Here is a 71,309-nt window from a genome sequence, read left to right on the forward strand (position 1 = left end):
GTTTCTGCCTTGTCTACCTCACTTCCCTCCAGTATGTTTCCATTGATTTTAATTTTCCTAGGCTTATACTGGAAATGTGTTACTGTATATGTTGCTTTATTTCCAGTTTTTGCTTTGGAGTGTCGCACACTTGAAATGTAATTCTTTAATTCAATTGAGGGTAGAAATGCTCTCTAGTATACTAGCACTATGGGCAGAAAAATCAATATTCTCTTGGTATTTCTCGTAAAGTTATGTTTTTGACAAGAGGAAGCCTAAAAGCAGTTTTTCTCAATGACTCTAAAAATAAACAGCAGCTGTGCAAAAGCAGAAGAAGGGGTCTGTGACACAGTGACAGACGAAACTGAAATGACAGTTGAACAGTGGAGCTCACCTCAGGTTTCCATTTTTGTTTTTTCAAAGAATGCTATGATGAGTTTAATGGGTTTTTTCCCCACTCAAACACTATTATTGCTGGCATTTTTTAACAACACAGTGGCCAGAACATGAGAAGTAAAGCAAATTAAAAAAACCTTGCAGACTGTTACACACAGGTGTGGATTTCATTTTTCCAAAGAACACTGTGAAATACAAATAATACAAAACTGCTTTTGTATATTTTTCTGTTTTAAATAACTCATGATAATCTGAGGATTTAAATAATACTTCCAACTAGTAGCGGTATAAATCCAGTACCTATATCTCTGGAAACAATCCTCAATGTTTACCGCTGACAAATGAAATATGGACAAAAGTATGCAACATAGGGAACCCCAGTAGCCATGATTCACAGCACCCAGAATTTCTGTTGACAGCCTGATTTTCTGATGGAGACGTTATAACAGCCATGACAGCATGTGGTAGTTGTTCAATCTGATCTGAAGACTTAATGAACGCTTTGCCCTGGGGATTTATTCATCTATCGAGAAACTAAAGCTCCGTGTCAGGAGTCCCGACTCCAGCAGACAGGTTGACTTGCAAGGCAGCCCTCAGGTTGGCCCAGAAGAGTTTGTGTTTGTTCCTGTCCTGGGGCCACTCCATGTAGGTCCTCTTCGCCATCATGGCCTTGAGCTTGTAGAACTTGGAAGGGATGAGGTACTGGGGGACGGGCTCCAGAAGGACCAGGATAATGTTGTCTGAGTCCTGGGACAGGAGCTGGTGCTGGGCAAAGTACAGCTCGTAGTGGCACCACTCGCTCTGGATAAAATGGGCGGACAGGACGAAAATGGACCTGTAGCTCTGCTCGATGCACCTGATGATGTTCCCCACTATGCTCTTCCCTGGGATGAAGTGCCTCTCGTGCTGACAGATTCGCAAAACCGGATCTTCTTCTAAGTTGGGGAGGAGGTAGTTCTTCACCCATGCTGCGTCCTGCTGACTGTAGGACACAAAAGCATGGAACAGCACATCTCCTGGAGTGTCCAGCTTCTGCTTGGCTTTCACACGATGCTTGGCCTGGGTCCACCGCCAGATCATCCTCACATACCAGGGAACATCTAAAAGTCTGCAGAGAATCGCAGTGGCAACAATGAGGAATATAGGAGGGCAAAGAATGACGGTAAGCAAAAGGAATATATTGCATGATACTTCAGCAATGTTAAAGTCCTTCAGTAATGTGCCATTCATGGTTTGAGGGTAGCTACAGCTGTAGCCAAGGGGCCAGTGGAGAAGTTTGGCACTGTGTCGGTTTGTAAAATTAATGAATTCCTTCAAGGCACACGTGCATATGAATGGATTGTTGCTCACGTCTAACACTCCCAGGCCTTGGCAACTGCTGGAAAATCCCACTGATGGAGTGTGAAGGGCGTTCTCTTTCAGCAACAGAGTCTGCAGCCTTCTGAAGCTGTCACAGTGAGGTATGTCAAGAAGCCTGTTCGATCCAAGGTTGAGCTCTGTCAGGGCCATCAGATCTAGTGCATCGGCGGAGACTACGGTCACCTGGTTGTTTTGCAGGTCCAGAATTTGTATGTTTTTGGGTAAGCATTTGAAAACTGAATCGTCTAGGTTGTTCGATGACAATACTAAAGTGACTATGCTCTCAGACCAGTGACAGTGTTCGGATGTGTACTTGTATGTGAGTGAGTTGAAACTGACGTCCAAGTGTTTCAATGACAGCATGTATTGTGTTGTGCTGCACAGCTTCTGGAGTTGCTGGAGCTTGTTTCCTCTTAAAACCAGGGTATGTAGTTCTTTTAAAGTTTTGCAGCTGGTTTCATTGGTGATGGTTACAGAAAACACACTGTCAGACAACGTATTGTTCGATAAGTCTAGCATTTTGAAAGGCCTTTGGTTTGGGGGACAAATCATGTGTACAATAGGCGTATTTGCAATAGTGAGGTTCTGCAACATCCTGTTAATAATAAAGTTGTACAGATCACCTTGAAAAAAGAAATAATCTTGAACTGACGCATTTTTAATAGTCAAGGACTCCAAAGAATTGCTTTGTGTGACTTCTTTCTTCTTAATTGTCTCTGTGATGAATAAATTATCTATGTATAGGTGTTTAACTGATGACTGGCAAATAGTGTTGATTATAACTGTGAAATCGTTCCAAGACATCTCAATATTGATTAATGACAGATGTGCGGCCTTCATTTCTTTCCCCTTCTTCACATGTACCAAAGCTTGTTTTAAGTATTCACTTCTCTTCATTGCAGACAATAGCACCTCTTCTGAAATGGAGAGTGCGTCAGACATGACGTCTACATCTGTAAGTCTGTTTGTCACAACAATTTTGATTCTTTCAGTATTTAAGCGTCTTAGACTCTCTGTTTCGTAGGAAGTGAGACTTTCCAAATTAAGAAACGCACTCCTCAGTCGAATGTGAGAGATGCTCTGGAAGTCCGTTCTCTGAAGAGTCTTACCACTCACGCCCATATACTCCAAATGCCTCAGGTTGCGGAAGGCATGGCTGAGGGCCATTGAAACAAACTCATTGAACGAAACGTCCAGATATTTCAGATTGGGAGTAAAATTTAAGAAGTAACAGGATAGGTTGCGAAGTTTATTCCACGAGAGGTCAAGGTATTTCAGTTCCTGGTTTGATTTGAAGGTGTCATTGCTGATGTCATCAATCACGTTGGAGGATAGGTTGAGGAATTTCAAATGTGGCACTCCTGAAAAATCCTCACTGTTGAGGGTCTTTATTTCATTATGGGACATATCCAGGGCCTCTGTGGTTAAGGGTAAGCTTCTGGGAATGGAAGTCAGGGATTGAGAGGAGCAATTGAAGGTGTTTTTTAGCCATTCATTTCCTGCAGAAATTGCTCGTGTAGTAGCACCAAACAGAATACAGACAGTCAGCACAACAGAATTCATCCTGGCAGTGAAATTCCCTTCACCTGTGAACCTGTAATCCACACAGTGGAGAGTGGAGAAAGACCAAAAAAACACAATAGCAAAATTAAAAATAGATTATTGTGTCGCTGTTCTTCTTTTAACAGTAACTCCACTAATTATTTTATGTTGTTGTAGTTTTTCTTTGTTTTACATAACCCTCCTGAATAAGGGGAGTTCTGAAACTCAGAAATTGATATAAGGTTAAAACTAATTAAAATTCCCATTCAATCTTTAAAGGGCTGAAAGCAAATTTCCAAATATGCCTCCCAATAGAAACTTGAAGGCAAGTTTAGACCTTAGCTACAACAAACCCCTTCAGAAATTTTAGTCTTCTTAATGCAGTTATAAGTTGCATTGCAAAACAGTGTAATACTAAAAATAATTATCTTAAATTATGCAGGTTTAGTCAATGGTTGTTAATGAAAGTGCAACATATGTAGCCTTTTGCCCTCTGTTTTCTGTGGTATTTCTAGGTTTGTTCTTTGTCATAAATGGTGTAAAACGAACATCCATTATTGGTACTGTGTTAAAACTCTGCTTTCAAAATAAAAAAGACAACAAGTACAGTTTAGGTCATGGCCATACCAGATTAAATGAACACAGGGAACTATGTAACAGAGTCCATAGTCTGTGAGCCACTACAATACACTCATAGACCACATAACATTAACCTCACACAAACTAATGCAGTGTACACTTCAACAGAACATAAACTTGCATGCCTCTGTGCACACACAGACATATCCTAATCACACTGATTTTGCATCAGATCAAACTGTTCAACAATGACAACCGTTTCAAAATCAGTGCAGGATCTGGAACCCTCTGAACACACCATGCTTAGTATTTGAATTACAGGCTGTACATTGTGCAGTCCTGAGATAGAGACATGCCAGATGGGGCAGACAGGAGACCAACAATGTCTGTAATCTTGGTCTGTACCCTCAGATGCTCTAGAGGTCCCATATACTGTACAAATCTGTTGAATGAGGAGATGCAGGATGTGTGCTGTTCATCCGTTCTGTAAAAGCTACTCTCCTTCAGCATAAAGGGTTGTTTTTCATCAGCAGGTTTTGGAATGTGTCAGTCAATATTATGTGAAATGAGCCATGAGGAAGACATATGAAAACAAGTATTGCTTCTTTTTCAGCCCCTGTTCAGACCAGTTTCAATATGATTCTTCTTTGGCATTTGGTAGAAATCAGATGCTGACGTACACTTTCAGGAAATATCTTGCGATTGACTTCTCTAAATTGGACCCAACTAAACATTTCTATGTTCTGAATTACATAAATATATGAGCAATATACAGTATAAATATGTGGTTGTATATATATATGTGACCAAAGGGTTTTCGTCCTTTTCAGTAAGTGTATTTTATTAAAGAGCCATCATTATACTGAACCACTAAATAATATCCCTAATGAAGACAGATAATAATAATAATAAAGAATCCAGTTCTTCAAAGTATTTTAAACCACATCTTATTCTACCTCAACATTTTCAGAAAGCTGAAGCATACTGACCTTAATGTGATCTCAGGATTGAAGTGGTTTAATCAAACACTTAGGAAAGCAATTTCCTCTCCTTAGGCTGAAGCTTGCCTCATCGCTGCGATTTCTAACTGGTATTATCTACTGTTCTTCCTCTCTTGACTGGCAACAGGAAGCTCTGCAAAGGAAGTCTGCAATCACATTATGCGACGGTCCTCAGCTTTTTCAAAGCTGTGTAAAGAGTACTTCAAAGGAATAATACAAATACTTCCTATATAACAAGGCCGATTTAGCTAGAATGCTATGGAAAACTCATGCAAATTATCTGAAATGTCCGAGGAGTGGACTAAATTCGGACTTTCCCTTACAAAATTGGAGCTCATAATAGCATAAACAAAAGTACATCCCTATGTTCACTGTAGAACCTACATTACAATTCATATACTATAGACTGCTATGTATACTTATTTATTTTTTTATGTAGTAATTATGTACTGGTTAGGTACAAAGCCTTTTGAAAATAATTTGAAATGGATCCTGTTCTAAAATGCTATTACTTCTACCACCCTATAACTGATGGAGGTACCGTTCTCAAAACAGTAGGGATTTATTTGTCTGGAATCTCGGAGAATACCACCGATGGCGGAAGATGGGCTCTTGTGATGTACTGTACTGTTTTGGAGAAATGTCCAACTCCCAAAAAAAGCTGATGAAAATTATGTGAAACATGGTTAACAAGTCTTTGGAGGCCTCACAGAAGTTAGTGCTCTGGACTGATTGGAGTCAACACTTGGCACCAACCTGCTTTACATTGCCTAGCTGTTAATGAACTCTGCAGAGCAATCAGGAATTGGAAGAGCAATGCCTGGCCAGACTGCAGCTCACAGATGGAGAGTCTCACTGACGGTGTCCAACCAGTGTCCACTCGAACCCACTCAGACTGGAGCAATTCCAGTAACAGGTCGGTAATGACATCGCTCTGATCTGAGCCACAGTTCTGGACTGTACACTCCTCAGCCTGCACTTCAAAGAGTCTTCTGCCTGTCCTGAAGTAATCCTAGGTTTTTTGTATTCAGTAAAGGGTAGGTACTCTGCAATGTGTACCTCCACACACTACATTCAAGAACATTTCATCAGGCTTCACTGTAGCCAAAGTTACTGTAGTTTGGTTATAGGACTATGTTTAATTATTGCGAAGTGCATGAGAAACACTACACTGCCGCAAAGATGATATCCACAGGAGTTTATTATATGATATACATTAAAACAATATGTGAGACTATTATAGAATACAACTGTACAGTATACATTTGTGTTCACAGTTTGACATGACAAAATGTCATTACAAAAATCCCATTGGACTACCAACCTATATGTCTTGGAGAAAGATACAGTTCAGTATAAACTCACATTTTTTCTATAATAGTTAACTAAAATGCATAGTATTCTTTGTGCTGAATTTAACTAAAATCATGCTTAAACCTTAATTGCCCATTCAGTCTTATTATTTAATAAAATATATTACAATTTATAGTATAAAAATCTGCACAGTTTTATACATGTTTAGAAAACGTTAATAAAGGTGAAAGCTGAGATACTAAGTAAGATGTACACTTTTGGCCACATTGCTAAAATTAATCAGTTATATTGAAAGATGTTGCCAGAAAACCACCACGCACTTGTTCAGTCTGAAATGCTGTCTAAAAACAGATCTGTTTGTAGTTTGTATAGTCCCAAACTACTATCTGGATTTCACTCAAATCCATGGAATTTTGTGAAATTCATTTGCAACTACCTTTACAAAATAGAATTGAATTAGCATGATCTTAGTACCAGTCCTAGAGAAAAAATGTTCAGAAGACAGAATTATTACATATTTTGTAGTGCTATATCCCCCAGAGAAGTCAAATATGATTGAAGCAAAATTTAATACAAGAGGTGCTTTTCACAATTCACCTTTGAATCGGATAAAGTGCAAAGCAAAATAACTTTCAATTTTAAGACATGCTTCTCTCTTTAAATAAATTCTTATTTCATCTTCTAAAGGTTTATAGAAATCTAAGAAATTTACATAGCTGTCTACTGGCTTAGCATCTCAGTTTCACCACATGATAAAGCAAGCAAACATAAAATATACATTTTACAGCTTCCCAAAACCAGATTGAATTCTTTTAAACAAAATAATGCCCAGAAAACAGTTCACATTCTGATAGACACAAAACATGGTTGTGTAGTTAATGACTTGTCCATGATCCCTATTTACAACACTTAGGTATTCATCTGGAAATATGATTGATTAGGAAATCCCTTTTCCCCACTCTCTAAAGAAAAGAAACATCTCTCAAAACCACAGAGCCCCCAAAAAACCTTTCAAAATACTTAACAGTACAGGGCAGCATGCGATTCTCTGGTTTGTGTAGTTTATTTTGTATTTATAAAGACTACATTTTATATTTCGTTTATATTTTTTCTATATTTGCCAATAATGGGGGAAAATTGAGGGATCTCGATTGCTTAAGCCGTGTCTAGATAAAAAAAAAATCCATTATAGAAAAATAATTTATAATCGGGAATATTGATGTGCTGTTTTTAAATTGAGAGTCACAAAATATTTACTGCCACAAGACAATTAAAGCTCTTTTGCTTTAAACTAGTAAGACACTGACATGGCAGAGAGGTAAATTGGTACATAATCGCTATGGCACAAACTCTACTAAGGATCATAGTTCTTTTTTTTTTTAAAAAGGGTTTGACACTTAGCGCAGACAACATGTGAAGAAAGCTGAGCTGCGATTCTTGCAATCTGAATTGAACTGTTCCCTTATGTGGCTTTGTTACGGTAAAAGTCGACACACCGCAGGTTTGGAGCTTCCCCAGAGCTCTTCTCATGACTGAGCCAAAACCCCCCACACGTAGCGCTCTGGTTTACCATAGCTCCAGGTACACCTCTGTCCTACCCACCGACTGTGTTTCGGTCTTGGCACACCACCGTAAAACTTAATGAGGCGACACTGGTGAAGGACGTGAGGCTTGTATACAGTCCCGCAGTGCTTGCAATACAAAGTGACACTCAGAAGCATGGCAAGTGATCTTTAAGACTGCTTGAGAGAGAAAGCACAGCAGATGGATGCAAGTGGACTATAAAAGACAGCATCTGTGGCACTCAAAAGTGATGGGGCTCCACACCCCCCCTATTATTTTCAATAATTTTGTTCTACATGCCCTATTTTGTTTAATCTTCACATTGTCTTTTATTGGCAGCGCACGGGACCCGGAACCTGTTATACAGGAACTCCTTTTTTTTGTGTGGCATTTCTACGGAGGTGCTGTTAACCATGTCCGTCCATATCGAACCCAGAGAACGTATGGGCGTTGGAATAAAGATACAGAGCAAACAAGCACGAAGCTGGCGTACGAATGATATAGTAGCCCGTTCAGGGTATGTGTCCTAGCATGATAGTTGATAAGGAAAGATCCAGAGCAATATCAACCAGGCCTACAATGAGCACTCGAACTGTGAAACAACGAGCAGTGATGTGAGGGAAAGGAAAGGCGCTGCCCCATGGCATGCTCACTGTTACGTGGGGTGGAAGATGGCGTGCGAGGAATATTGTCCTTCCTGGGTATTTTTATTAAAAGGGGAACGACCTCTTTTTGTGGACAGCATCGCAAATTTACCACCAAACCCCAGTGTTTCCCCTCGCTTCCCTCAACATCTATAGCGTCAGACAGGAAAGCCTTCAAAACAAACAAAATAAAGGTGAGAAATGTAAGGAACAAGCTTCACTGGTGATCTGAACTCAGAGAACATGACGTAAAAGGCTGGGCGTTTACTTTGACATGTATAAGTACATATGTATTTGTATGATTTCCACAGAAACCTCCAACTGGTCTGAATGCACTTGGCACTTGGAAAATTCACCCACATTTGAATTCATTTCTGCCATGCTGGACTCCAGCTGTATTTTCTGTAACTTATCAAAGTCATAAATCACCTTTATTCCACATGTTGGGAGACCAAAAGGCACTTTTTCGAGTCCTCAGAGGTTTCAGGCACAACGACTACAAATATTAACCCTGAATATATTGCTGCACAATAATGAAAATAATTCAGCCCCACAATATATATATATAAAATTATTATAAAAAGAAAATTCACATTATGTAGGTCTGACCCGAGGTTTTATAAATACTAAGCCATTTTCTGTGTGGCCTGCAGACTGTGAGTGTTAGCTGGACTGACCAGCTCTGAACAGGCCTTGTAAGCACAATGAGGATGGTTCAAGCCAGCTGAACCATTTGGAGGGAGGCGGGGGGGGTGTGTGTGTGGTCTGTACGAGTCTCAGACGAGTAAGTGGCGCTTCTTGTGGAGTGCCAGGTGGTCAGAGCGCGAGAAGCTGCGCTCGCAGTCTGGGCACTGGAAAGGTTTGACGCCAGTGTGCTTCCGAAAGTGCCTGGTCAGCTCGTCCGAACGGGCAAACTTCCACGTGCAGCCCTCCCACATGCACTTGTATGGTTTCTCCCCTGCAGAAAGAAAACACAGAGTCCGTGAGTTAATCAGCAGAGCCGTAAGGCATTAGATAGATTGCAACGTGGATGAGCATTTGCTGAATAATTTGAGAAAAACCTAGCCTTTTGTGATAACACCTTTCCAGCACAATTTTTCAGGAGGCAAAAATAAGCCCAGACCTGTTCCCAAAGTCTGCTTTCAGTCTCTGTATCATTTTCAGAGGAATTATAGTAAATGTGCCACTACAACCTTCCAGAATATTAAGAGTAAATGGACCTCAATTAAGATATTCCGTTACATAAGTTTGGATTAAGGAACTGGTTTTCATCTTCCCCGTTAATATATCCTTTTAGAATTGAAAGAATGATCTATGCAACAATGATCTCATCTCACTTAAGACTTCATACATGTTAAGTAAAGCGCATGGCTTTATTCTCCCAGACGTTTTCTGAACAGAAAGTGGTTTGTGGCGAGGGCTTTTGACACTCTGGAGATTCTGGGCCTTATTTCGCTTCATTTTGGTCACTGAATTGTCTCAAAAGCTCCTACAAGCTTGAACTTGTTGTTTCTGTTGCCTAGCAACAGCTGCAGCAGTCATACGCGTCCCTGCTGCCCTGGAACACGGCACGTTTCACTCACAGTTCTCGGCTGCGGCCTTGCCGAAATTCCCTCACAGCGGAGCAGCTGGGTGAAAAACTGTTCTAGTGGCAGCTGAACGTTATTTAAAAGCGGCGCCCGGCTGGTCGGTGGCGGACGCAAAAGATGAGCTACAGGTCTGGTTGCGGGACCCAGTGAGTCGCAGTGTTACGAAGATCTTGGGAGTCTGTACGGGACAGCTCCAGCTTTCCCAGAAGCCCTTAGAAGCTGACAGTTTTACTGTGAGAAGAAACTGTTTTGGTCCACACGTGCGTTTCTCCTTCCCACCTCCCCCCCCGGAAGGCCATTTCTGTGCGCGTTCCCGAAGTCCGCCCCTCTGCCGCTGGCTCTTACCAGTGTGCGTGCGCCGGTGGGCCTTCAGGTGAGAGCTCTTGGTGTACACCTTGTTACAGCCGTCGTAGTCACACCTGTGGATGCGCCGTTTCTTCAGAGTGTCCGGAGACTCCACTGGCAGGGGGTGTTTCCCGGAGTGCATGATCACCGAGGGGTTGTTGCTCCTGAAACACAACAACAAGCACAGGGATAGAAGCCTCCCAAACGAGACGACAAAGCTTTCGAAAACCGGCATCCCTAATCCCCACGGAGCAAAGGCCATTTCATTTTTTATACAAATTTTTTAATCCAGTTTCACCGCCTATAGTTGAGTCACAGAAATGTATCCCATGCTGGGAGTGTGGACTCCCATCTTTTGACTTTTTTTAGCTTTTAGTGTAGCAAAACCCAAAATAAAATATTTGAGTTAAAACATTCAAACCATTTCCCATTCCAAATGTATGCTTTTGCAATCTCTTAAAAGTCATAATTTACATAGTAAGCACTACTGTCCTCCATCTTAAATTTGGCTCAAACTTAATTTCCAGTTTGTTAAATGTAACGACTTGTTTTATTCATCTAGAAGATTTTTTTTTATCTATAAAGATGGTTTTGAAAGCTGGCTCCGAGACACCAGCAGTTCAATTGGAGCTCTTGTTTGCAAGCTGGGGAATGATTTGGAGTTTTCTAATACAAATAAAGTAAAAAATATATATATTAAAACAAAGAGCTGTATCAGAGACAAACACGGTTACAGCAAGAGAGTAAGGCTTATTCTGATGGAAATTTTAAAAAGCATCAGATTGACTCCTCGTACACCAGTCAAAATGTGAACATCATTGTTGTGTTGTAACATGGGGATGCATGAAAAACACTTCTTGAAAAGGCAATCTTGAAGTTTCATATACAGTAGTGTGTAACCATCGGAAAAATAGAAATGAGAGACTTCATGGTTTATTTATCATGTTACATTCAACTTCAAAATCCTGACTAACAGTAAACACAGGCCAACTCTTCATAACCTTTTTGCAATATGCACTGTCATTGTCAGCTGAAGGCATATGTGTGTATATAAAACCTGCCAGAATGAGAAACACTGGATGCGGTTCTATGTATTAACCAGCAGAGGGCACTCAAAGACTTCCATTTAATACACTGAGTTATTCCTTGAAGAACTTGGACAAAAAGTACTGTATAGAGTGGTCTACAACCAGAACATTTATTAACTTAAGATCCCAAAAAGACACTATTCAAGACTGCACAGTTGGCAAATGAAATTCAATGTAGGTAAGCAGGAAGTTATACTCGTAGTTTTTTAAAAAAATCGCTCTAACTATTTTAGGTTGGGAACCCCAAAATAGAGAAGCATTTTGTGAAAGGGACTTAAAAGTTTATGTGGACTCCCCACTGACCCCTTTTAGACAAGGAGAAAGCAGTACAAAAATGAAAATATAATGAAAAGTGTAGAATTTTAAATAAAGTACTGTTACGGCAATACAATGCACTAGTTAGATCCGGTTGCAACAACACAAAAATGGCACTGTTGTCCTAGAAGGAGTTTATGGAAGAACAACCCGACTCATTCCAGGTTTAACAGGAGTGCCATACACTGGCAAGTCTTCAACATAAGAGATTACAAGGAGATTTGTACAATAATTCAAAATTCTGAAAGGTATTGGACAAAGCCAACCCGAATAGTCACTTGACACACGATAGCAGAACATAAGGGAGAAATGGCAAATGAGAATTGTTACTAAGACTGAGAACTAGAGGTGGTTTCTTTACACACAGGGTGGTAGGTGTCTGGAACAAGCTGCCCGACCATGTTGTTGAAGGCGATTTCGCTGGAAAAAAGCAGCCAAACAAGCCCACTGGCTGACCGTGAACCAAGGTGTCTGTTCTCCTCATTTTTTTCCAGATTTGAGAAGAATAATTGAAAGGAAAAACGAGTAACCTTACTGTTAGAAGGGAAATGTGAAAGTGCTGGCTTCACTCTCTTTGAAACTAAATTAGTTTCTATGAGTTCCATGATCACATGGAATACAAACAAACCAGTTTCTATAACTACTGAACAAGTAAGTGTTGAGTAGGTCTTTGTTTCTGTAATACTCTTTATAGGGGAGCAGTCTTATGATACATTTATGACTGCAGTTCCATATCCGAGTGTTTTTTGTCCAAACTGTAGCTGTAGCGATGATTTACTACCCCAATAAACGCAGAACTGTACAGGAGTCTTTTACTATACCATCATTACTGCTGCATATTACAGCTGGCTATTAAGCTGTTTAATGCTAGAACTTCATTTTAAAAAAGTCAGTCAGAGGAACAAACCATGAGTGCACCTCGATCCTCGCGAGACCTCAACGGTATGCGTACTCTGATAGCCCTTTCAAATTCTGCCACCACAAGCAGCTAATTTGTTCTGCTCTTTAAAGTGGATTTTCTGTCAATGCCACTGTCATCTCCTCATCTCGGTAAACAACATGTCAGAGATGTATTGCTCCAGCCACGCCTGGCAGCAGTGTAATTAGAGGCTTCCTGCAGCAGCAGGGTGCGGCCTCACTCTTGTGACATCAGAAACTAAAAGTAGATCTCTGCCACACCCGCAGGATATGGAAGGCTGCTGCAGCACCTTTACAAACAAGGCTTGCAGCCCTGTCTTGATTCTGCAATGCAAGGCAAGGAGCTCAGGCCTCTGTGAACCCCTGGGCTTGTGACTTGACCGCCACGGTCCACCCAGCAGAATTCTTCGGAATCAACAGGGCAGCACCACTCAGAGGTCACAGGCAAGAGATACAGATGCCTACGTGCCTCTGATACTGAGAGCAGGTCCCTCTTTGCCTGATATTTCTAGGGCAATAATAAGGGGTTGTGGGAGAATGGAACAAGCCACACATGTTTGTTAAAGCAGATACCCCCCACTTCCTTTTTAAGAATCAAATGGATGAGATCTTTAGATCAATTATCTACTAACTACCAAATGGCCTGAATGAGCCTGATGTCCCCCTCTTTTGTGTAACGTTCCCTATGGTCTCATGACTAAATCAAGTTTCCTTATGACTCCGGCTCACCGTCAGGCCAACTAAAGGGCATTATTAAAAGTGACTTTTATGACGCTGATGTAAAACTATGAAACCAAAGATGCATTTATTATTAAAGCTTTTGACTTTTTCCAAGCTCATACCTTTTATTTTTTTTGCAATGCTTGATTATGTTTCCCTCTGTTTTACACATTCAGTTTACAGGTACAAGTTCCTTACATGTCCACAACTCATTCATTAATGAGAATATATATGACTAGTCTTTCTTGGGGGCAGACATCTGAAATCTATTTCCCAATTTCCTGAGATCTTTAACCACACTGATGAAATCTGACCGTTCTGTGAAGTTAGCGTAGAGGGAGACAGTCTTATATTAAGCTTTCCAAACCTGAAGAAGTTCTTCTCGACAGAGCCTAGAAACACATTTTTAATCATCCAGCTACTTAGCCAATCAACATATCGTTCCTGCTTTGTGATGACGTTAACGTTGACATTTATCTTCTCTGTTGAAATATAAAGAGCTACTGGATGTAGACCCTCAGGTTTAGTGTCCCCAGTCGGAATGAACTACTGGTCAGGTTTAGTGTCCCCAGTCGGAATGAACTACTGGTCAGGTTTAGTGTCCCCAGTCGGAATGAACTACTGGTCAGGTTTACTGTCCCCAATGAAGGCAAAGGGTAAATACTGTGACAGAACTGCCCCTGCCACCAGCATCTTACTTGATTTAGGCCATGAAAACCAAACTGAAACCTGAACTGGTGATCCAGTTGTCAGAAAGAATGGCTAAAAGGTAAAAGTCAGCTGTTTCATGTGTATATAAGGTGTGGTTTTTCAATGCTGGCAATTAAAATACGATAAGCAATGTATAACAGGCAAGGCACCCTGTATGATCCTTCCCAATACAGAAATGTAAAAAAATCAGCAATAGAGTTTTTCAGTCTCATGCTCTTGGCAATCTGTAGTTTAATGTTTAAATTCAAAGTCTTCTACGTACACAACGCACTGTTTACAATTTAGTCATCTGATATCATGGTCACCTGAGTCTTGGCATTTTTATTATTCCTTAGCAAGGAACCTTAAACAAATTACATCCTGGGAATAATAAAGACAATCTCTCTCCAAGAAGGAAATGTTTTTCCACAGAACTCAGAGGTGTGCTATGTAATACCCTCTCCCTCATCTTAAGCAGACTAAGACACCAAGGCGCTGCTGGAGACGGACGCACCCAAAAAAGGCATCGCTTTTCACTTGCTACGAAAAGGCAAAGGCAAAGGAAAACGAGCACCCTTTGTTCTCTGGTATTACAATGTGACACCCTTCATTTTGCGTCAAAACCTCTAAATTGAAAAGTAGCTGGTATAGAAGCCCGGGTGAGGACCAAGTGCTTCTTACACTGGAGAAAGCAGGTTTGCCTTGACGAGTTCAATTCAAGCACTCCCACATTCCCAGTAGCGTCCACACTATTTCTACATTTATTTTGTTGTTTTTTCTGACACCGCTGCACAGATCCGCGAGTAGAAAAGGGCAGGGTAATCACTCGCTTTCTAAAAACGCTTAACCTCCCGACACGCGCTTCACACCCCCATCGATTCTACCGCTTCCTTTGAAAAAACAACACTCACTCTTTTGACATCACGCTCATGACCGAAGACGAGACGTCTTCACTGTAGGGCTCTTGAATGTATTCCGTCCTTGGTTCCACTTTGATGGGTTTCATCAGGTCATGGAGTTCGTGACACATTTCCCCCACGTTCAGGGAAGAGGCTAAACAAACAAAATGGGTTCGGTCAACAGACTGTACCACGAGCCTAACAGACAGGTGTTTGGACAATGTGAATTCAAATACATTTTGCTCAACGCCTGTGGGGAGAGGCGGGGGGGGGGGGATGATGACAAACTTCATTTCTCTCACCTTGTTTAACAGCCAGGCTCTGCATTTTCTCGTCCATCATGGGCGACACCATGATGGACTGCGAGAGGTGAGGCGAGTAGAGAACGGACAGGGGCTGGACCATGACGGGCGAGAGCACCGGGATCACCCCCTGGCCGGCCAGGCCGGAGCCCGACAGGATGGGCGTGATGACGGTGGGGAAGGGCATGGGCAGGGGGGAGGACGAGACGACGGGCGAGGGCCGCCGGCGGGGCGAGCCGGAGGGGGAGGCGCTGGCCCTGTGGCTCGAGCCGCTGCCGCCGGACAGCACGGTCAGGCTGTACGGCGAGGAGGGGGAGCTCCTGGAGGACAGCGGAGAGCCGCGCTTGCTGACGGACAGGTCCACCGGCTCCGACTGGGCTCCGCAGGGCTGCCCATCCAGGGGCTGGTACAGTCTGCTGGGAGGGGGAAATATCACACTGTAGCCCTCGGCTGGAGACTTCACCAAGGCCGGGTAGTTCGAAAACAATGCCTGCGGACGGGGAGAGGAAACGGAAACTTCAGGTTTGGCGAAAACAAAACTTCCCAGATGCCCACAGCCGTTGGTTAACCTGCCAGTATGCTGTGATGGCAGTGCGCTCGTGATATTATAACGGACACCTCACATTTCTGAATATAAAAGGGACCATTCGTTTTCAAACTGCTTACTGCGCAGGCACGCTGAGTTCAGAAGTGTGCCATCGGAGGAGAAACCTCGAGGGGGTGGGGGTTTTAATACGAAAGCTCAGAAGTCACGAGCCGAAAGTCGAGCGCTAAAGCGAATCATAATATTTGGAGCCGACACCAGCCTAACCGCAACGCCCAGTGAATGTGCGCTGGAGGTATCTGAAATCTTGAGTGTGACACAGGATGTCGAAGCACGGTTTTCCAGCCTGCGTGTCAGATGTTAGTGGCGCAGAGGTATTACAAAACAAGAAATCTTTCATTGCTGACATTTCGAAATAAATAACAGAGGAAAACAAAAAAAACAACAAAAACGGGTGTCAAGACTGTTTCTTAAGTGAGGCAATTGGAATAAGGATTATAAACCAGTACAACAGCAAAACAGTAATACCAGGGAGGTGACCACAGTGCTTCGGGGCTACACAGTGTTTTGAATCTACACAGTGAATTGTTATTTAGCTCTACAGTTCTATGTTTCCAAATAACAGAGTAATCTTTTGATGATCTTGAGAAATGCCTTTACTTAAAAAATAATCCTATTTGCTGTCATTCAGCTTGCAGAAACAATACAGCTATTTATGACACTGTACAGGCACATTTATAAACCTTTATTAAGCTGATGACAAACCGCAAACTTCAAGAACCTGCTGGGTAGCTGAGGAAAGAGCAGAGCAGGTCTGCTTCTGAATTCAGCACAGCTTTCAGCAATCAGTTCAGTGCAGCAGTGTTTATTTGGTCAGGGCATCACTAACCCTAAACTTGTTTTCATCAATACTAAACGCAGCAACTCAAACAGTTATCAAATCTTATCAAATAGTTATCACAGTGGGTGCCAACCAATATGCCAGCCTTCTGCTCTGGGTATAACTTACTGTGTATTTTGCCACTTCTATGCAAATACTGTGGCACATTGTTTTCCCACACAGGGCACAGCTCTGCCCATTCAAAAACTGCAACGAGTAAAAGACACAAAAAGTTATCAACAGAGGCAGAATAGCATGTTTTATTTTTCAAAGGGCTTCCAGTTTATTGCACTCATATGAAGGCTACAATTTTACTTAGAAGTAGTTGGCCCTATGCAAGCTTGTGATCACTGCTAATCAGAAGGATCGAAAGAAATATCACCCAAAACCCAAACAGCTGCAGGAAGCAGATACCCTGGGTACAGTCAAGAAATGGCTGGGTGAGATCCCCCAGATCAATTTTCTACTAAGTACCAGACAATGTGGGCCCAATTGCCTATTCTCGTTTTTATCCTCTTTATGTTCTCATGCGTTTATCAGTGTTGTTATATTCAAGAGGAAGCATGAGAGAGTGTATGTAAGTGTATTTCACAGCAACACTTCTAAATGGGGAGACATGTAGGTCAGCTTCGGACCACACGGTTTCAGGGTTTCAAACCCTTGAAGGTGTTTGAGGTTAGTGCTCCCTTGACTTTGTTTAAGGTAAAACATGGATGGAAACCTGATTAACACTACCCACACTGGCCAACATCCATAAACCCCACTATTGACTGCGGAGATGACAATTTTTCCAGCATCGGCCAGAGAAAAGACGCAAGGGCAAAGCTGATTTGCGTTGAGGTTAGACATCGGCTTGTTAATCCCATCAATTTAAACCACCATCACCAAGAGGCACTTATAACATCTCATAAGGGACAGTAGCACTCTTATTTTATACACGGATTATTCCAGGTCACCTAAGGACAAAGATTCAAATTATTTGTAAATTACAATCATACATGGAGGCCCACTTAACCCATCAAACCCAAAGCCGTAGTACCTACTGCAGGAAGAGAGACCTTGTACTTATATTACATATAATATTATATATAATCTCTCACTTCCCTGCACTGGAAAATTAACTCACAGGAGCTTGACTACAGCCGCCCGATATCATATCATGCATCAATTATGCTGGATTGTATTTTCTTATTCATTTGTCATTTAAATGATGTTTTCTAATAACACAACCCTAATTCCTGGGATCAGATTTGGAAGAAATTTGATGACTCCCAACCGCACAAATCTATTGATAGCTGTCTGCATGTTAGCGCTGACCAGACAGCGCTTCTTTGTCTCCACAAAGAGAGAAAGCTGCGGTTTTGAAATAAGCAGGGTCACTGGAGAATATGCACGTTGAGCCTACACTTAAACACACTGTCCTTGTGGAGTAACAAAGTCACTTCAGCTATTTAACAAACAGAAGAAACTTTTCAGGAAGACATGGCTGATGGCCAGTCCATGGTTTATTTCTGCTTAACACGGGCGAATTAACGTTACACATCTCACTGAATGGGTAAATAACACTTGAATTTTGCAAAGTCAACACCAAATGAGCTAATTTTTTAGCATTAGGTGTGTTGTAGTATGCCCAACACAGAACAAAAAACTGTGAACCTCTCTTTTGTAAAAAAAAGTTACTCAAGCAAAACACAGGAGTTTAAAGAGAAGCGCACAGATTGGGGAAAAAAAGCAGCTTTGAGAAACACCTGATGTATTTTGCAAAACGAAAGAGATGAATATAATCATTCTCCACTGGAAGGCTAGATGGCTGTAGGCGGTAGTTAGGCTTGTTACACTTATTGGGCAGTGAGCAGCGTTGCCAGAGTGGACAAAACCCCAACAGACCTCAGGGAGTCGGCATCTGTGATACCGGCAGCTCCTGGCCTGTTTTGGGGTTAGTGATGAGAGCTGCAATCTCGTGGGTGACCACCGGGGGGAGGAGGAGAGTGCTCTGCTCACCCCCTCCCCTGGGCAGCCCTCGCCCTGGGGCCTCGTCCTCTGGCTCTACAGGGGTGTGGGACTTCGTCTGGAGAAGATGACAACGAGCAGTGACTAAGTGGAGGGGGGGGGACCCTCAGCCACCCTCACCCCCCCCCGTTTCCCTGCAGGTGGTGTTTGCAGCTGTGAGCAGGCCTGACACAAGGAAGGGGATGAAGAGAAAAATCCATTCAAAACTGACATTAAGAACCCCAGGGATTGCGGTGCTGTAGTCAGCACAGTATCCCTCTATTATTATAAACCACAATATACTAAGGGATGTTTATAAAAGTAAGGGCTTGGCACAGGGATGGAATACTTAATAATACCCTTATATGCACAGGTAAATAGCAATTGGTTTGACAGCAACACAACCGAAAGTAGACTGCCTGGCCTCCTGTGCTTGATAGAGCACTGAACCACTCATTCCTAAGGTGGTGGGGGTGAAGATAGATAAGGGTCTTGTACTGAACACTTTGTTTGCATATGAACTCCAGACTGATAACAGCCAGGGGGGGCAGGTCTTTTCTTTAGATCAGGATATTCGGTAGGGTTTATTTGGTAAGTTTATCGGTGTTGCACAAGCTGCCGCGCACGCTGTTTTTCACCAGTGGGCTGCGAGGGGGCGATGCCAACTGCATTTCCACCCGCACGTACAGTACCAGGCCGTGCTGCTTGGTTGACTTCCTGTCAGAAAGGAAGCTTCCAGAAATGCCTGTCCGGCGCGGAAAAGGTCGGGAGCCGGGCGTCGGGCTCGACACACAAAAAGATAATGAAATATTAACTCCTGCTTTGACTGCACACACCCCCCCTGCTGGAAATCTAAAACAAATAAACCACAGACTGGCTGTTGTGAAAAGGCTTAATCACTGTACGGTATGACTGATAAGAAAGTAGCTGTGCTCACCGGTTCCATGGGCTCTGGCTTGACTGGATAATCATACATGAGCATATTCACTGGCTGATGCCTTCTGGGGGGAAAAGGAAAGAGAACGTTACACAAAAGTTGAATCTAACATTAACAGTGTTCGAAATTCCAGACAGAATATCTCACAAAGGGTATTACTGACGCAGAGAGGCTGCTGGTTCTCCTTCAGAGCCGTGACTGAACTGTGTGAAACAAGCCCCCAAACCTCTGTTGCAGAGAAGCCTTCAACACGAGCCAACGAAGGAAGGACAAGAGAGTCAGCCCTGGAATTCTAAACTCTTTCTTTGTCCAAGGAAAATACATTCAAAGAAAGAAAAAAATCCGCGTGACTAACTTCATATTTGGATTTTTTTTTCCAAAGAAGAAAAAATATCTTTAAGGAACTGTATGTTTTACATTTAGGCCCATGACTTCATATGTTAAAAAATGTAATGAATTAGGCCATGACAGAAATGGATTATAGCAATTTGCCTTCAAAATGTGCTAAAATAGGTCATTAATATTATATATATATATGGTTACAGACATTTTACAGAATTTAGCCCCTCTTTAGACAGGAATAAATAAGGGGTTGTGAGAACATATCTTGTTAATGTGGGAAAATACCATATGTGGTAGGAAGCCCAAAAAAAAAAACAATAACGAAGAATAAATGTCACTGGATAATCTGGCAACTGACTGCAAATCTTTTAGTTTATGTCTATCTGTTTTGGCATACAGTCCACAACACCCAAAACGCTGTGTATATACAAGAAACGAATGGGTTGTACACTTTTTTTGTCAGGCAAATGTCAAACGTGCGCTGTACAGGCCGAAGGCAGAGATCCTACGTTCGATACGGGTGTTTCAGAGAGGAACACAGACTTCGAGATCTTGAGAAAAACGCCTGTTCACCTACTGCCCTACTGCCCAGGGCAGCCTTTAGATCAAAGGATGATTAGCACAGATGCTACATGTGTTCAGGCATTTCAGATATGACCTTGGCCCTGCGGTAATCAATTACTTTCTTGTAATCAGTCCAGTTTGTTCCTCAGGTCTCAGCCTGAGCACAGGTAGCACGAGGCAGAAGAGAGTGTACATAAGAACAAAAGAAAGAGGCCAGAGGTTATCTCAAGGACAACCGATCACTGTCTTTGCTAATGCAAATGGCAATCAAATTAAAACCCATGGGGGAAAAGCTTAACGCCACTGCCTCAAAATGTGTCAGTACAGTGCTTCTTGGCTCTATTAGTTACTCATGGTTAACATGCAAGGATTCCCATGATAATTCACTGTAATTATTAAGCTTTTTGTGTCTACCAAGTTTTGAATTGAGTCCTTTAACTGCAAATAACTAGTTTCTTAAAAAGTGGAATAAAAAAGCAGGTGTCTCCGTGTACAGCGCCCTTTAAAACACAGGTGTGGAGAAAAAGAATCTCTTCACTGAGACAAATGACAATCCTCAATAAGCTTTAGCCTGCAGGTACACACAGTTTCCTGCAATTTTCTGACTTGCACCCTGCCCTTTTTTGACTTAAACAGATGCTTTATGATCCACCCTTATAATTGACAGCACCTGAGTTTCTTAAGAGCTGTGCACTGAAATGGATTCTATTTCCAACGGACCACAAAAAGACACACATCTGCGCTGCTGTGGTCAGCTGACATCGATCAGCTTATTTTTCCCCATGCAGGGGAATTAAGCACCAAACCTTTGATGAAGGGCCTTCACACACCTCTGTACTAATAACGCTGACCCAAAGGGCCGATCTCTTTCTCCAGGGGTGCCTACAGTACGTGCAGCCTCCTCGTTTCGTGCATGGAACCAGAAATTTGACGACTCCATCAGATGACCCTTTACAAAGATGAAAAATGCACTTTTCCATTAAGAGATGAAAAAAAGCTGTACCAGTTGTGCCAGTCTGAAATCAGCCTGATGCACCCTACTGCATTAACTGACCAATAGATCAAAGATTTTTCTACTGTATATACAGAACTGAACATTAACAATGTAAGATCAATATGGCTACATGCAGCGTTCAACCTTTTGATGAGAAATGAACGAAACCTCCCTTAAGAACACATGATAGCTCAAGCCCCTGGATACATTGCTGGAGGAAGGACATTTTGCTTGCTTAATGAACTGTCCTGTCACCTCACTCTTCACTTTCCCTCTCACTGATGTGTGAGCAGAGTGGCCAAAGTCCATCCTGCTTGGAAGAGGGCTAGTGTCCCTTTATAACTAATAATTAACACTGAGCCCTGGTGCTCTCCATGTGCCCCAGAACAAAATGCCCTGCTTGCCAAGACTCTGGCCTGTCAATTAATTCTTGGGGGAAGGGAGTTAAAATATAAACACCAATGGAAGAGCACAAAGTAAGCATGGCAGCGCTCATCAAAATTAGCAGCACTCCCAGTGCACTTCACCTGTTTTAAACACAACAGGGGCAGGTCGCGCATTTTTCTTTTCAAAGCTACATATATATGTGCCAACAGCGCAGTTTGTGCGTTTTTGGCACATCCGTAACGAGACAGAAAACAAGTGCCTCGCCTCATTTTGTTTTATTATCACACTGGTCAACTAAACGGCAACTGAGTCTGGGAAAATCATGCGCACCTAGTACAGCCCAGAGAGAGAGAGAGAGAAAAGAAAAAAAATACTCTTGAGGCCAGGTGGAAAAAATGTAACAAAAAACAAACCCTCCCCCCAAAAAGGGCAGGAAAAAAAAAAGAGAATTTGTTAAGAAAAGCTGGGCAGGGTGTGGCTTCAGGGAAACGTGTGGAACAAGAGCTGTCACAGCCTTTCCCTGTGGGTGTGATAACGAAACAATGTGGCATGTTCCTGGTACAGAGGTTACATACAATACCACAACCGAAAGAAGTGAAGTTATTAGAACACACTGCATGGGCCTATTGTCCTTCAGAAACAGGAATCGCACGGTTCTAAACATCTCCGCGTCAAGCAAGTGCAACAGCAAATGGTGCCTGACAGGGTTATTTTGGCTCTCTGTTCAGCCCCGAATTACCCTCTAATTAGCACAACTACAGTAAAGAAAAGTCGGCGCATTTCCAAGTCTGCGCCACACAGTAATACCTTGGGATACACAACGCGGAGGTGTGTTTTTATATATTAATCACTTGAAAAGGGCTGCGCCCCGAAAGAAAACGCTGTCAGAAACTCGCAGCCAGTTCCTGAAATCCACCAACAACGGAACAACAAACCTGGCGTTATATCCAGATTATTAATTTTTAAATCCGCACGTTTTAGAACCGTATTTGGACTTTCTAGATTTCCGAGTCGTTTTAACTGGAAGTCGCAGGCTGCGTTTTGTTTCCGATCTTGGCTTTGCCACGGTTAGGAGACAAGGCGGGATCGCCCCCCGCATAGCGCAGCAGGGGGAAAACCCAGCGGCCTCACCGCTCTTACTCAATCCCCTCCCGACAGTTTGGGCTTGGTTTTGAACATTTTTGCTAGTTTTGGAAATCAGGTTCCGCGTATTTCTTGCGTGACTGGCAAGCACTGGTCGACACCGGCATTAAAGATGCCTCTAGCTAAACGGCTACTTGTGTACGGTGTCTAATTCGGAGCATAATTGTGCAGGACAGCCTCATCTGAAATGGGAATTCTCTGCTAAGAGAAGCAAGTCACTGGTCGGTTCAACACTAATATTACTACCTGAGAAATGTATTGGGACTCTAAGAGGAAAAAAAAAAACACTAGCTTTAACAGTAGAGGTACAGAATTACCCCCTTCACTGCCAGCAAATATTTTTCAAGTTCTCTGTGCAGTGGCACATGTCCAAAGTCCCATCAGGTCCACTCACTTTAACTGACACCATATTCCACTCCATAATAGCTGAGGCATCTAAGATTCAAACCCACCCATCAAATAGACTTTACTGCTAATTTGTGATGGAATGCCCTGCACGTGCCCGTAGTATTCATTACTCACAAAGAAAGAAAAACTACCAAAGGCCCATCAAGTTTGACACGTCATCCATTATTTCAGAGAACAGGCAGATTTTGGTAGAGAATCCTAACCTTCATTTTAAAAGAAATTCTCCACAGGGTCTCAACAATAAAGCAATAAGAATATCACACTTGATATGAAATGTCAGACATGCCTGGGTTTACTCAACTAAAACAATTACACAAATTCTGTATTTCAACATACAGAATGCAAAAAAAAATTCAAATCCATGAATTGATCCAAATCATCACAAGGAAGTGAATGTGAGTTTTGTACGCTTCCCCTTAAAAGGAGTTTGTGTCTGAAGAGCAGAGTTACAGCTGATCAAAGTAGGCCCCTATATTTTTTTTACAACAAAATTTAAGCATGCCGTAAACCATAATTCATTAGTCTGCCTCCATGTTTGAACTAACCAGAACCTTGTTGTAAAGAGTACAAATAACATGCAAACATACTCCAAACTGAACTAAATAACTAAATAATAATAATAATTATTATTATAAATAATCAGTTGTGGAGGGCAAAATGTTATTTTTTCACTTGGAAAACTGTTTTTTGAAAAAAGTCAAGAGGTCTTACCACTGTTATTGGTTTCCTTGGATCTCAAATTATAACATAGATAAAGAATGATGACTTTGTGTACTAAAATTAAACCAAGAATTGGGGAACTGCTTCCAAACCTTGGGTCTCTGGATGCATCCCAAACTTGTGTAAGCTGTAGTTGTTTTTAAAACAAATTCCTAAGGAGGTTTAAATGACACCACTGTTGCTTATGTGTACTAACTGTACACTCTCATTATTTTCCCAAACAGGCCGTACAAACTGAAATGCGTCACCTTTAATTACCAGATTACATCTTTGGTTACAATGGGCGGACCGCAGGCACAGAACTGGGAAGACCACAGCAAATTTAAATTCTTACGATATCTCAACCCACTTCGCAAACATGGTCACCCATACAGCCCTCGTCGCACACCCTCAAACGGTGCCCTCTCAGCTTTCCGGCTCCTCTTTCCCTTTTTGCCGAGCAGGGCAAGTTTCAGTTTGCGGTCACGCTCCGCAGACTCGGAGCTTTGGCCTCCTGGGTTTTGTCTTTCAGCCATCTAACAGGTTGCTGTGCTCGGAGACGAAGGGGAAAAAAAAAAACCTTGACTTTTTTTCAGCCTCCCTCAACTGAAAATGTCTGCCAGGGTCTGGACTGTGTGCCGAGGGCTGGTGGTTTGTAACAGTCCCCCACTTCTTTCTAGGAACTTTTACACAACGCTCAGCTGGTTACTGAATTCCCCAGTGTTACCCATGCAGTTTTAGTTCCCTTCAGTTTTGGAAAGCCTCCGTCTACTGCGGCTATATTAAAAGTACCCAGGGCTTCAGATCACTAGCATACCAGGCTGAGGCACTGTTAAAAAAAACCCCACCAGACTTAAACCATCCACTTCCAAGGAGGCCTCAATTTGTAATCAACCAAACCTTTTGGCTAATACAATAAATATTAAAACACCCAGGACTCTCAACATTACTGCATCTTTCAATCTAAAAGAGAAAAAAGGTGATAAATGCTCCACAGACAGCTGGTAAATCTACAATAACGAGGCTGCAGTACGACGACAAGTTGGTTGTCAGTTAAACCAAACTGTCAGTAAAACCAAAGCATTTGCTATAGTGACAGACCTGGCTGCTGCTAGGGCACGTGGGGCCCAAGCTGTTGTTGTTTTTTAAACTTGCCATCTCCCCTCCCTTCCTCCCTGGCTCAACAGCCCCCGTACCTGAGGTTCAGCGCCCCCTGCAGGAGGATAAACCGACGCGCGGCAGGGGCTGCTGTGTCATCGAAACCCGAAAGGCCTGCCCCTGGCGTCGCTCAGTCTACTGTGCGTTGCCGCCTGGGGAATTCTGGTCACAGTCGGCTAATGGCATGACCCGGGCTCGAACCCGCGATAAGCACCTTTACTGGTTGAGCTACTCGGGAGACCCAAGGAAGCTGCACTTGTAACAATAACAATAATTGCTCAGGTGGGTAGCTGCGTCAGTATGCGTAGGCTGCAAAGGAACAAGTAATAGGTTTATTCCATGCTGGAAAAAAAGAAGAAAGAGAACACAACGTTTCGGCCGTGGAGCCTTCTTCAATAATTGCTTACGCTTATATAGCGCTTTTCTGGCCACTCCACTCAAAGCGCTTTACAGGTAATGGGGACTCCCCTCCACCACCACCACCAATGTGCAGCCCCACCTGGATGATGTTTATTTAGCAGGTTGCCAGTGCAGACATAGGCTACAGAGCATGTCTGAAAACAACACCTTTCCGACGAACAGTATAAACAACAAACCGGAATTACTCCATGTGTTTGAATTTCAACATAGTCCCCAAGGGACATTTAATTTTAACCAATGAGTCACAACATCTTGTTTAGTGAGTAAAGCTAACAAAAGCAGATAAACTACTCCATCAACATAGACGGTAAAGCAGCACATCACATCAGGATCACCAATGAGCATTTCAGGTCATTTGTCAAGAGACTTAATTAAAAATGTCAGAAAGACTTGATACTCAAGGAAGATATGAAGAAAGCCCTGGATCAGTTAGAAGGTGCCTGGGTTAAATTCAAAAGCAATAAGAGCTTTAAGTGGTGTTATGCTATCGGACAAATCTCACGAGTGTTAAATTTTAAGATAAAAAACAAGCATGAAAAAATATATGTTCAGCTAGGACTGGCATAAACGATATCCATTCATCTTACCAAAACTCTTCACCGTTGCTGCAGGATACTTTTTTTCCTACAGCAGATAACATTCTATTTTAAACGCACAAAGTCCACTTAACCAATCTCTTTGGTTAAACAGAAAACAGACGCCCAATTCTGATACAAAATCGTCATAACGAAAGAATCTCTCAAACACTAAAAAGAGGTACAGGCGTTCACTAGAGCCTAGTACAACACATGTATTAATACCATCAATATAACAATAAAAAGGTTGAAGAAAAGTTTTAAATCCAATCTTTATATTCTACAAACAAGCTTTTTTGTAGAATACAAAACAAAGAACAAAAAACAAATTCTCATTTGCAGTGTTAAACCAGAGGGGACCCATTTTAGACAGCAGAGATTACACAGCATGTTTTACTGGAGAAACCTAAATGGCATACTTTGTTTTGATGTACATCAGAAGTTTATAACCTGGGATTTGAACAATAGCCTTTCAGTCACAATTTCAGTTTTCTCCAGCCACTACTACACACTGCTGACAAGAGGCCAGGCAGGAGTACAACCTAGCAGAAAGAAACACCTCATCATAACACTGATTTTAATTGTATAGCCTATATACATGTTTAGAACCTTTTTTAAAACACCCTGGCTGTTTGGATTAGTCACAGACAACAGCCATTGCATGTGCCAAACATACTAATGTGTCTGCATTAATTAGAGATGAGGCAAGCCATTAGCCCCAAGTTTCTGTTTCAACACCACCTACACAGGCATGCACTCCCTTACTCAGTCAAGCATGGAAGGATGCTAACATATGGTAGCAGAGGCAAAATGATGAGCCATCAAGAAACAGATGTGTATTAACTAAGAATAAGGCACCCCAAACAATCCAAGCTGTTGAACAACAAGGAACTGATATTGCTGCATATCCATGATGTCTTTACACTTGGAACAGAATACTTTGTGTCTTGACTAAGTTTTAGAGGCTTTAGACCAGACTGTTGGCAGTCATACGTTACTATCAGTGCAGAAGAAGGGACACTTTGTTAGAGGGAAAGTTTATGTAGTTCCAGCCAAAAAAAAAAGAAGGATTACAAAAAAAATTCCCAGCATCACAGAGTTGCTTTAACTCGAGGTTAACACATTATTACTTTCTTCTCTCTGTTTCCCTCTGAAAGCACCAGCACATGAAGGGGCCATAAAACACTATTATTAATGAGCTGAATTATTAACAGCCAGGTTGGAAAGGAAAGGTGTAAACACGACAGGCCTTCAAGGTTAGGTTTTTATTGCTTTCAGAACTGCAGACAAAACATATCCCAATTAATAACCGTGGTACAACTCTTACGTGCGCTCCATTCAGCAGTATGGCCTCGGTGAACTACTCTGTTCTTCTGTTGTCCTGCTTATAAAGTCTCCCCCAGCGCGGCGTAACGCAGCAGAACTGACGGGTGTTTCCATGCTGCGTGTGGAGAGAGGTACTTGTGTGTGTGGCATCCTGTCTGGCCTCCCTTCCTCTCACCGAAGCCTTAGGGACCCGTAAACAGCAGGCGGGCTCCTTCAGACAATACCGTGCGTTATCAACGCAGGCCTGCTGCCTCGTTTCCTGTCTCAGCCCCGAGCCCTGCCTGCCGCCTGTGATGAGAACAGACTTGGGGAGCGGGGGGGGATTGAAAAGAGAAAATGATCCAAAACTTTAACTGTTTACAGGTACGGGCGCTGGCAGGAGCTACATGGCCTCAAATACCTTCCCTGGGAAAGGAGGGAGGGAAGTTTCACTCCGGTGGACAGTACACGGCGCAAAACGCATTTTGCAGCGACCGCCGCCGCACAACAGAGCGGCCGATTTCCAGCTCAAAAAGGAAAAGCGTGGCACTGGATTGTACGCACCATTGAACTACAGCATTGGAGATGACATGTTCAATTCCCCACCGTGGTGCTTACATACTAGAAATCAGGGCCTGAGAGAAGTTAGTTAAAGCCAATAAGAAGCTGATTCGGGATATTATGCTGGACTGAAAACCTGGGCACACACTGGGTCCTACATTACGGGACCCCTTCTCTAAACACGGCCCCAGTCCTGCAATTTCCCAATGTCACCCACCTGGCATTGAAGCTCACAGACTACAGGAGGACTGTGCATCATCAGTGAAATTAGTCACACAGTCGATCTGAAATTTGAAAAGGATCGTTTTAAATGTCTCTCTACCCCTCACGATGAATCTGCCTTGTTTTTTTCCCTTCGGAAACGAGACAGAAATTATTATTTTTTTAAAAGCTGGAAGGGGCAGCAGCCAGAGCAAAGCGAGACTTTCCTGCATGAGCAAGTCACCACAAAGGACTCTCCCAAATACAAGAACGTAGTTAACAGCAACAGTGTGAGCTGAAAAACGCAGGGTAAAAGTTAATATTTACCCCCGCAGTGGCCTGAAACGTACCTTGAGCAACAAACGCAGGCTGTGTGCGTAGGTGCATGCGCACAGGTTTTACTGTGTTTTTTTTTCGTGCGGACCAAACCTGACCAAATGTCCTCACATGGATAAGTAACCCCTGGGAAACAAGTACCGTGAAGACCGAAATTGGCGTTTTTTTTCCTAAAAAAAAAAACAAGTGTCCCGAGCCGAGCTTCTCTTCAGCGGTGTACGGGATAGCGAATAAAAATAGAATGAGAGCAAATGGGAGGTCCTCACAAGTACCGAAACACAAACACATGTGTGAGTGTGTGTGTGACCTCCTCCTGCAGATAATAGCGGAAGGGAGAAGTTGGGGGGTGGAGGGTCTGCTGTTTTTTTGGGTAGCCTCCAGGTCTTTCTTCCCGTGCGGGACTCCAAACAGGAAAGGAGCCGGCTTGTGCCATTGGGAAGGTCTGACGCAGAACCCAGCCTTGAGAATAAGCACAGGAAAAAGGCCCGCTGGAGCGGCGGTGACGCGGAGCCTGCGAGCCGACCGGCCTGGTTCACCGCGCCAGCTGCCGCACAGCACAACAAGAGTGGGTGGAGGTGTTAGCTTTGTGGGTGTGAGGAGAAACACCGCACTTGCAAGGCACAGGTCTGCCCTGCTCGCCACAGAGATAATTGAAAACTGTAGCATGAATCAGCTTTTCGCTGGAACCCAGGTACACAAAAACACAGACCACGGAGCAACACGAGAAGGGGGTGGGACATCACAGTTAAAATCACCACCGAGATTTTTGATACAACAATTAACTTAAAGCTTCACAACGTATTTTTGTTTCTGTATCGATCCTTTAAAGCAACTTACATCTGGTCTGATCAACAATAGAAATGTCATTCACAATTAAAAAAAGTATTTTTTTTATAAACCACAATCAGACCCCCCCAAACAAGACTTCAATCCCGATGGATAGTCAAAGAAGAACAAGAACAATCCCAATTCCGTGACCTCCACCGACTTTATTTTAAAAACCAGTGTTTTTCAAATAAAATAATTGCAGGTCTCAGTGTCGGCAATGTCCCTACAGAAACCACTGCGCCGGTTTATTCAGTATCATACCACACTTGAGCGCTGTGCGACAAAGATCAATAACGAGCACCAGTATTTTGTATTGCACCAGTGCAGCAGTATACATGCATTTACTGTCTTATCATTCAAATTTATCATCAGACAAATGAGACAATGGAGTATGTACACAGAATAAACTAGTTGCAGTCATGTTCTAATACCTTTCTGTTATTTCTGTACCTATTGCCCAGACTGATCATAATGTTTCACGTCGGAACAAGAGTGTTAACACGTGTTAATGCCTTTGTTCGTTGATTTCAGCCGCTCTCAGAAGTCTCTTACTAGCAGAGGAATGACTGGAATCCGAGTGCTGTATTAGTACATAAATGCAGTACGTAATCACTCTCACTAATCATTGTCATTTGTCCATTTTAATTTCTTTCTGTTTTTCTATTTCAACCGGGTCTTTTAAACTTTGTTTCAGTGCCTCCTGTCTTTTCCGATAGTACAGAGCAAACAAACAAGAGCTTAACGGTAACACAGGGGGTTCTTATCCCTAGCTCCGAATGAAACATTATATCGTAATGTCTAAAAAAACTCAGCAATCAATTAAACGGGTTTTTAGTGATATTAAGATATTCTCAGAACATCTGAAACCTCAAAGATGAATATACTTCAACCCTGGAGGACCAGAGGTATCTTGATTATCTTGAACAGAGCACTGTTTAATCGATCGGTAAAGTACGCGTGATCCCTAACTAATACAGGTGATTCGGGTCGACGTATGAAAGTAACCGGCTTGGGGCTGTCAAAGACCAGGATTAGACCCTCTATAATACACCATATCCACCTCATTTTAAAAACTTGCCCATAATGCAAAATGCGATTACCGTCCAGAACATAACATTAATCGGAGGTCCCTTCTCCCCTACAGAGATCATTCCCCGGTTCCCACGACACCAGCGCCTCGGCGACAAATAGAGCGCATTAACAGGTGGCCCCTCAACAAAGCTGAAACGCTTTTCTTTTACACACATTAATGGTGCAGGTCAAAAATGGATAACAGATCACAAGAAATAAAGAGAAACCGAGACATACTAACTCCATCCCAACTTCAGTTTACATCGGTTCACCAGAACACGACACCTGCGAGTGCCGTATCTGGTATGAACTAAATCTGTCACAGATGTCTCTCAGCTACCCCTCGGATTCGTTTTCTGTTCAGAGAATACAGAATTGCCATCTATTAGGGCTGTATTCCACCCAGAGCTGTAACCATACACACCTCGCATGAAATTATCAATTCCACCAAAATAACAGAACCATTACACTATAAATACCAGTAGCTGGAGTAGTAACACTGGTAGGAGTAAAATAAAAAGTCACATTTAATGGTATCAATAACAGAACACTACGAATAATATACTATCACAAGCTCAGCAAGACTTACTTCACAGACGAAGCAGAACGTATATAATCCAGTGTCAACAATTTAGGTTATGAATTCCAGCAAGGAAAACCACCGTTCTCACCAGCATTGAAAAAACAAGAATACGGAAAAGGGGGGGGGGGAACTTTCAAAAAGAGTTCAAGCGTTCAGTCTCTTACAACTCCAGATCCGAGAGTTTGCAATCACATGACTGTTTGGGGTTGTCTTGGGCGGGGTGTCTGAGGGTGGAGACGGTGAGGCAGGAGACTGTGATGAGGCAGGGAGTGTTATCACCAGCGGCGGCCAGCAGAGTTGACGCGTGTTTGTTAAGGCGCTGGGCGTTACACTGTTTAAAGGGACTGCCGTCCTCCCTTCCGTAAGGCTCTGAAAAATAATGGGTGTACTGCCAGTCGTGGAAATAAAAAAATAATGAAGAGAAAACAACACGTGATTAGCATGCACACCTACGAAAGCCCAAGTGGAACTCACAAGAGCGGCACAGGCGTGATTGTTGGACCGACAAAATGCATCAATGTATTGTCTATGAAATGACAGTGTCGTAGGCACCGCGCAAATGAAACGAGGAACAGTTGGAGGTGTTATGGGGCCCGTTTTGTTTAAAGAAAACAACAGAAAAAGTACTGTAAATGAATGTGATTCTGTACTCGTCTGACTACAGTACACCAAGAAACTCCAGACTTGTTTTTTTTTTACTCAATCTCCTCATCCTGTAGAATGATGTAGGTGGAGGTTAAAAATATTTCACATGCATAGCTAAGAACGTAGCATAAGCTGTGGCTGATGAAGATTGTGAATATATTTACATTACGTTTAGTAAAATACGATAACCTTCTAAGAACCTATGAAAGATTGAAAACTAGAGGAAATCACATCCCTTGTAGTTTTAGATACTGAGTTTATCGTAGTCTTTGCAGACTAATCAAGGCATGTCCACATCTCCTTCAGTTTGAGTTTTCGTAGTTATGATAACATCACTCTTCCAAATACTCAGACTTTCTTAAGGGAGTGTGAAGAACGGATTACTTAGTGTATGGGTTCTAAATGTAGCTGATCATGTCATACATACTGTATGCTGAATATTATAGTCCGATATATAAACTGAAAACGTTTTATAAAAGCTTGCTGAAGATGACTGAAAACAAAAAAATCTAAGGTCTTTTTATCTGTATATTATTTTAGACTGATATTCAATGTGTTTTCTAGGGAGGAAAATAGTGCTCGGGGAGTGAGGTCTTTTGACGAGTAATCCCAGCTGACCATGTAAGATATCAAAATAAAAAGCTGCAAATTTCTATCCATCCTTAAGTAGTATTTATAGAACTGACCACAATTTATGGTACATCTGAAAATAAGGTAGTGGTTCCTTCAGTTAATACTGTTTTGTGGGATGTTATGTACTATGCATGTTTTCAATTTCTTTATCCTTTTTTTCCTTTAGTCGGAGAAGTAGGAACGATAATATAAATGGGACCTCAATAGTCACACCTTTGCTGATACAAGCCTTCAGAAGCATGCGACTGTAACCTGGTGCAATGATATGAATTGCACTGCCAAGAGCAGAAGGAAAATGACTCAGACAATTTACAGCTTTCTTAGAGATTATTATTGTAATTAAGGAAATTGGCAAATGATCGCAACAAGGAGACATACTGTACAGTAGTGTAGTTGCAAGAGTTATTGTTATTGAAAACCTACAGCAAAGGAAAACACAATGTTTCATAGAACAGCATTTTATGGTGCAAGATTCCTTCAACTGACTTTGTGAAAAAAATAACAGAGTAACAGAAATAAGCTTTAGCTTTGAAGACAATAGAAACAGACCAAAGCAGATTCATCAAGGAGATGATGGATTCAAGTTTACTCTTCAGTGAGAAAATTGCTTTCACTTCATAATGTCAAGTAAACTCCAGCTCAGGCTGAAAAAAATCATGTTTATCCATTTCCTATAGCATGTTAAACCTCTCATTGCCAGTGATTTTCCCAGAATCAGCAGTAAATGTAACTGAAAGATTTCATAGCTCCGAAAACCACTGTTTTTTTGTCCCTGAAGTAAAGGAGATGGATAAAACCCTAAAAAACATGAGTTTATCATGAATACAAATTGGGATGTAATTTCAGGAAAGGCCTTCTTGATGATGTCTGCTTCTGTTCCTTCCTGGAAATGTGAGTTCCGTTTCTTTTCCTGTTGTTTTAATTAGTAAGAATAAAGTGATCATATTGACAACAACAAAAAAAAGAAAAACAGCACCTAATGCCCCTCTCTTATTTGCACAAATCCTGTTTGAGTTAGCAGTGAGCCAAGCCGTTTAGCAAGACGTTTCTGACAGTTTACAATGAACTGACGTGTAAGGCGATGATACCTGGTGGAGTGACGCCAAGAATGTTATCCTCTTTTTTATATAAACCCTAGGTTTAGTGCTGCAGTCAGTCAGCTGCAGATAACATCTTAACTACTAAGTAAACCTTCTTAAGTGATGAGGTATTTTTGTTGTTTTAGTTCACCTATGACAAGGACATTGACTGGTGAAAGTGAAAAAAGAAAAGACAAAGAGTTTGATTTTAAACAGAAGAGGTCAGATATTTTCATTTTTCTGTTGATTCCAGGTGAAACATTGATTTATTTGGTCCTAATTCAGACAGACCTAACATTAACATGGAATATCAGCACTGTCAAAATTACGAAGTTTCAAGACATTGATGTACATGTTATACTATTCAATTCTGTATTCACTGCTCTACAGTGTTAAGGATCACTTTGACAATTAAGGATAAAGACTATCCCTGGAACATAGCTGATGTGTTAGATGTAGCCCTACCCCAAGTTGTGCCAGCTCCAGCTTCGGGGAATAGGAATGTCAGCAGCAGAAACCGAAATTAAAGACATGGGTAATGGCGGGTTTTTGCTCAGTGTATGTCTGCGTATGTCTTTTTAATAATAATAATAATTGGATGCGACAACTGCCACAGTGCGCCAGTACACTCACTACACATCAGCTGTCAGTGGGTGAGTGGGTGAGAGTGATGAAGCCAATTCATAGATTATTAGGAGGCCATGAGTGGTAAATGCCAATGGGAAAGCTGGCCAAGACACTGGGGGAACACCCCTACTCTTTTCGAGAAGTGCCATGGGATTTTTAATGACCGCAGAGAGTCATGACCTCGGTTTTATGTCTCATCCGAAAGACGGCACCTTTTTACAGTATAGTGTCCCTGTATAATACCCATATAGACCGCAGGGTGAGCGCCCCCCACTGGCCCCACTAACACCTCTGCCAGCAGCAACCTAGCTTTACCAGGAGGTCTCCCATCCAGGTACTAGGCTCTTATCTGCTTAGCTTTTATTGGGTTGCCAGTTTTGAATTGCAGGGTGAAATGGCTGCTAGCATAGGCTGTGGAGTCTGTGGATTTGAACCCAGACCCTCACCAACTGCAGAATAGCCTGTGGATTTGAACCCAGACTCATATCGACTGCAGACCGGAGTGCTACATGACGAGCCACAGCGCCGAGCATAAGTTTGACCCCAGAGGGGGTGGTGCACTGGTCCTGCAATACCAGGTCAATGCAGGAGTGGAAGAGGCAAGGCCCTGACCCAGCTCCACGTACCAAAAATTCATTTAATATGCAGCACCTTCAGAGGAGCCCTATCATATATTATACTTATAAGATCAGAAAGTACAGTTGATCTGAGCCATAGACCAGAAGGAAATTGTCTTATTGGTGAAGGTTGTGAAGCAATATTGTGAAGTGAACTTCCCAGGTTTGGGATCATAAAGTTCTTCTAGGGAACTGTGTACTGAAAGGTACTTTGAAACTGTACAGGTAGAATTCAAATCTGTGCTTCAAGAAAGCAGGCTATAAAGGTACAAAGTGGAGTTTTTGAGTAATAGAATGGGATGAGGTGGATATGGAATGAAGTGAAGGTAATTTTGCCCAAAGCACAAAACAGACTTATCCTGAATAGGAGTAAGAAAATAAAATAATAGAAAGAAGTGGGGTAAGTGGATTAATAAATCAGTAATACAAATATAAGGAGAAAGGAACTACTTTCTAGAATTATTAAAAAGACAAGATACAGTTAAAGAATGGAATAAAGGAATATGTGTAATTGCACAGGTAAAAGTGTGTTGGAAATCTAAGAAAAGACATAAAAAACATAATATAAGATTCCGGCAGTATTAGAACAACAGTAAAGGATGAAAATGTAAAACGTGTCATTGTTGCAGTAATGGGAAGCTTCTGTGCAATGCAAGGCTGGATATGAAATCAATATTTCACTCAGATATAAGACAGAAATAAATAACATGAATATCATTATTCCTTGAACAAGGAAGAATGGTAATGGACACGCACAAACACTATAAGCTGCAAATAAAATGCAAAAAGATCTAGAAATGTAATTCAAGACTAGGAAAATACATGACAGATGACATTTAATGTGGACAAGTGCAGGGTACTAAAATCAGGCAGTGAAAACATAACCTATAAATACAAAATGGGAAAAACTGAGCTTGAAAAGGCTAGTTATGAAAAAGGCTCATGTGTTTTCTGTATGTTGACATATCATTTACATCTTTCTAAACAATGTTGGGAAGAAATTAAAAGTGCAAACCAGGATATATAGATAAAAACATGGTATCAATATTGAAGTCGATTGAAAGTAGGTCCTCATTTAAAATATCTTTTAGCAATTTTCATCACCATGAGATAAGAAAAGGAAATGCTGCTTGTCAAGAAGATATAAAGGACGTGTCAATATAAACACCTAGCTTTTTCTTAACAAGCAGACCCTTTTTTAAGCATTTACACCATATCATTTGTTTTACTGCCTACATGCAAAACTCTGAACTTGTCTACATTGAATATCATCTTCCAGGTGTTTGTCCTGTCTTGAATGAAATCTAAATCTTTTTGGGCTTCATTTGCCATGTCCCCAGACTTTGCTAGTCTTCCTAATTTGGTATAATTTGCAAACCTGACAGGTTTATTAACTATACCAGAATCTAGATCATTGGTACAAAGTACAAAGAGCTGTGGTCATAGTACAGATCTCTGTGGTACAGCTAATTAAATCACCCTAGTTTAAGTATTAACCCCTTATCAGTACTTTCAGTTTTCTTTTTAATAACCATTTCTCAAATCAACACTTGCATTTCCCTTAACCCCTTCCTCCTGCAATTTGAGAATTAATCTTTTATGAGGAACTTCTGAAGCCTTCTGAAAATCTAAATACACTGTATCAAATTTCGATCCACATGATCGAAGTCAATAGGTTAAGATATGTCAAGAAGCAGCTTTCAATGATCACCTACTGTATATTAACGTATATTCATTCAATTCATACTAATCCTTAACCCAAAAAAATAACAAGTTACTCCTTTCTTTACATATCCTGTTTTGCTCGTGACCTTTGCTCACATTTTGAGGCACAATTCTGAACAGTTTACAGTTACATAAATCAGTCCTTTTCCAAACATGTCTTGCAAAAACAGTGAGGGCTCGGGTTTCTCCCTCACGCACTCTGTCCAGATGAAGACGGAGAGGGAAGGAGAGACTGCAGTCGTCTCTCTCCCCGCTTCACCATTTTCTGAAGGAATGGTAAGAACAAGACAAGGAAACTTGGAGTCGTTTGTGTGGCAAATTAATAAACAGAAGTCTGTGCTTCCTCTACAATAGTTTGTGGAACATTTGCCTTCTCTGCTGAAGAATGACTGATGCTTTGCAGATGTTTGGTTTTTTTTTTTGCAGTGGTATTGGTATGGACCATTCTGCCTCACAAGCCAGCCTCTGCTGAGCTCCACACCTGTGCTGAGCTGTGTTTGTCTTTAGGGACGCGCTTTGGAGCTCATACATTCCCTGCATCATGCGGCCTAAGGAATTTTGGACATTTTCCTTTGTGGGCTTCATGGGTTTTTTAATTAAATGTTGGCTACCAGGTCCCATATTAATCTCAAATTCCACCCTGAAGCTGCTGAACAATACAGCTCTTGGCACAATCAGTCTATTGTGAATTTTTGCGCAGTGAGAATCATGGTTCCAAGCATGAAGACGCCAAGAGTATTATTTTTCTTCTTTTTCTGACCAAAATGAATCTCATGTCTCTTCCCCACAGGGTTCTTGTAGTTATAAGGAAGGAATAACTATTTAACAGTAGAGATATTAAGCATGTTAAGGATTGCGGCTCTGGCGAAGAAACAGTGATCAAATTAATCATTGTCAAATAAGATGAATTAGACGTCGGTTTCCTAAAACTGTTAAATTGATTTTCTTTCTCTGCTTTCAGAAGTCTTTTTTTACATAGTGGGATCCTGGGCTAGGAGATGAAGTATGACAGAAATAATCTCTTTCTCTTCTGCAAAATTAATTTGGCAAAGAAACGTTCAAGCTCTTTTTGTCCTCACGATCTAGGCTTTTTGCTCAGCGCGTACTGCTTTGTTGTGAATCACTGAGAACTGTGGGAGACAGTGCCTTTTCTGTCTGTGCAGCACAATCATGGAAAATCTCCAGTATTCGGTGTCTGTACAATTTTTTCTATGGCTAAAGACATTTTCAACATTTTTGGCTCGTACCCAACATTGATGCCTTGTTTGTGTACTGTATAATATGTTTAAATATTTCTGTCTTGTCGTAACTGATTTGCCAACGTTTTGTCTTACTTTTTTATAATCAGCCTTCATGTTTTCTATATTTTAATGGCAATTTCTGAGGAACGTGCTTTTTAAAGGATTGACACAAAGGCCTTCTTAAAAAAGAGAAAAAGCCTCCTCTCTCAGATTCTTTACCTGTCTAATCAGACAGACAGTAACCCTGTCTGGATTTCAGCTTCTGGCTTTGTATCACATAACTCTATATATGAAAGTTGTTTGTTGTTTATACCTGACATCATGCCATCACACACCTTCTTGGAATAGATAACTTGACAGTCAGGTATTAACCGAAAATGTTTTTTTGATACTTCCGTGGAATTTATTTGCATATAAAATAAATGATGTCACAACACCCTGAAGCACCTGTTCATTTACCTGCTATCATTTTTGCTCTTAACAATACACAACATTTTTCACTGTCAGAGTAGAAGAATCAGAAGGAAAAATACAGCCAGAGCCGTACTGTATTTAAAACTACGTATTGTATATTCAATGTAGCCTTTTAATGACACAAAAAGTACATTCTTGGCTTTAATTCTACTCATGACTGTTTATTACAGTATTTAACTCACGCCCTTTGGAAACTCCCATGGACTGCTAGGGTAGAATAATTCAATGGAGTTGTGACACATTTGTGTTTAAGCTCAAACCTCTGAATCAGCTTCATTGAATATACTGTAATTAGTGGCACAGATATTTAACATTTCTTTTTACAGTGGGCATATGATACTGTATATGATATATGATATACGATACAGTATATGATATACTGTATGATATATGATTGATATATGATGTATGTGTAGTACAGGGTCTCCCAGGTTTAAAAGACACACTTGATTCAGGCAGCAGTGATCAGTTCCTCCAGTTAATTGAATAATCCAACCAATTCAGCCAGGGTTTAGGGTGGAACATCAGTTTGAAGACCCCTGGGGCTCTGACAGGAACTGAAGTTGGCACCCCTAGTTTTTATCATGCAAATGTGCTGTGTGTTCTAGTGCTGTGCTATGCCTCAATTACAGCATGTATCACTTAAAATTCATACTTATTTCCCTGCAAATTTGTTTCAATACCCTCCAAATAAGTGCTATTTCATTATGCAATAGCGCTCCTTTTGAAAACGATCTAGGACACAAACACGCCCATTTCAGTTCTGTCCTGTGCACTGTAGTTGACTTGTACTGTAGGTTACAAGCATACATGAGCACTGCCAGCCTGCTCAAACAGGAAGCATTTCAACACTTCAACTCAGTTCAGTCTGTTCGGAAGAAAGTCCAGGCCACACAACTGCCACCACAAGACTGCTGCAACACTGCACAGGATACTGCCAACAGACACACATCTTAAACATAAGCAAAGTTACAAAGGCAGGAATCCCGAAGATATATGGTAAAACCTACCACCTTAATGGTAGAAAAGAACCACAGTACAGCAAAAGTCAATGCATGGTGTAAGCTTAGGAAAACTGAAAAACCCAACAAACTGTGCCAAACTTTCATAATGACTTATTTGACCAGCCTTTTCCCTCGCTGTGGCACGGTTAACAAGTGTGATGCATCAGGACAGCTTGATTACACTCCAGACCATAGGGAATGTTGTTGAAACTGGCCATTACATCTGCAGTTTTGGATATACTCGGTGAAAATAAGAACTTGTTATGACATGCTGGGTACAACATCTGTTCCCAGTTTTTCTTTCGCAAATCTCTGGGTTTTGACCTCCAACATCGAAGCTACAATGCAAACACTGTATTACTCTAAATTAGCGTTCTGAGGCCAGTTAATCAGATGGTTAATTGATTAAACAGATCTCACATATTGTACTTAAAGGGGAACTGCACACCCAATTTTTCAGACTGGTTATTAAATCTCAGTAACAAAATGAATTAATCGATGTTATAGAAAAAATTACTAATTTTAAATTAAGCACAAAATCGTGAACTTTGTGAAAGGAGTGTAAGTCTCCATGTTGTCGTAAACGGGCATTCGAGTTCCCACGAATTGCGACACGATGCAGCCCTTCCTGCTCTCTAGTCACTGTAAGAACTAATGTAATGTGATGAACGAGCGAATAACCACGAATGCACCACAGAAATGTTCCAACATGATCAGCAGGTAGAGTTAAAACGTAGTATTTGTCAGCAAAACGGTCTTGAAATCAAAAGCAATACTTCTCTTGGATTTAAAGAGATGTATTCACAAGCCTGATTCTTCACAATGTCATAGGGCCGCACATGTCACCAGAAGTTTTGCCTCGTTCTGAATCGCTGAACATGGCGCTGCGGATACCTGGAAATTTAGCCGATTCTGTGATGTAAATTGGAGATTTTACAAGTTACAACTGTAACAAAGTCAGAATAAAATAACCAAATATTGTTAATTATTAACCAAGTAAAATATTACCAACTATAACTTTAATTTTCTGAAACTTTATGCCAACAAAACAGTTATCTCCTGTTAAACCAGATTGCTACTCTTGTTTCTTGAAAATCTGACTCCTCTGGTTATGGTGGTGGCCTGATAGCTGATCTTACCAGGGTTTTTAGTCATACTTATTAGTTATGAGTCACCAGTCTTTAATACATTCTTAGCCTGGGGTATTTTGCTTGTATTTCCACATAATTCTATTTGTGAGAGCTTTTAATATTTATTTTGTTTCTGAACACTCTCCTTATATGGCCAGCAGCCATATCACCCTGCAACTCACAACTGGCAACCCACTGAAGCTAAGCAGGTGTGGGCCTGGTCAGTACCTGGATTGGAGACCTCCTGGGAAAAACTAAGGTTGCTGCTGGAAGAGGTGTTAGTGGGGCCAGCAGGGGACGGGGACACTATACTGTACGGGGACACTATACTGTAAAAAGGCGCCGTCCTTCGGATGAGACGTAAAACCGAGGTCCTGACTCTCTGTGGTCATTAAAAATCCCAGGGCGTTTCTCGAAAAGAGTAGGGGCGTAACCCCAGTGTCCTGGCCAAATTTCCCATTGGCCTTTATCAATCATGCCCTCCTAACAATGCCCCTCTATAAATTGGCTTAATTACTCTGCTCTCCTCCCCACTGATCGCTGATGTGTGGTGAGCGTTCTGGCGCACTATGGCTGCCGTCGCATCATCCAGGTGGGGCTGCACATTGGTGGTGGTGGAGGGGAGTCCCCATTACGTGTAAAGTGCTTTGAGTGGAGTGTCCAGAAAAGCGCTATATAAGTGTAAATTATTATTATTATTATTATTATTATTATTATTATTATTATTATTAGTTTCTGAATTCTTAGCATTTTTAGCCTCATCTTCTACATTCTACATTTAGGTCTCACTAGGGGACACTGCTGCTGAACTTTTTGATTTGTGGCCTAAGTGTCTCTGACCCCTAGGCCATTCAATTTGACTTACAAATCCTGCACGCTTTAGCCAGCCCTACATAATTAGTTACCTCTCGTAATCTGTGTGCAATTGGCCATGCTTGGCGTATCGTTGCAACAGCACCCTAGTTCTTATGTGTCCCTTTAGTGGTGACATGACAAGACCCAATCATAACAGCCCCGTCTACCACCTCTAAGACTGTGACCCCCTGAAAAGTCATGATCTGTCTCCTACACTCACTGTTCCCCTGGGTACACAGATCAGCTGCTTGCCAGCGGGTTTGAGTTGTGAGTGGAAAGACTTCGGTCTAACTGTGCGCCTGCAGGTTAGGGAGCGACTGCTGGAGTGTAGAGTTCCCATTGCCAGATCCACGTACTCTCTTTAGTTTTATTGAGAATAGCCAGAATGGCCCCAAAGCTTTTGTTCTCCAGAGTTCGTTTACCACCATGTTTGATAAAATCAGCTTAACTTCACCTTCAGCCCAGGCACTCCTATGTTGCTCCACCCTACGGATAAGGTTACTTGGTATTCCTTTGGCTGACATTGCCCAGTTTACTCCCTTTAGCCTTACTGAACTGGTTCATAAAAGTAAACTCACAATTTAGCTTTTAGAATATACCCTGACCTTCCTATACTGTTTTATTTTCTGGTCCTCTGTCCTGTGGTCACAAACGTCATCCATGAGCTCCTGGACTGTGTCCACAGAGTCTATAATTGCTGCTCTCTTACATCATTTGTAGGTGCCAAAATAAAGTAACCATGCTCCTGACAGCTTAAGTAGTTACAGTCATATTTCTTGAACATGTTGTGGAGCAATGGTTAAAAAAACATCTCCTTAACCACCCCGTTGAAGAACTTTAATCAACCTGTTCGGTCAATGATCAAACTTCATTCTTCTGTATCTAGGAGCTTTGTTCAGGGGCTTTAATCTACAATTAGCTGTCTGAGAGATAATCAGAATGGGTCATGACTGTATTACTTTTCCAGGAATCAGGGTTGTGAAGACACTCCAGGGTTTTCTTTAAAGGATGGAATGCAGACATCACCAGTAGGGATAATACCCAGATCATCACAAAATGGTACGGTTAAATGAAGGACAGATAATCAGAAAGGTTTCCAAAGTAACTTGTAGAAATAAAGCGAAAATCTGCAGGTAAACAGAAATGTGCAGACCACAATGGTACCATCCCTTGAGAAACTGCTGATGCCAGAAAAAACATGTAATGTACATGGTGGGGACATGACTTGAGCCAGCTGTCCATTCCATACAGTCCTCCATCTGTTCAAGGATGCAACCGTCGTCAGGACCTGATGTTGTCATGGATGCAACATCACATGAGAGTCCAAAATAACTGAAAGAGCACAGGAATCGAGGCCCAGTAATAACGCCTATGACAGCACTGCAATCAGATCCAGGATCTGGCCAAATGCCCACAGGGGTAATAACGTCACTGGAAAAAGTCCCGAGATTCGATTCTAGCCCTGCACAAGAATCACAACCATTTCATCACCGCTGAAGTTCAAGGATCATCACAACCGACGCCAGGTCAGGAGACGTTCAAGGAATGCCAGGAATTAGACACAGGAAGGTGTCCACAGAGGTCTCAAGCCTAGGACTGCAACACAGTAGGAAATACTGACACCCGTCAAGATCAAGGCAAACAGCGGGCTTCGAGAATCATCGTTCTTGAGTCTGGAAAGTAGGAGGAGGATAGGTGAGCTCGAGAGAGTTTAGTGAAACAGGGAGGCTTGGGAAAAGATCGTGAATGGTAGCGTATAAGCAGAAGATTGCACAAATGATGGAGCATTCTGGAGATTGGCAAAGTTTGAGAGGTTCTCAGTGAAGCTAGTAGAAGTCCTCAGATTTATTATTATTTTATTTTAATTCACCTCATGAAGGATATTAGTATGTTTAGTACATCCTGCCAAAACAGGACATTGAACGAGTAGAAATTAAACTATTTACCTGTTAAATTATCCTTTTCATTTTAAAGACAACAGAGACCATTAAAACTTTTAGGAAGTAGCCAGGTGTATTGATTTCTGTACATTTTGTTGCTTCTACATTTTGAACATTTTTAAGAATACATTGAAAACAATATGAGTTCAAATTAGGCCTTGCCTTGCTAAAATTACATATGGAGGGTTGATAATATTCAGTATTAACAGTTCCTCTTATAAATATGTTGCAGCTGTAGCTCAGGGGTTATGTTGTTATCAAGTCCTTTTCTGCCACAATGTTATAGTCTCAAAGGATTTATGGGTTATAAAAATAATAATAAGAAAAAGCAGTTTCTCTTGTCACAAAACAGTAAAGGTTTCATTGTCATATGTATTTTATTTTTTTCTTATTTTCTGTGAGTCAAAATAAATAGAAGTTGTAAAATAGAAACTAAAACAAATGAATTTAGAAAGGGTTTTATTGGCTATCTTGACATACCCATAAAAGCTTTTATCTACTCTGTAAAATGTTAGGTCATATGTCTGAATTACCAGGAATCTATTTCAAATCATTTACTTGGTCGTACTGTTATTTCAAATGCCATTTCACAAAACAAAAACACAATACTAGGGTGATATTTGAAGTGAACGTTTAGAGTTCTTTCTCATTCCCAACCCAAACACACACTGTCCTTTAAAACAGAAACATGAAAACTAAAAACGACTGAGTTAATATTTGTTCAGGCAGAGAACATAACATTCAATCTCGAAACAAAAATGTTTGATTGCCCAATGTCTTTTGAACTGAGTTCATGCAAGCAGTAAAAACTCTCGAAAGGTCTATTATCTCTTTATAAACACTTTAAGGGTAAAATAAAAACGTCTCAAGTAGTTCTGCGTCAAAGCAAAGGAAGTTAAGACAAAGCAGTGTACAATGGTGTGTTTATTGCAAACTAAACTGTTTGAACTTTTGGTTTGTGCCCTCCAAAGGGGTGACCAATTGAGTGACTTGTGAAACTGAGTGGACAGATAAAGACCAAGACAAGGCACTCTCTCCCTTGTTGAAGGGGTCTATGCAGTTTGTACACAATTATGAAACTGCCTTCCTAACAGTGCTGCCCAGTGCACACAGCTAAACGCTTATTATCCAATTCCCTGTAAACCTAATGCGATTATAAGGATCTTTACTTTCTTTTTCTCATCTTTATAAATGCAGTAGAGCTGCTTCATGCTACTATTTGGGAAAAATGAACTGTTTACCTACGATGTGTGATTTCAAGGAATTTATTTTTTTTATACCTGGACATCTTTTTTTTTTTCGGAAATGTCTTCCGAAAAGTACGGTTTAGTTCCCAGTGAAAGTCGCCAGATGTGCGATCAACACGGTGCCCTAATGTCAGCTTCCTAAAAAAAAAGAAATTAGCAGAAAAACCTAAGAGGAAAGAGGAGGAGGAGGAATTAAGGAAGAGGAAAATACAAATACGATTATTGGAATGCTGTATATATTTTTTTAGGTTCTCATTTCTGTAGTGGTTGTAGTTTTTCTGGTTTGGTTGTGTGTGGAGTGACGTCGATTATAAGTTTGCAGAACGTTTGTGGAGCCCGTAATCAAATTCAGTTTGTAAATATCTATTAGTTTGATATTATGAGGGGGGACGATTGATTTACTGATTTATCAATTTGTTCATTTTTGATTTACCGGGAAAGAAAAGGTAAAAAAAAAAAGCTTCCTGACATTCCTCACTTTTTGATTTCTTGACAGACCATAGTATGTGACAGATTGATCTAAGAAGGTCTTTGCGCTTACACAATTATTTAGCTCTAGAGCTCTTTTGACGGTTGACTGGGGTACATACAGTATGCACAATTTTACCATGGTTTCACTTTGCTTATTTGCCCTCATAGTTTATACCATGTTTTACCATAATAACTTTCAGTGTTTTTACCTGTGTCATACCTTATAAGCAATAAATAAATGCTATACCTGATATACTGTATAGCATTTTGCAATTTTATTGCCAGAAGAAAACCCAATAAACGTTTATAGCTACAATACTGAAAGCAGTAATAAGACTGGGCAATATCCAGAAGAAAAAGTGATACTTTTGTTCTTAAAAGTCTGTTGTAAACTGGCTTTTATGAACTAGAATGTACACCATGTTATAGACTCTTGAATGGTTTTAGGTTTGCCTGCTGTTTGTATATTTATTTATAATGTTGCAGTCATTTTGGGTTCCGATTGGTTCAGGTTTGCATGACCCCATTCTCGGATGCAGACAGTGTCCCACTGCTGTGGATGTTTCTGAGTGTTTCTGAGTGGTACCCAGACCCAGTGGCCTTCACAGGGACCACCAAGTTGTCCTGTGAAATCGCTACATTGCGATTATCCACAGAATGACTGTGTGGCATACAGATTAAGACTGGATTTCATTAATTTAAATTAAAGTAACCAATGGTAATGGTAACTAATGCAAAGCAGAGGGGTGACAGAAAGCATTGTACTTGAAATGTCTTGGTAGCGATGCCTCCCTTTTAGTGCTGGACATCAGGAATTGCTAAAGAATACTAGATATTCTTTTGATTTTCCATCCAACAGGGTTCATAATAACCCGAATCAGCTTGTTATTGGCTTAACTGGACTAGTTCAATAGCTTCATCCAGCTCTTCAAATGCTGCTGCTTTAAAGAGGCTTAGAAAACAAACACAAGTTATGCCAATGGTGTTTGTTGATGATTAAAAATGAAAATACTTCCTTTGTAGTGTTTTCCAAAAAGCCAGGCAAAGTACAGTACCTGTACAAAGTCTCTCTAGCAACTAGTCTAAGAATCAATTGAGATAAGGCACAACAGATGCCAGATCGCACTAATTCAACTTTATGCCTTCTTTTTTAATCTGCAAAGCATATTAAATAATAATAAATAAAGATGCCCATTTTGGGGTTATGTATAATGAAAAGTTTATTTTTGAAATGGAGTTATTGGACTGACGTGCATTCAGGTTTCTCAGTAATAAGCCAAACATCTGAAGTGTTTTCGGAGAAATAAACAGGGTCTCCCGCTTACTGTAAGTCTTGCCTTGAGGGCATTACTGAAAAGTGTTCTTAGCACTGCAACTCTTTCATCAGCAACTCGAAATGAATCTGGTAATTAATTAAGATCATGGATGCCTTCATAGTTTCCCACACACAGAGACCACAGAGTGACGAATTGTATGTGTCACGCTTTAGAGAGTATCACAAGGTTCCAAAGCGGCATCCGAAGGCCAGGAGATTCATGTGCTCACCGTGTATACATGAATTCACCCACGTACTGGATCTCTTGAGTGTGTAGTGTGTAGCAATGCCATGTGTATCACAGTACTTAATTCTGCTGAGAATGACTGGGGTGGGGTTCTGTGAGGCAGCCTTGATGTGGCAAGACTGGAAAGTGCATGTCAACAGCTGTCACTTCAATATGAACGTCTCCCAGCATCCATGCAGTAAATTCTGAGAAAGGTTGTTTTGTTCCTTTTTAAACATTTGTCTGTTTAAACACAGCACGTTCTCTGTGTGTCAGGTGTAGTCTCTCACATGTTGCCCAGGACCATTCGTGATGATTTACAGTGTTAAGATTATATATATATAAGATGGATGGATGAAGTTATGAGTAGATGTATGGAAGAATAGATAGAATTATTAATTAGCTCAGACCGTTTGTCAACAATGGAAGGCAGAACCATTGACAAGCAGTTTTCTGTGCTATGCTTATAAGGCCAGATGAGGGCGAACAGCTGTCTGTGGCTGCTGACTTTAACTTAACATGTATGAAGTGTAATTAGAGAAGTCTCTTTCAGTGTTTCTAATTAATGTTCATATTCATAGTGACTTCATCTTTATTGTAAAAAACACCATAACCCTGAAAGGTATTCATCATTTAAGGAAATAAACTAATATAATAAATATTCCACTTATTTATTCAGTGTAATAAAGAGATAATTAAACATTGCTCTCATTGTAAATACCGAGAGCGTGTTCCACTTTTCTTTGTACCTTCAATAAAATAGGAGCAAACAAGAGCTTGTGAACTGCCTTCTAGGATTCGAACCACAAATCCTCAATTGGAGAGAGGTCAATAGTCAATACCATTTATTTTGCATGGAGTTAACCATTTCTTTGGATATATGGTATCATTGTTTTGCTGGAATGTTATTTTTTGTTAAACTCGAGCTTCTTGGCAGACTAAAATTTCCTGGTAATTCTCACGCAATGGAAGATGCATTTCCTAATGTGTGTCAACATGAAAATCAACCAAGTCAGGTCTATATTTTATTAGGTGCTTCCTGTAAAGAATAAAGTGATTTTGTTGAGTTCCAGAGAACAGATGCCAGTAACCGGCTAGATTTCTTTCACAATTTGTAGCATGTAATTACAGTAGAATCTTTGCTTTGTCTCAGCATGCTGTTTCCCCACTGTTTCTCAGTACGTCTCCACTTTTAACCCAGTTACCGCTGCCTTTGCGGAACTTTGAAATCCAGTTTCAAGAACATTTAATGGCCTGCTTTAGGTTTGAGATGATCAAACCCAGTTAACGCCCAGAACACACAGCAAAATGCTAAATGTTCTACAATCTGCAGTCAAGGTCACCCTAATCCTGAGGACACAGCCCAAAACAGATGTGTGCTTTTCCAATAACTGTCAAATCTACAAGGCGGCAAAAGAGATTACAAGTTATTTATACAGCATGTAAAGGGAAAACTACCCTTTTATCTCTTCCAACAAACATCTGGATAGGTTTAGTTTGGGGCAAAATGCATAAGATGGACAGTAGAAAGTGGGCAGGGACTCAGAGTGAAACCACAGAGTCACTTCTGGAGAGGGTAAGGTCCTGAAAGAGCCCTTGACTGGCTCAAGGCAACACCTGCCACACCCTCACAGAGGATAATATGCCTGTGGGCTTGCCTACATTCTGAGTTTGTTTGCTTATATCCTCCCTCTGTGAAAACAGCCAAAGGGGGAAGCTAATTGGCTCTCGAGGGAAGTTGCATCACTGCTGCATGCAAATTGGAAGCTACTAAAATGCTGTTTTGTATAACGTGCTGGCCCTGCAGAGGAGAATCACTGTCTTTCGCCAGTCATCCGTTGCACCGCAGAGAAAGAACAGATTGTCAGTCTCTCTTCCCACCTGTGCTAGCCAGGTGTTTTGTAATCGGTGCACAAAAACATAGACCCCCCGATGCAAGTGCACAGAATAATAAGTTGCCCCGACCTGAGATTTAAAGCTTTCAAACCTCTCTAAATAATGCGACCCTTGTTCCACCCTTTCTTTTCATGTCCCTCTGTGTGCTGAGAAATGATGGATTCTGAAGGACAATGCTAACACAGTGGCGCCTACAACCTCATATAAAGGATGTGTTCCTCTCCTCTCCCTCAGAGACAACACACGGATGTATGTGTGTGCATGTATGTGTAGTGTTCAAGTTGCATTAACTGGATTTCTCCCTCCATTAGGGTTCATAGATACAAGCTGTTGTCCACTTATCCCAATTGATCTACACCAACCATGTCCATTTCCAACTGACTTGTGGTGTAGGTGGTGTATTAATTTTCCTGACCTGGGTCTCCTTTGTATGCATTTGAAGATCCACCTGTTAGGCATAAGACTATATCTGACATGCTTTTGTCTTCAGCACTTGATCTTTTGTTTGAAGATAGTAACACAACGTCATCTGCAAAGTTCAGGTCTTTGAGTGAGGAGACTGGAATCCATCTTATATGTCTGGGCTTGTCTGGGTTTGGTTTGTTAGACATGGGGATCAGCAATGTACTGTTTAGAATAGCAGAAGTTAAGATCTGTATTATGAAACTACAATGTATGTAAAGGGAATTGAAGTTCGTGAAAAACGAATCACTCATTTTTCATACGGTCACTGTTGGACACAGGCTAAACATATGGCGGAAAGAATGAAGATGGTCAGCAAACATTTTTTGGTACAGGGTCACAGTCAATAACAACATTATTTGTTTGGTAACATAATAACCCTTATCTTGCATAGGCTTGAATTTATTCAGATCTTCTGATTCACTCAGATCTACTCTCCCCCATTGGGTAGCATTATAGAAACGTAGTAAACAAGACGTTATCACCTAGTCCTGCATTTGCTGGATGAGTCTGTGCTTTCATTTATTCCAGGTCTTAGTCAACCAGCTCTGCTTCATCTCTCAAGTAGTGAACTGACTTTTGTCCAACAGAGAAGGAGCACAGCAGGTAAATCTGTGTTTGAGTGAAAGGCTGTTGACTATGAAATAGGAACATTGTCAGTTGCATCCACAGCAAACCCAAACTAATTCCTGCCAGTGCCAGTCCTGCCATTTCTGGTGGTTACTGAGGAAGTTTGTGCCTTGCTCTTGTCCAACCAGTTTGATTAAAGAAGAAATCATAAAGGAGCTTGTCTTACTTCAAAGATTAGGCAGGTTGACACATCCTGAGATTCCCTCCTCCTGAATACTTGCTGTTTTTTCCACATGGGGTTGAATATTCCAGCCCAGGAGCCTGATGAGACAAAGGGAGAGATGGAGAGTGTGAGAGCCTCATAGGAATTCTTTTGTTTAGGCATAGCTGTAAAGGTCAGACAAATGCTAACAGAAAAGGCGCCACGTTTTGGTGTTTGTTTTTTGCTTGGCTTTTGTTTTATTTACAGTACAAAATATGCTGGCTAATGCTTAGCAACCCCATTAGTGGCTGCAGTTCTGCCATCCCCCAACACACACACTCTTCCGGAAACTTCCTGTCTGATATGTCTCTGGCCTTCTCTTCTTCCCCCTCATCAGTTCCTGCAGCGGAAAAATCCTGACCTCTGACCAATGACCAGGTGTGTGCATTGCATATCCGGGATGTTTCGCCAGACCAACACAATGTTCCAGATTTCTTCCATGGCTCTTCATCCAAATAAATGTGTCGCACAAACCACAATTAACAGCTCTTTCGGAGCTATCCTACCACTGTCCTGCGAAGACAGGAGGAGGTAACTGTAATATGGGACGGCTAAGTGCTTAGTAAATAAGATCCATATCTGTGGTTCTGAATTTTTGCAAGAAACACATAAAATTCATTTCCAGTACAGTTTTGCTGTGGTGTAATTAATGTTTGTCTTTTCAGGTTTAAGGTATTTAAGCAGTAAGACAAAGTCAGTGTTTTTACAGAGTGCGTTGTTGCATGAGGCAAACACATGTACCAGAGTGTGTGACTGCTACTACTAAATGATTAGGAAGCCTTTTTATGAAGATACAAAAGCTGAACTTACAGAGATTATTCAAAGTGGCTGCATTCTTCCACAAAATAATATAAACTAAAAATTGTAATTGAGAAAGGTGTTGTCTGTTAATTTCAAGTATTAAAGGCCCCCTCCAGGATTTTGAAGCCTGGTTCTTTGTTCACTTTCAGAATTGCATGGATACAGCATGTGGGTCACTACTCCTCACATTGCACTTCTGGAATGTTGACTGCACTAACAGAGTTGCTAGGTGGAGCAAAAATACAACCCAAATACACCATACGCCAGACTGAATTGTGCATAATATTACAATGCTTATACATGAAGGATTTCCCCCTTCTGAACGATCCGAAAATATTGTTTGTTAAGACCAGAACTTTTATGCATTGGAACTATTTTTCTCCTTGGTTCAAACAACTGACACGATCATTGATGAAAAATGAAAAAAATGGAAATACCTTGTTTACTGCAGTATTCAACGCTCAGAGTCAAAGCCTTGTAGAAACACCTTTTCAGCAATTATAACTGTTTTCTTAGGAATGCCCGTATCGTCTTCGCACATGTGGATTATTCCCCATGCTCCCTAGCAGATGTGCTCTGGCTGGGGTGTGTTGGTGAACCGCAGTCTCAAGCCCTTCTCTAGAAAGGGATTCAAGACTAGGCTTTGGCTGGGCCACACGAGGACACTCAACTAACGGTTCTGAAACTGTGCCAGTGTCCCTCGGGCTGTACGCTTGGGATCGTTGTCCTGTTGGAATGTGAATCTTCACTCAAGTTTAAGGTCTTCCGCAGACTGAATCAGGTTCTACTCAAGGCTTTGCCAGTATTACAATGAGTATTACAATTACAGCAATGAGGAACTTTGTTCAGTTTACGCCAAGCATAACACCTTGCATTTGTGACAATTCAGTTTAAATGCTTGTCTCATCAGACCAGAGAATATTTTGCCACTCGTTCTCAGGGTCTTATAAACTCCAAGCACGCTTTTAGCTTCTATCTAGTCCTTGTTGTCCTTGGTCAGGTTCTCCAGTTTGAGCCCTTGAACTTTGTAGGTTTGTCAGGGTGGCTGTTGGGCACTTGATCACTGCTCTCACCGAGCTCCTTCTTGCGCAGAGGCTCAGACTGGGAGAATGGACAGCTCTAGGAAGAGTCGTGGTGGTTCCATATTCTTTCCTTTTTCAAATGATGGACCTGACTGTGCTCCCTGGCATCTTTCAACCCTCTCCAGATCTATCCCTCCTGACACTTCTGTCATGGAGTTGTATGGACTGCTCCTTGACTTTCATTGTAGAGTGCTTGTGTGACCACGCCGCTCCACCCCGCCAGTTTGTCCCGCAACACCCGGGGCGCGAACCGGGTCTCCGACGTAACGCAACAGGGAACCAGCCAAGTGAGCTAAAGGAGACCTCCCCCAGCCCAGGCGGCTGAGGTCCCTGCTACGCGCAGGGAGGGCAATGAAGATGATAACGATGATGATGATGTCACTGTGCCCAAACTAGCTCCTCTACACCTGCTCTGAAATGCACTGTCCACAAATGTCAGGTTTAGTGACACGCGCAAGCATTTGTTTTAATCCCATTACTTGGATCCCAGTCTTGGCTTCCAACAAAAGCAGCCCTGTCACCGTGCCATGGTGACCTGTAAAACCCCTCCTAGATAACTAGCGATAGAACTAGACCCAGAACAGCACCAACCCCTGAGGTTGCAGAGCTTGTCCATGATCATAATATTACATGTAAGACTAATTTATTGCCTTGAGGTAAAGTATTCATTTGGTCTGGGACCCTCAGAGAATTAGTTTCTCCCACTGGGAGATTTTTGTTTTCATATACTCCGTGTCCACATGGCCTACTGTTGCTGTACAATATTATCAGCTGCTGTATTCTATACAGAATATACTATACTACAGTATATACTATAGAATATATATAGAATACAGACTCTGTATTCTATACTCTGTGGCTGTAGCAAATAAAGATCAATTGACTGATTCTACAGCACAAGCAGAGAGAAAACACAAGCAGTGATGAAAGTCTAAAAAATAAGGAGAAATAAAGGACAGGGAAGGTTTAATTAATTGACCGATTAAATAAAACTTAGGTGCTAATGCTGGCTTGCCCAAACATGAAAATCTTAGTCAGGCTCTCACTCTGCCAACTGTTCAGGAACCTCACTGTTACCATTTGTAAGCAGACAAGGCTAAAATAAAAAAAATAACTGTAAAATACACAAAGCAGCAAAATGGATTCACATTTCCTCTGTACTATTCTTTGTAGAAATGCCAACTCAGTGCAGCATATAAAACTAAAGAAAGCAAAGGCTAGATTCCATCACTATTCCTCTTTTTTGAAAAACCATTGTAATTTACAGATCATAAACTCTTGGAACAAGTCTTATTAATTCACTAATACTAATAATTCTATAATTTCTGTCACAAATCCTGGAGTGAAATGAGAAATAACAACATAACCATTTTATGCTTAAATGTTAACCCTATCTAGAAGAAGCTCAGTGGATGAAAACACAAAATAAATAAAAGTAATATTCATTAAACATTTCAGATTTAAAATTAAAAATCTGTTACACACCTGTAAGATGCTTGTTCTTTTAAAATATATCTTTTTGGAAGTTTTGCTAACTGTACGGGGGTTGTTAAGAATTGATCTCTGAAAGTCCAGTCTTAGATGTTTCAGCATACAAGTGAACGGTTATTTTTTTAATGAATTTATTTTGCCTTAAAGGTACATACTGTCACCATTTGAGTTTTTATGGTTTTGAAAGTGTACATATAATCAGAGGGGTGTCCCTGCTGGTTGAATGTTTGCATTTTACACAATTGGAAATGCTCACTTTTGCTTTGATGCTATGAGTCACATTGACTTTTGAAACTGTCTGCAAAGAGAGAGCAGCACAACTCATTTTGTTTTAGAATGGGCCAGCAAGCAAACGGAAAAAAGGTATTCGTAATCGCCCTAGCCAAGATTCATCTCCCCCAGTTCACCCTCTTCTTCGTCTAAGATAACCTCTCACCAGATAAATCCCTTAATCATCGTGTATCACAAAGGTGAGAATTTAGATTTTGAACAACTAGTAATCAAGTGAGGCCAGGCCAGGCCTTCACTGTAGGGGATTCAGCTGCTCATAGTCAGAGTCACTAAAGGCACCTTAAACAAGATTGATGTGACAAAGTGAATGTGGGATTTTCTCAGTAATGAGGACTCCTGCTTTCTCTACTGACATATTAATATTCAATTATTCATATTGAATTACTATGAATTATAGGTGATTATATTAATATTGAATTATAGGGGGTTTATTTGCTTAATTATGGCATAATTACTCTATGTAGATGTACAGTAAAGATTCAAGCAGTAGGTTTGGTTAATGTGGGGTGTTAGGAGGGTTTGGAAGATTTCCAGTTTTCAACCAGACTCTTCAGTACAGGAGATGAAAAAATTGTGATGGCAGAACTGACACCGGTAGAAATAAGGTGAGTTCACACTTAACCACATCGAGTTTCTGCTTTAAGCTCATCGCTCATTGCGTTGCTCGAAACTTTGTTGGTTGAAGGATACCTGGGCACTATCCCTGCCAGCGCAGTGGTCAGAGACAGCTGGCACGTGGAATGGGACAGGCAGTTCCCCGGGTGATGAGATTCCGATTATATTTGGATGAAATTCCGAAAACAAGAAATCCAGTATCATGTTGGTTTTTATTTTTAAATCTATGGTTGTCGTGCAAACTAAGAAAAAATAACATCAACACTTGGCATTTTTTCAGGCAGCAGGAAAAGAACATGGCACGTCTCTTTACCCACCACCCCTCACTGCCCTTTCTATTTCTGTAATTCCAGAGAAATCAACAGCTTGGCCGTCATGTCATGAGAGCACAAGCCACCTTCTCTGACGTGCTTAGCTTTTCACCACAGATTTTGATACTTGTGCGATTCGACCCTCCCTTTGTATAAATTCTGATTTAACAAACACTCATAGAAATTCATTTCAAAGCCACACTCTTTATTTCTCTCCAAAGGTGTGCGGCTTACATAAAACAGGTTTTGATCTCAAAATGATATAGTCATTAATAGTGCTCTGTGTTGTTATATTCATGATGAAGGGTATCCACAGTTATATTGCTCTCAACTTCATGGTAATGGTTTGGGATTGTGTCAACTATGGGCACCCAGCACTGGTTAATCAGTTCATCTCACTGTTGTAGTCTACTACAGATTGTGTTGTTATTAGGCTGCAGCTCATGGCAGATTTGAGCTTAAGGGACTCTTTGTAACCCATTGATTTAGAGTGTGATCCATGATTTGGAACTGGTAGGACATTCTTTGTGGATATTTCAAATGTAATGTCTGGAAGGAACTGTAGCTGAAAACAATTCGATTTGGGGGTCAAAGCAAAAATTTTGAAAAGATACACAACATAGTTGTATTTTAGTGGGTAAAACAGTGAAAGTATGCAGAAACAATGAGAATACAATATTAAAACAAGGCAAAGGAGCACATCATTTGAAACAGCAAAGCAAAGAATTGCAAACTGAGCTGTCACAGTAAAGTCGCATAAAGAATGGTTTAAATTAAGTTTAAGAAGCATGATTGAAGGAGATGCCAATACTTCAGGAGCCTTTAAAATGGACAAACCAGGAGCACTTGGCTGATATGGAAGATGGCACGAAATGGGAATCTTTTAAATTACGTCTGAAAAATAGTTCAGGTTGGGTGCGTAGATCACATCTTGAAATCACCCCCGTTCCTAAACAATCCTTTTCTGCCCTCTGAACTCTGCACCTAACAAAACATTGGACCTGTGTCAGGAGATCTCTAACCCTTTTCAGGTGAAACCAAACTGAATATGAAAGTGCAAATTATCGCTTGCATCGAGTTTAGATAGTACGTGTTTTTCTGCAGCACGACTTCAGCTTCACTCCTGACTTCCTTCTCACCAGCATCTGAACTGCTCAGGAAGACACAGTCCAGACAGCAGACTGCTTAAAAGTGGCCTTACTCATACTAATACAAGTTAGATGCATTATCCATCTTTTCAGGACAAATGAAACTCAATGCTTTAAAACTATTTCCAAGCTATTATGTTTTCCTCCTCTTCTTCACTCTTTGTTGCCTTTAGTGCATATATTTTTTCTCCTATGACAAAGAGGTAATCCAAGTGTCCCCGTGATAAATAAAAAAAAACAATCCCTCTTTAAGAACACCTGCTTTATGAATTTTCCTGATAACGAGGCATGCATTTTATATTTGCTTTCACTCTGTCACTGGAGAAAATAGATCTATCCTTTGTAGCCAAAGAGAAGGCCCACCCTCATCGCATGATCTCCCACTACATCCTCCTTCAATATAGTTCCTCAGTGTGTCTGCATTCTTATAATTGTTACACATCTTATTTATCTTGTCTATTCATCATGCCAACTACTGTATTGAGTTAAATAGGATATCACAAACAAGCAATAGTGCTCTTATTTTGACAATTTAGTGTTCTGTTCATCTAACAATTATTAATACTCTGTGGTTTTCTGGGAATTAACTGGAAAGTTTTATATGTAAAATAATCTGAAATTTGTTTTTGGCTTCAGAATTTTCACTTTACAGTTTTTGATGGATAAATGTATTTCAGTATATTTAAATATACCTGAAAATGTTTAATATAATATTCATCCATGTTATAATACATGGATGAATATTTCTGCAAAATAGTTTTTCTGTAGGTCAAGGATCGTGGTAGGATTGAGGTTAAAACTGCAGTCTCAAGGCTTTGGGCTTGCTTGATGTTGGTGTGTTTATGATAAATGATATAATTTGGGATTCACAATACATTGGAATACAAAATGTGTGCTAGAACACTATTGTGCTATTTTTTAATCAATACCTGATAGGTATACAAAATGATATAATCATTTTCAAGGACTTTGAAAGACAGACAAGATGAAAAGAGTTATTTGAAAACTAAATTAAAACAAAAATGAAAATGGGGTGGAGGCAGAGGGGATGGACAGTACAGCAGGAGATGGATGGCAAGAAACAGACACATCTTTGCGAGTACATCTAAATGTACTGTATGTTGAGTCCCTCGAAGAACTGCGCTACAGTTTAAAGTCAAAATCCATAAACTGATTTTTAAACGAAAGCTTGGGAGGGGGTCAAGACCTAACCTCTCCCATTTGCATTTAAATATCTTGTCTCTCGTCTCCAGAGCCCCCACTTACTCATCTCTCTTGTACCCCTCCCCTTCACCCTTGCAGCAGCTCCCTGGCTCATTCCTCATGAAATGAGAAGGGGGGACTATCAGCCTCATCCTTATATTCAGGATGTGTTTCCCTCGGCCAGGTAACACCAGTTAAACAACTGATCTGAATTACATCTTAGAATGAATTAGGGTGAGGCCGAACGTCTGAATTATCGGTACTGTATATCAATAAAGCAACCTGATGTTAGACTGCCTAACATACCATAGCCTGACTTCAACATGACTTGTTATTAAGATGTTATACTCTATGACAATGTCAATAAGCTGCACCTCTGCTGACGCAGGTCAAACTCAGATATGGAGCCAATAATCACATGTTGTTGTGCGATGAAAACCACACCCTGTCTGTTCTAAAAATATGGTTCAGGTCACAGAAATGAAACAATTACATTAATTAACAACCAAAACAAACAACTGTAAAGACCTCATGCTTTCCCTTTGTCAAGTAACATTGATGTTTATTGGTTCTTTTCAATTCCTTAACCACTGCTTCACAAAACAAATTAATCTCTTTTTACATCATAGGTGTAGGAGAGAATGAAAGATACACTTGGCATTCGACAGCTGGTTTGCGGAGATTTAGAGAGTGTCTTGTTCACAAAACATTTCTTAACAGGTTTTTTTCAAGTGCATTTCAACATATACTCAGAGGTATTAATATTGCGCAAGATAGTATTGGAACCAGTAGCATTTCTTGCTTTTTTGATGCCTTTCAGTAAAGCAGAAAGATCTTTACAAAGTAATAATACAAAAAACATGTATTAACCTTCACATCTGACATACTACAGATATGAAGGTGTTGTTCATTGCAAAGCAAGGTTATATAATTGAATAGCCAGTCTTAGCTTTATAGTTTTATAGCTATTGAAAAAGAAGATAAAAAAAGAACAACTTGTAATTAAGACATTAATTACTCATCGGTATGGAAATTATTTCTCCCCTATTCTATCCACCCTGCCAGTTTCTGCTTGTGCCAGAATTTGCATGTACAATTATACAAGCTTTTGCCATGTCAGTTCATCCACAAGAATATTGAATAGAAAGGCACACAGAGATCATTGAACTGGAAGCTGCAAGGTTCCAAGTGGAATATAATCTAACGCTCAATTCATAACATTCCGCATAGCATGGTACTTATTAAGAAAGTAAGATCTTTATGGATGTTGGGGGAAAAACACCTTTATGCTTTCAAATGTATGTTAAATTCCTTGGGTGCACTGTTCTTTATCATCAAACACGACATGACATTCCAAGCCTTGATTTCTGTTAAGCTTCCACTAGAGTTTACTTGCATCTTTAAGTACTGAGGCTATGTAGAACAATGTGCTTTAGATGCCTGAGCAAGCTCAATATAGACAATAAGCCGAAGAAACAGAGCTAGTCTCTGTAGGTTCCTATATGTTACGAAAATCCAATCTAGTCTTTGAAGACGCTGTCACACTTTACTTTTATTACCCTTTTTACCAACTAGACCAACTGGGAGGGGGCAGAAAATTCTGAGAAGCACCACTATGATTTATGTTAAGGAGGTGTTGTTAGCAACCTATTGCAACAGACATCCAGGATATCTCCCAGCTAAAGGCACTCTATGCTTAATGGTTCTATAGACATGACATGGATTGTGAAAAAAAATCAAGCTGTCAAAACGTCCCGGACAACAGGAATGCTGCAAGTGTTGAAGACAGTTTTAAAGTTCAGTTTCTGAGTTGCTCATACAGGAGGTAGAATATTGTGTTTAACCAAAGCCATGCTTCTTATCTGGCCAGATGGTAGCATGTGTGGGAAGAAAAGAAGAACCGCATGCAGATCTTGGAGGCATCGAGAGTGGTTGTGCGTGGAACTTGGCCCCCCAAAGCATACATGCAGGATATCAAAAGGTCTAGAATAACAAGATGAAGAATAATAAAGAGGGACAATTATCCACTAAACCATGCTATGGCTATGGTTGTGTAACATAGGACTCATGGAAAGACTGGTGTTCTCTAATCTCTGTAGGCGCACAGATGCACAGACAAATTGCATCCCGCCCATCCCTCTAACCTACATACCATGACATCTGACGAAGGACACACAAACAGGATCAGACAAGACCCGACAGAAATGCTTTTTTTTTGTTTAAGTCTTTGTTCTTTATTTGAAAAATTTACACATTTGCAGAACTGAAAACAGATATGCTACATCATCCTTATTCCAAAATATTTACAAAATGGTTATTAAAATGTTGAAAAAAAACAAAAAAGACTGTTTTCTCCCTTTCATGTTTTTTCATCATCCAGCAATAAGGTTCGATTTTAACCCCGTCACAGAAAACGGTTATATGGGCCACTGAAATATTGAGTGAATTGATATATGATTCAATTCAAGAGCAGTTTGGGCTCATTATTGTACACTACTACCATGCTTGATCTTAAAGCGGACAACAAAATAATAAGACGGCAATTCTTTGTGTAGCAGTGCTCCTATCCAGATGCCTCTATAGCTTCTCTACTTGCTCAAAACTGCATGGCTGTCTCATGACATTCATCTCAGGATAAATGGTTGGTCTATATCTAATGTGATCCATAAAAATCAAAGGTATCTGGAGATTCAGAGCTGTGGAAACTGTGACTGCTGTGGCAAAAAGTAGTAAAAAAAGACATTTCAAAGTGCAAGAGTTACAAAAGAGCTCTACAACTTCTGTTACAGAAATCCCACAAGTTAATTTGCATTACTGATATTCTGGTAAGGATTCTACCAAATCCTTGTATTATTGTTTGTGTTAGCTGATCTTTCCCAGTCCAGATTCCTTTTTTAACTCAGCGTGCATGATCGAGCTATCGGGGTATCGTACAGGCAAAGGTTACGTAGTGGAGTACCACAGGGATGTGTGTAAGGAACAACCATCCATCCATTTTCTAACTGCTTCTTCCAATTCAGGGGTACAGGGGAGCCAGAGTGTATCCCAGCAAGCAACAGGAGCAAGACAGGGTACACCCTGGAGGGGACAACTGTCCATCATAAATTAGGAACATAATTTATGTCAATGATCTAGACTCTGGTACGGTTAGTAAACTAATTGATTGTGAAAATGAAACCAAAAAAAGAACAGTCCAGAGACTGGACAAACAGATGCCATTTTATAAAGACAGGTGCAAAGTGTTTAAGGTAGTGGCAGGTACTATAGCTGAAACTAACTCAAGATATCAGATGGAATACATTGATCTTGAAGAAACCATCTACTAAAAATGCACACAACAGGTGATTTGTATTGACAGTTGAAAGTGTAGAATTTAAATTAAGGAATATTGTGTTAAAAATAATCTAATTTAAGAGAGACATGTAAGAACTTAGTAGTTCAGGTGGGTAGCTGCGTCAGCATGCGTAGGCTGCAAAGGAACAAGTAATAGGTTTATTCCATGCTGAAAAGATGGAATGTGTAAGGAACAGAAAAAGAAAATGTAAGAACTTAGACCTCATTTAGAATATGTTATACAATTCTGGTTACCCTGATACAAATATCCATTACTGCTTTGGAACTCTTCCAGAGAAGAGCCAACAGTACATACTGGAGCTCAAAGGAATCTCCTACTCTGACAGGCTAGAAGACGTCAATCTTTCAAGGCTGGAACAGAGAAGACTGCATGGGAACCTGATTCAAGAATTCAAGATCCAGAAAGTCTTTTAGGTCAAAAGATGGTGATGTCTCAGTGCAACTGACAAAGCAAGAACTGTCTGCTTTCAAGATTGGAAAACTTTGAAGATGACTTTTGATATCCAAGTCATAACACAACTGTTCTACAATAGGGGATAATTTATGCTCCAGACTATTAAAAATGTCATTCGGCACTCTCAAAAAAATAAATAATTAACATTTTCTTTCAAGAAAGTATACATTGTACTTGGGGATTGGTTTACCACAGGAACAGTAAACATGGGCAGTACCTTATAGGTCTTGATACAATATTTTAATAAATAATAAAATGATGAAATATTTAAGTTTACTCATTAAAACAAATATTTCAGAACATTTGCTACTCATTTATTTTCAACTATTTTTGTGTGAGCTTTATGAAACAAGATCTATATTGTCCATCCTTCCATTTTCTAACTGCTTTATCTAATTCAGGGTCACAGGACTTAGCAGAGTATACCCTGGATGGGAACCAGTCCATCATATATTATCTGAATTGTTATTAATGGGACAAACCACTGTCCTCTTTATGAAGGGGTCTTAGTTTTCAGTTTTAAAATTCCAGCTGCCCATTTCCCTTTCAATAGCAATTACCACTCAACAGATTTTAAACTAAACCCCAGTTTAGTATAACTATGTGGTTAGGGTAGGTAAGGTACTGTATGTGGGTAGGTTAGGTGGCATATCTGAATTGTGCCATTTGTGTGGGTGTCCAGGATGTATCCTGCTTTATGTCCCTTGTCTGGCTCACTAACACCGAGTACTGGAATAAACAGCTATTTTATGAGGATGTGAACCTGTTTCCTTGTAGACTTATGTTGTTTGCTATGCCCTTAGCCTTTTAAACTTTGTCTGCTGCATGAGTCTGTGTGGGGTTGGCTGTGTTATGTCCTTACTGGAATTTCCAACATCTTATTTTAGAATTAACAGAATTGTAGTGCAGCATTTAACTGGGGAACAGCTTTGGCTCGTGAAAGTTTAAAACAATGCCACATGATCACACTGAAAACTAACTAACCATCTTTCTGACATCTAAAACAGCATCTAAAAATCTAGGGTACAGCTACAAACACCCGAAGGTTTTAGGAGGAAAATCAGAGCTTAGGTTTTCAGCACTGAGAAAAAGAGGTGCTGCTTTATGCAAAGGTCTCTGGGACAACGTACTGTACCTAGCCAAGTTGCTGAAGAATATTCTATGGGCTCATTAGAAGAGAAGGTGGATGAGAGTCTTGGATCAATACAGTAAATATAGCCAAAAACACTTAATCTTGCTTGCAAATATTTCTACATCTTTATACTGTATGTTATGGATTATAGATATCTTCAATGCCAATCACTGGGTACATTTCTGATAAATTGTGAGGACAAAACAGGAGGAAGTACATACTGTAAACAGTAGATCATCCTTGCAGTGTCATTATTCCCTAACACTAAATTTATCCAGTTGTACCCGGAAACAAAAGTATCCTTGAACATTTTTTCTTAATATTTTTTTACTAGGTGCTGGGAAGTATGGTTCTTTGCATGGCACAGTACACTGCTGACTGGAGAGAAAACGAACAGAAGAAACAATATCAAGGGGTGGCACTTCATCAAGATATCATGTTTTCCATCGTTTATTGGTGAAAGGTTTAATCTGTAAGGCATCATCATAATAAATGGAGGTGTTACAGATAGACGTCTTCACACGCAGTCATAAAAAATAAATTGCCTTATGTTTGTTACAAGAAGATTATGAAACCATATTTTCTCAAAAATTCAGGGATGGTTTTCATAGTCATACTGAAACATACATTATATTGTACAATAATAGTAATCATGATTCGGCATATATAATCATCTTTGTCCTGTACAAAAGAAACATCACAAAAGACAAAGCTGTGCATGTACAGATCAATCTTTGATGCCAGTATGAAGAGTGCTGAGAAAAACATTTGAAACTCCAGTGATGATGTTCAACCTCCCAGTGCTCGAGATGTTTTTTTCTTCCTAAGCATGTTGGCGCCAGTTGTTGAGTTTTGCAGACTGGGTGCTCTGTGTGCATACTCTATACTATTGCTACTGTATTGAGTGCCTCCCAAACACAGTGCATTTCTTTACTGTTCCCTAAATGACTTTCACAACCATAGCAAAAACATTTACCTTCTGTCTGAGCATCTGCTTCAGGTTCTGTATAATGCACAAGGTCAGCTGTGTTTGTGGAGTTAATTGTGAATACTGGCTGCTCAACTTAACATAGTTATTTTTCAACATGAAGGCTCTGGACAATTATGGCTTGAGCTTCGAGATACTGTACCTGGATGCTCTGTGGGAGTATTTGCATTGCATGACTGACACATTCAATTTTTATAACCTCTGTTTTATTGGACTCTCTGTCCAAAAAAATGAGTGTTGCAACAGAGACAGGCTTGATGATTTTGGGCCTGCTTTATTTGGGAAGAAAATCACCCCACAACAATCGCATCATGATGTGGCACTAAATTATAAGCAAAACTAGCTCAGAGATCCTCTCGAGCCTCTTAATTTTATTAGCAGTGTTTAAACCTAAAAACATCACCAGTGCAATGAACCCACGATTGATCTAGCTGCAAGGCACTTTCAGACTGCTGTTGAAAAAAGTGATTTACCTATTCCAGCAAAACACTGCTCCCATTTTACTCAGCCTGTTTTGGTATAAGCTCTCTTACGAGCTTGACAAGTTCTCATTAAACCTCACCACAGGTATGCTCCCAGTGTCAGAAATCAAAACTGTAATTTATTAAAACTCTTCTCCTTAATTGAGAAGCTGTTTCGTCTTGCGATGACAGAAAAGGGTGTGGGAGAAGTCTATACTACATACAGAGGTTATTCCAGGAAATGTCTTGATGTTCCTGGTAGTCACCCATGTTTCTTTCTCTAAATGTGTTGTATCATCTTTTAAATATGCGTGAATTCATCAGACACACAGTATGTTTGTCTGTCATATCTTTGATGAATTGTAATTTAAAGTTGATTAAGCAGCAGAACAGTAGATACACATCAGGAGATGCAGAACTTCTTAATTAATATGCAAAAGCAATACTCAATACAGCAATAACGTAACCAAACAATAATTACATTTAATTTTAAATACACAATGTTCATACCCTGTACTGTATATACATTGAAAATAAATGCTGTGATTATTATTCCTCCATTTTAATTATGTGGTGGTTTCACAAAACTTCAGAAAGTTTATAGAAACTTCTGTATGTCACCTTTATTATTAAATTGTATCCAATATCCAATATATAATGTAATCTTAACATCCCTTAATGTAAATGCTTTGCTTTTAACTATACTGTATATCCTGACAATTTATCTTTTGTATTGCTTCCTCATATTTTGTAAAAGCTGTAAATGATGTGGCTACATAAACACCTAAGTATTTTTCATAAGTAGCATCTTCAAACTCAAAGTGTTTTCCATCTTATATTAGTAAATATGTTTGTGTGCACATAAAAATCCTTCCCTTGCTTGCTTAAGATGTCATCTGTCAGGTGTTTGCTTAGTCTTGAATTCTATTTAAAACTTTTTTTATTTAATTAGATCTTTGTACAATGTTTGCAAATCCACCCTTTTGCTATAGTAATAGTATTTATTTTATACATATTTTATATTGAGATATTTATGACAAGTTTAGTAAATATACCAGAAACCCATATAGAAAATAGTTAGAGCAATGGTCCTAGTACAGTCTCCTGTGGTACTCCACTAACTACGTCACCCCAATTACAGCCCCGCCAAGGGCACAATTATTGACAAGCTTTACTCTCTGATTTCCATTATCCAGGTCTCAACCCAAACACAAGTATCCCTGCATGTGTATCACCTGTAATTTGAGAATTCATCTTTTTTGAAGAACTTGATGAAACAGCTCTTTTTATGCTCTGTGTGTATCCACTACTGTTGCTGCTCTTCAAAGAACTCTGACAAGTCATAAAGGCTAGCTAAGCTAAAACAATGTCCATGTTGACTATCCTGTAAGATTTTATTTCCATGTAGGTGATGCTCTAGTTTAGTTTTAGTTTTATCCAATAACATGGCATGTAATAAAAAGTTAGTTATCTTTAAGCGGGCAATGCATCAGTCATTCTCCAGTCCTTACTGTAGGTAACAGCAACCCTGTGTTGAGCGAGTGTTGAAAGAGTTGTGTCCGATGGCCTCTGAATAACATCTCGTCTTCCTTAAGTATAATTGATAGCATACCGTTGTTCCTTGGAGATTTATTAATCTTGAGTGCCTCTGTCACACAAATATGCTGACTCCTCCTTTAAATAATGAGTCTCAAGATACAGCTCTCCCTTTCATACAATTTTCTCAAAGATGTCTCTACTGATTATTTTAATATTGTGACACTCAATGCGGAATTGAAACCACAAATTGGGTTGGCCTGTTTAGGAGGAGATTAATCTTAGTATGTCAAACAATTAGTCCTTTATTTTAGTTATTTTCCCTTTTCCGTCTAAGCTATTTTTGTTTGTACAGCTACGTCATTGAATTTATGGTCTTCCCTTCAACAGCCGTGTTTCGTCCAATTTCCTTCACAAAAAACGTCTTTGTCAGGGCTAAAGTCATTCTAGGAACACTTTCACATGGCTCTCGTGACTTCATCTTTAAAGGGTCAAGAAGCTATCTGAAATAACGACGAGCTAACAGTTTCACCAACACAATGTGTCTGCATCATAACGGTCTCCAAAATGTTGTAAACCTAAGCTCTAAAATCATCGGTGAGACTTTAGGACTCTGTGAAAGATCTCCCTTTTAGATAGCGTGGCAAGGGGTTTCTACATGAACCATAATTGTCTCTTCCCTGGATAGCAGTGGCAATAACCTCTCTCAGTCAACACTGGTTGGCCAGGTGCGCTCATTTACCGTCTTCTTATTTGGTGGTGTCACAACCTGGAAAACAACCAAAGCTGCTATCAATTTTATCCTGTTATAAAGCCCCTCTCCGTCTTATAGTGCTTAACAAAAACCTTTATCTCTGAATTGCCTTTTTTAACTCTCTGTCTTACTAAACAATGAGGGTCCATGAATAAACAACCTCTGATCGTCCTAGGAACTGCTTTAGGGAGCTCAAGTCACCAGGTGCAGCAAAGTTAGTGATTTCTCTGTGAGAATCCAAAAAATGTGATTCTCCTAAATGCGATGACCCCAGCCCTGGGGAGTTCACCATGTTCCCAACTGCTGCTTTGCTACAGACCCCTGGCACAGCTGTCTGCCCAGCAGTACTGAGGAAGGCCTGTCCCATCATTGAAGACCCATCTCACATCCTTCATCAGTCTTTTGAACTTTGCCTTCAGAAAGACATTTGCGCTGTCCAAAGTGTATGAATTTAGCTTCATTCCAGAGGCCATCAGGGTTGAAAACAATGACCGTGAAGAAATCTTATCAATATGATGTCTATTAGACAGAGACCACTCTACAAATGTGCTTGTACAGTACCTTCTTAAATACTGTACTACACACTGTAACTTTCAATCACTTCTATGGTTCATTTTTTATTTATGTATTGTCCCCCAAAAAGTACTTTGAATTGAATTGAAGCATAACCATGATGGGAATTACTGTATATCATTTTACCTAAATAAATGTGAGATATATACAGTATAACCATTCTGAAAATCAATATTTTATCACAAATGTGAACTGCAGAAACAGTCTATATACTGTATAAAAATCAGTGTCAGTCAGGCATGGAGTCTGAAAGTCTTAAGACAGACATGAGAAATCTTTTATTTTGCAAGGAAGTGTCAACACACATTTCGTGTGAGGGTTGGATCATCTCGGTCCTTACAGTTCCTCTTTGCTAGAGATATTGAGATCTTGGTTCACAGAGTGTGGTGAATCTCGTAAAGCCGATCAACAACAATTCAGGTCTCTAGAGAGACTAAGGGTGAGAATTCAACCATGGTTAGAATCCCATTCTTACTTTCTGGATGTGTATGAATGACGAGCGCAGTTTTGTCTCCACCAGAATCCCGTCATGCCTCACAGTGCCACTACTAAGACAGCAAAGACCACTACTACGCCAAAGACCCAGCCTCAGAGCATGACGGAAATCAGCTCATCTTGTCACCAAGAGGGAGATATCACCCTCTATAATTTGCTCTGAGCAACAGTTACATGACTATCCACAGGTCCTGGAATGCATACACATGTCCAGGCCAGTTCGAATCATAACCCTAACTCTACTGCAACTATAACTCCACCCCTAAATCCATGCATGACCATAAAATATTAGTTATGTGTACAGATTTTGGGAGTTGTGTGTAATCAAATACCCTTATATAGTTTTTAATTTGAGACTGTAACCTACTGCTGACCTAGATGATGCAGTACTGTTACAGAGGGCTTCGTGATCATGAATAACCTTTGTTTTCTCTAACGCAACTGGATACAATAGAAGATGTCGTGCCAAGACTTCACATCAATGTAAAATTGACGTGATAGGTGTGACATGCCATGAGGGAAAATGCTGTTCCTGTAGGGTGAGCTCAGTGTACCAACACAGTTACAGCAGCTTGTTTGACAGAAACTAATACGTTTTTTCTCAGTCTTGTCTCCAGTGTACAGCGTTGTACTGGGAGGTACGGTCTCCAGTGTACAGTGTACCCCCATTACTGGGGGAAATGGTCTCCAGTGCACAGTTATGCTGGGAGGTATGGTATCCAGTTCAGATTTTCAATATATTGGAGTTCCTTAGGAGTTTCACTTTGTGTACAAGCTGAGTAAATCTTGCTCCTTAGCTCACAAGGATACATTTTCATAATTTACTGTTTGCGTCTTTGGTGAAGTTTGCTTGGATAAAAAGGACTACCTGTAGCTTTTTTTACCTGAAGCATTATTTTCTAAACAGTAGCTTGATTGCTTCATACGTAGCCAACAATGAAGATCATTATGTACTTTTCTGTAAGATGACACATAAATTTGCTTCACTGACATGGTATTATTCCTCAAGATATAGTGATTACATTGTCTTGATGGATACCATTATTTATAAGAAAAACAGCCCAGCCCATATATTGTGATTGAACAATCAGGTTTTTTAGTTCCCTGTAGAACTGGTTCTCTAGTTTTAATTATTGCAGCACTAAAAACATACAAATGTCAATTTTCTTCATGTGTAATTATCCAATTTCTGCAATGGAACAGGATGTATATCAAAGGTAATTTCACATTGTGCCTCATATTGAATGGCTTATTACATTAAACTGCTGAACATTACACATTACAAGCACAAGGCGCCTACGCTCAGGTTGACAACAACAGAAAGTGCCACATCTTGCTAACAAAAGTCAGGAGCACATTTTCTAAAGAGTTCCATGTTGTGTGTTCACACAGAGTCAGCACTGTGGGCGGTTGCCATGGTAGATAATAACACTTGACCATTCCTGTCCTAGGCATCCCATTATGCCCTGCTACTCAATGCTGATTCCTGATAAAGCCACCCCAAAGCTTGTGCTTCCATTTAATGATAATGAGGAAAGACTCTTGCTTGTGTGAGCCAGTGTTGCCACCAAACAATTGGTATTCAGGCCAGTTGAACCTGCTTAGACCTTCACTATCCCATTGAGAAGGCATAAGACACCTAGACTTGTTTACTGCTGTTAGGTACCAAGATGGCTGTCCCTGCCACAGGAAACTGTTGGATTTCATTCCAAGTGTACAATTACTTATCTGACACTGCTTTTTAACTGAAATGTTTCATGTCAGATTACAGCAATTAAAAACATCTAGATAATAAAATTATTAAATTGTTAAAACTTTAAATTGAATAAAAACATTAATGATTTGGGGGGTTGCCAATCACTCGTCATTATTTATCCTGTTATGTATTCATGTTATGAATGCCATAGGTTTCCCAAGTTATCTCAAAGTTCTTTTTCTGTCTTCAGACAGATAAAATATCAATAATATCCTGTTGCAGACAGGAATACAGATCTAAGACAGCACTCGTTTTACAAAAGGTTATAAGAGGTGCAGTGGATAGCATTTCTGCCTTGAAGCGCAGGTGCCCTTGGGTTCGATACCTGGGGCTTTCTGTGTGGAATTTGTATGCCCTCCCTATGCACATGTTGGTTTCCTCTGTTTTCTTCCCACAGTCCAAAGACATACTGGTAGGACACTTGGTTTCTGGGAAATGTGGCCCTGGTGTGAGTGTGTGATGTTTGTGTTTGAGTGTGCCCCATGATCTCGGCCTGGGTGTATCTTGCTTTGCACCTATTGCTTTCTGGGATAGGCTCTGACTTGCCCCTGTGACCCTGTACTGGAAAAACACCTTAGAAAATGGATGGGTGGATCTAAGGTTATCCTGAGGGGCCAGTGATGACACCCACCAGCACAGCTTGAGCTCTAAGATCCTGACTTTGCAAGGTTGAGGACTGGGTCATGTGACTAGGCGACTGTGACTGGAGTCCACAAACTATTACACACAGTTGGCCATGTGTGCAGCCTGGAACAAAGCTGGGATTGATCGGCCCAGACTCTCTTGGCTCCTGGTGATCCAACAAACCCTGAAACCTCCCAGGCGCCTGCGCTGATGGTGCTGAACTGCCTGTACATGGCTGTGGAGGTTGTAGCGTGTCAAAAGGTGACGTCACTTTCTCTTTCTGTCCTTATGGGTACTGAGGTCATTCCTGCAAGACGAGACACGCTACTGGTGGGCCTATGCTCAGCAGCTATGTAATAAAAAATGATCGATAAGTGTACTATGCGTAAAAAAAAAGGATATATAGGGTTGACATTTGCCAAACATGAACACGTGTCTTCTGGTAACTTCAGCCCCTACACCAGAAACTACTGCCCTGGGGGCAAATCAGTGTTATGACCCTGGCAACAGTATCTCTCTATTCCTCATTTTTACAGTGGCCTGAGCTGCTGCTCAGACTTTAGAGGATTATAATACCTGAACAGAGACATGGGTATGGTGAACGCTGGCAGATCCTGGAGGAAGTAGAACCTGCATTTTTGTCCAGTCTCCCCATCTCTAAAAGTGCAATATAATTTTAGAAACCACAGAAAACTGTTGTTCCCAAAGTCTGCAAGGAAAAAGAAAATACCCCGGTACTTTCTGGAGTTGTCTCAATACCAACCAGTCAACCGTTTTACTTTGTCACCATTGTCACTCATCACTCCCGTTCTTTTAAATTTAGGCTACCAAGAACACCGGCACTCTTTTTGTAGTAGTTTAGCAGCCAAGGAATAAAGATAAATCTCAAACACATCGCAGATCGTAAATCACGTACTGTAGCAAAACAATCAACAATCAACTGTTGAGCTGCAACTGTAAAATTCCTCTTATCTTAAATCTAAATATTGTTTTGCAAAGAAATCGCAATAAGATTTATTTCAGATTTCTATAAATATATAAAGATATGTGCAAGATGGGCACTCAGTAATATTGTAAACTGTTTCCAGTTACACACTGTCAAATCCTCAGCTGAACCCAGATAACTGCAGCACCAAACACCTAAAATCCCTTTCCAGCTCTGAAGCAACACATGAACACACCTTCAGTTCGATTCAAAATATCTGTAGGGTTTACCACAGGAAGCTCAAGGCCATAATAAATCATATAAAACACTGTCTTAAATACCTTTAATTATTTGCATGGTGCATTTATTCATGGACTTAGTCCAATTTAATTTTTGCCAAATTAGAAATATAATGTGTCTGACGAGGCTACTTGAAATCTAGCCATATTTCTCAGATATTTACAAAACCAGGCTTTCACTTCCATTTTTAAATCAATTATTGTGCATGATGGATCTTTGAAAAAAAAAACAGTAAACTCTTCCTTTTAGAGGACAAAGCAACATTTTGCTGAAGCAGAAAAACTGAAAAGAGGTTTTTGAATATGCTATAGAACTGATTTATGCATGTTTTGTTTTGCACCTAGTGTTAAGAGATCATAGGACTTAATTACTAGTGCATAAAAAAGTTAAGGGTAACTTACTTATCATCATTTTTGATCTACCGAACAACTATATATCCACCTACGGATTCTTTGTAGATTTCTTAAAGGGAGTTGGCACTGCACTGTTATTCCAGAACACTCTTGAAGATACCTGTCCCAGAAGTATGTAGCCCCATTTAGCACAAGATTAACCCCAGGACAGGTTCCAGTTTAGCACAGGGCACATGTGTACATATACACAAGGACACTTTAGAGACACCAGTTAACTTGGCGAGGTGAGAGGAAACTGCAGCACCCAGAGAAAAACCCATGTGTGGACAGGGAGAGAACACACAGGCTCCACACAGAAGACACTCCAGTCCAGAATCGAAACAAAGAAACAAGAGCTGTAAGGCAACTGTGCTCATCGCTGTGCCACCCCCACGCCTTCCTAGTATTACCTGAAAAGGGTGTTGCCTTTTTATCTTTCCCCACTTTGTTTTGACAGAATATCAACTCCTTTGACCTCGTCTTTAAAGTGCAATTTACCTTATATATACCGTATATACTTCTTACGTGTCTGCGGAACAGATTTTTCTGTTTGTATTGGCAACTGCTGAAGCTTTTGTTCGTGTCAGGTGTCATGGCGCTGAAAGGTTTGCGCTGATGTGAGGTCAGATTGATTACATGAATCAGCTCCCTGTCAGGCAAGCATTGTTTTTAATGAAGGATCCTGTTGCTTAAACTTGTACTCACCTCCTAAATGGTGCTGGTTCACTAACGCAAGGCTCTCAGACTTTTGTTAAAGCCATTTCAAATGATTCTGTTATCGCACAGACTCCAGTTCTTAAACTTTAGTGCTGTGGTACATCTACTTCTGGTTGACACTTTTCACAAAGAGTGTTTTTTTATTCTGATCTGTCTTTTTTACAGAGCCATAACCTAAATTGCTTGTATGTAATGGTCATGAAAATATCTGTACCCTCATGTATCTGTAACACTTGATCGAATCCATTAAATTCCTGCACTACAACTAAGGTTTCACAAGGGTACAGGCTAAGCAAACGTGTTGGCAGGAGATTCAGGA

The 71,309-nt window shown here is 40.6% G+C and overlaps 2 protein-coding genes and 1 pseudogene across 7 annotated transcripts; all 3 read right to left on the reverse strand.

The window, feature by feature from the left end:
* Window positions 1–518: 518 nt before the first annotated feature.
* On the reverse strand, window positions 519–4,983 carry tlr1 (toll-like receptor 1). Its single transcript, XM_088623784.1, has 2 exons — window positions 4,845–4,983; window positions 519–3,328 (listed from the first exon to the last, which is right to left on the reverse strand). The coding sequence occupies exon 2, from the start codon at window positions 3,295–3,297 to the stop codon at window positions 910–912; it is 2,388 nt and encodes a 795-aa protein (XP_088479910.1). The 5' UTR covers window positions 3,298–3,328; window positions 4,845–4,983; the 3' UTR covers window positions 519–909.
* Window positions 4,984–6,039: 1,056 nt separating this feature from the next.
* klf3 (Kruppel like factor 3 (basic)) lies at window positions 6,040–31,369 on the reverse strand. Of its 6 annotated transcripts, none has more exons than XM_088623804.1 (7): window positions 31,175–31,369; window positions 19,594–19,657; window positions 16,797–16,874; window positions 15,244–15,733; window positions 14,954–15,095; window positions 10,312–10,475; window positions 6,040–9,335 (listed from the first exon to the last, which is right to left on the reverse strand). In XM_088623804.1, exons 2-7 carry the CDS (start codon window positions 19,636–19,638, stop codon window positions 9,154–9,156), a joined length of 1,101 nt encoding a protein of 366 aa, XP_088479930.1. In that variant the 5' UTR covers window positions 19,639–19,657; window positions 31,175–31,369; the 3' UTR covers window positions 6,040–9,153. The 6 variants fall into 6 exon arrangements, with proteins under 6 accessions (XP_088479930.1, XP_088479936.1, XP_088479921.1 ...); XM_088623810.1 differs by lacking the exon at window positions 31,175–31,369 and adding an exon at window positions 28,701–29,539; XM_088623795.1 differs by lacking the exon at window positions 31,175–31,369 and adding an exon at window positions 27,611–28,605.
* Window positions 31,370–34,702: 3,333 nt separating this feature from the next.
* Window positions 34,703–34,881, reverse strand: LOC148677686 (U2 spliceosomal RNA; annotated as a pseudogene).
* Window positions 34,882–71,309: the final 36,428 nt, after the last annotated feature.

The sequence above is a fragment of the Lepisosteus platostomus genome, chromosome 1, assembly GCF_059453375.1.
Source record: "Lepisosteus platostomus isolate fLepPlt1 chromosome 1, fLepPlt1.hap1, whole genome shotgun sequence".
Lineage (NCBI taxonomy): Eukaryota > Metazoa > Chordata > Actinopteri > Semionotiformes > Lepisosteidae > Lepisosteus > Lepisosteus platostomus.

Excerpts from the sequence above, each read along its gene's own strand:
- tlr1 (XM_088623784.1), bottom strand. The coding sequence starts at position 3,297 with ATGAATTCTGTTGTGCTGACTGTCTGTATTCTGTTTGGTGCTACTACA.
- klf3 (XM_088623795.1), bottom strand. Across the intron at positions 15,734-16,796 it reads TAGAAGTGGCAAAATACACA|GCATTGTTTTCGAACTACCC; the intron begins GTAAGTTATACC and ends CCCCGTCCGCAG. Across the intron at positions 9,336-10,311 it reads CCACCGGCGCACGCACACTG|GGGAGAAACCATACAAGTGC; the intron begins GTAAGAGCCAGC and ends TTCTTTCTGCAG.